Source organism: Vombatus ursinus, unplaced genomic scaffold (genome assembly GCF_900497805.2).
Source record: "Vombatus ursinus unplaced genomic scaffold, bare-nosed wombat genome assembly UNPS02014807.1, whole genome shotgun sequence".
NCBI classification, from domain to species: domain Eukaryota; kingdom Metazoa; phylum Chordata; class Mammalia; order Diprotodontia; family Vombatidae; genus Vombatus; species Vombatus ursinus.
This window is the reverse complement of record NW_020954585.1, coordinates 803,694-875,782: the sequence shown is the minus strand read 5'-3', so window position 1 is coordinate 875,782 and position 72,089 is coordinate 803,694. Positions and strand designations below refer to the sequence as shown.

The window sequence follows — 72,089 nt, the reverse complement described above, 5'->3', positions numbered from 1 at the left end:
GTCACACCCGCAGCGGAGCGCCGAGCCGTTAGCGGCCAGGCAGGCAGCCTCAGCGGAGCGCGGAGATGATCGAGCAGGGCCAATCGATGCCTGCTGACTGTCCCCGCCTTCTTCAGGCCCCGCCCCCTTCGCCTCCCTCCCCTCCCCCAACAATGATCGTTATTGTTATTTTTTAATTCTGGGGAGCTGTTGGGCCGGCGTGCGGGGTCTTCCGCGGGTTTCGAGAGCAGTTCGTTGGATCTTAGATTTAGAGGCCATCTAGTCCACCCCCCTCATCTTCTAGGTGAGGAAGCTGAGGCTCAGAGGTTTTGTGACCTGTTCTGGGTCGGTGACATACCTACTAAGTATCTAAAGTGAGATTTGAACTTCGCTCTTCGCGATTCCTAGCCCCAAATGGAAGATATGATCCCACTTCTCCATCTGGGTTACTACCCACTCCCATCCCCGGTGCCTTCTCTGTGAGAGTTTGTTCCATTTAAACTATATGACATATGTGACAACTTTTAGCATGTTGTGTCCCCCTCCCCCATTAGAATGTGAGCTTCCTGAGGGCAGGCACCTCTTTTGTGACTTTATTTGATTCCTCATTGCCTAGCACACACAAATTTCCTGGCACATAGAGGTGGACCGATTTTGGCAGTCAACCCACAAGCATTTATTAGTGGCCTGCTTCTTTGGGCCAAGCCTTGTAGTGTGCACTGGAGATATAAAGACAAAAAGGTTATAAAGGCCTAGAATTTCAGAGCTGAAAGGGACTCAGCGGCCAAATAGTTCAACCCAAACTCAAGAAAATTTTTTCTGCAACATACCCTACAACTAGTCATTCTCACCCCTTTCCCCCATCCTCCCTGCCCCCAACCCTTTTACCTTTCTTTGTGTAATTACATTTATTAAGTGCCTACTGTGTGTCACTGTGCTTAGTGTTAGGGCAAATGAGGCAAAAGACAGTCTCTGCCCTCAAGGAGCTAACGCTCTAAGGGGGGAGACAACAAGCAAACGCGAAGTAAGCTATGTACAGGATAAATGGGAAATAATTATGAGAGAAGGAACTAGAATCAAGAGGGATTGAGAAGGGTTTCCTGTAGAAGGTGGGTGAAACCCTTAGCTTCCCAATTTTAATTTGGGGCAGCAATAATTGTTTTATTTATCCGTGCCCTCTAGGAGTTTATTACTGTCCAACTAGGAAGACAGAACATGCTCAAAGATACATACAGAATAAATATGAAGTAGGAGTGGGGGGAAAGGGGAAGAAGGCTGAGAAGATCCTGCTGGAATAAAGTCCTCTTGAAATATAGGCTATTACCCAATTGATAAATGGTCAAAGTATATGAACAGCAGGCAACTTTCAGATGAAGAAATTAAAGCTATCTCTAGTCATATGAAGAAATACTCTAAATCATTATTGATTAGAGAAATGCACATTAAAACAACCCTGAGGTAGCACCTAACACCTATTATATTGGCTAATATTCCAGAAAAGGAAAATGCTAAACATTGGAGAGGATGCATTGTTGGTGGAATTGTGAACTGATCCAACCATTCTGGAGAGCAATTTGGAACTATGCCCTAAGGACTATAAAACTGTGCATACACTTTGATCACCAATACCGCTACTAGTCTGTATCCTAAAGAGGTCATAAAAAAGAGGAAAAAACCCACACGTACAGAAATATTTATAGCAGCTCTTTTTGTGGTGTCCAAGAATTGGAAATTGAGGGGAAGCCCATCAACTGGGGAATGGCTGAACAAGTTGTGGTATATGAATGTAACAGAATACTATTTTGCAATAAGAAATGATAAGCAGGCGGATTTCAGAAAAATCTGGAAAGACTTGTATGAACTGATGAAAAGCGAAATGAGCAGAACCAGGAAAATTTTGTATGCAGTAACAGCAACATTGTATTGAGATCAACTATGAATAACTTAGCTCTTCTCAGCAATACAATGGTCCAAGACAATTATAAAAGACTTCCGGGGGAAAATGCTGTCCACATCCAGAGAAAGAACCATAGAGCCTGAATGCAGATAGAAGCATACTATTTTCACTTACTTTATTTTTTTTTTGGTCCTTTCCTTTTGGTCTGTTTCTTCTTTCACAACTGTGACTAATATGGAAATATATTTTACATGTCTGCACATATATGACCTATATCAAATTTCTTGCCTTTTTAGGAAGAGGGGAAGGGAGGGAGAAAAATTTGGAACTCAAAGGCTTGTAAAAATGAATGCTAAAAATTGCCTTTACATATCATTGAAAAAAAAAATACTGTTTAAACAAAAGAAAAGAAAGGCCTCTTGAAGGAGGTAGCATTTGAACTGAGCCCTGAGATGAACTAGGGTATTCTAAGAGGCTTAAGTGAGGAGTGAAAGCCTTGATGACAGACAGGTGCAAAGATACACAAAAGGAGATTAGGAGGGCTGGAGCAGTAAGAAGGAGTAAACAGCCTGGAAGGAAAGGCTGGAGCCAGATTGTGAGGGACTTTAAATGGGAGGCAAAAGAATTTGTGTTTTATCCTTGAGGCAATAGGACATTGAAGTTTCTAGAGATAGGGAGTAACAAGGTCAGACCTTTTCCCCATTTCCCTGCAGCCCCAGTCTCCCTCCTAAGACCTGGATGTCAATGAAATCACTTAGGGTCATAGGTTTGTAGCTGGAAGGCAACTATCCCCACCCCCTCTCCATTTTGCAGATGGGGAAACTGAGGCACAGAGAAATTTAGTGATTTACCCTAGGGTCTATGAATCTCTACTGTTTGCAAAAGCCCTGTAAACCATAGACTTAGCTCTCCCAAGTTAACTCCTCCTTCCCCTCTCCTCAAAACAAACAAACAAAAAAACTTAGTCAAAGCTGTGTTTCAAATAATAATGCTGTAACAATGCATGCAAACTCTAGCCTAATCTGTTTCCATTAGGGTAATAGTTCCCAGAGGAGGAAGGGGAAGTGACCCTGTGTAAGTGGAAGCTCAGTAGTGACTCCAGAAGACAAATCAGGGAAAGAGGAGGTGAGTGAGTTAGTTCTGAGGCAGTGTAATATACAATGGAAAGATCAATGGATTCAGAGTTAGAGGACTCTGCTAAGTGAAACAGATTATTGCACTCTGGGCCTTTATTTTCTCATCTAAAAAATGAGGTGATTGGATACCCTTCCATATCTAAATTCTATGATATAGCCTATTATATAGTCAGTATATATGTAACACATATTCATTACATTATATATAACGTCTATAGTATATATTATATTCAGTATACGTGGCAACTAGGTGGTACAGTGGATAGACTGCTGGGCCTGAAGTCAGGAAGACTCATTTTCTTGAGTTCAAATTAGGCCCCAAACAATTACTAGCAGGAGCAACTAGGTAGCGCAGTGGATAGAGCACCGACCCTAAAGTCGGGAAGCCCTGAGTTCAAATCCAGCCTCAGATCAAACACTTGAAACTTACTAGCTGTGTGACCCTGGGCAAGTCACTTAACCCCAATTGCCTAAAAAAAAACCCAACACACACACACACACAAAACCCCCCAAAAACCACTTACTAGCTGTGTGACTCTGGGCAAGTCACTTACCTCTGTTTGCCTCAGTTTCCTCATCTGTGAAATGAGCTGGAGAAGGAAATGGCAAATTACTCCAGTGTCTTTGCCAAGAAAACCCCTAATGGGACCACGGAAAGTCTGAAATGACTGAACAAGAACAGCATATTTGATATATAAAATATTATATATTCAGTGTACATAATGTATAAAATATACTGAAGTCGGGAGAGCCTAAATGCATGGAGATTAGTTACAAGACTATTACAAGTGTCTAGATAAAAGGTGATGAGGGCCCGAACTAAGGTGATAGCTATATGCATAGAGATCAGATGAAAGAGATGGGAAGATAGAAATGGTGAAATTTGGGATCTGATTGGATATGGGGGGTGAGTGAGAATGAGGGTAATACCAAGGTCCCGAAAGGAACAATGGGTGGGGTCTTCAGCAAAAGTATGGAAGTTTGGAAGAGGCAACATTATTTGGGGGAGGGAGTGAGGAGATAATGGGTTCTTTTTTTGACCACCAAGCCATGTCTTGCTAGGTATGTGTTAGGTGCCAGATTTTTACATCATGCAGTGATCTTTTGCACAATTTCTACCATTTCCTTGCATCATCTACCTGGGTGGCTAAGTCTGGGCTCCTTAAGGTTACGCCTTCTGTAATTTCATGTGGAAATGACCTGATCTTGGATTATCCATGTAGATCCCTCTCCTGTCCACAAAGACATCCTCATGACTCAGCCTTTTGTCGCTTCTTTGTCAATGTATTGTTGGCCAAGTTCTTGCAGATGTCCTCCAGAGCCATTTCGTAGGTTGGAGGTAAACAGTCTCTAAAGATGCCAAACATGAAATACTCAAGCTGAAGAGGACCTTGAGAAATCTTCCCACTTTGGTCTGGTCCCCTGACTCTCTAGGTAGCATCCTATCTAAAACATCTCAAGCAGCTAAGGACTTATTTTAAGAATATTCACTGATAGTGATTGGGAAACCTTCTTTAGGCATCTTTTCCATTGTAACTGACAGAAAATTCTTTCTTCGAGCTCATTTAAATCCTGTAAATCACATATATGAAATTTTTATATATGTTTATATAAACAATGTTATTATGATATCACAAAATATTGATCCCATTAATATATAGCAACAATATTAATAACACACACTGATATAATATGTAAGTATATTAATATTATATTATAATACATTAGTAATATAATAAAATATAATATTACATAAATCTATATTTGTGCTACGTCTGCAATTTCATCAATATGGGGAACTCCCAGCCCAGAAACTCTTTCCAATGATGCAGATCAGCAACTTGTATATAATTTATAATAATAACTAGCATTTATATAACTTTAATGTTAACAAAGTGTTTTAAAAATGTTATCTCACATGATCCTCAAAACAACCCTGGGAGGTAGATGCTATTATTACCCCTATTTTACAGATGAGGAACTAAGGCAAATAGAGGTTAAGTGTCCTGCCCTGGGTCACAGACAGACAGACAGACAGACAGACACACACACACACACACACACACACACACACACACACACACACTTCCTGTCTGGGTGCAAATTTGAACTCAGGTCTTCCTGATTGCAAGTCAAGTGCTCTCTTCTCTGTGCCACTTTATAGTTTTTATATTCTTTTTGAGTCTCTTTATAGTCTTATTGAGTGTCTTTGAGAGATACCAGAGAGTCTAATAGCTGATATTTGTGAAGCTTTAAGATTTGCTAGAATCCTTGGTAAGCTGGGGGACAGTGATGTGATCCTAACTGGTTGTGTAATCTACTTACTACCTGTGTCTTTGAATCACTTTAGCTTTCTGAGTCCTTAGTTTCTTCCTCTGTAAGATGAGGGGGTTGGATTAAATGAACTCCAAGATTCTCTCCTGCTTTAATCCGTGATCCTATGATCCTGATTAGTTTGTAATGTTGGACAAATCACTTGTTTCCCAGGGTCTCTGTTTCCTTCTCTGTAAAGTGAGAAGGTTAGGTTAGAATAGATGATCTCTAAGGCTATGGAAGATGATCTCAGTCCATACAAATAAAAGAATAATTCTGCCCTTGGGCAGCTTATGAACTGGGAACAACTCATTTTTTGCTGATGTGTGTCAATGTGATGTTACTCAGGTATAAACAGGAGAGGGAGCAGGGAGAGCCAGGACAAAGCAAGGTAGGACCATCAGAAATGTATGCAGGTCTCCTTAGGGTTAGGGATTATTTCATTTTTGTCTTTATGACCTCAGTGCCTAGCACTGTACCCAGCACATAGTAGGTGTTCAATAAATGCTTGTTGACTGAATTTGAAAACACTGATCCTGGATTGAGAGATGGAGATCAATGCTTTTAAATTTTAGTTTTAGTTTTTATTGCTATCTTTTGTTTTCATATGACCTTTGTTTCCCGCTCTCATCCCCTACCAAGTAGTCCATCCCTTCAAAGAAACAATAAAAAAGAAAAAAAATCAATGAAACAAAATTAACCAACAGATCAACCCAGTCTAACAATGTATGTAATGCTTCAGATCCATAGTCCCACATGTGTCCAAAGAAGGGCCTGAGATCAGTACTTTGTAGAGGTCCTAACTCCAGGCAACTTCAAAGGCCCCACGGGAGTGGGGCTGGAAAGAGAAGGGGTGTATTGCTTTTTCTTTGGAGAACGAATTTACAGGACCCATTTACAATCACAAATGGAAAATGACACCTTGTCCTTATTGTACAAACAACTGTTTTACACAGCTTGAAATAAGAGCGTGAGCATCCTCTGTTTTATTCATCAATATGTTTCCAGGACTGTGAACAATAGATGTTTTATTATCATTTTTCTACTTGACTTCATTATACCACTTAGTAATAAAAACCACAGCCCTCTCTCCAAGAGGACCTAGATACCACACCTAGCTCCTCCTCCTCCTCCTCTTCCTCCTCCTTTTCCTTACCCCTAGAGTGATGAATTATGAATTCAAGATCAAACAATTGCAATGGTCCTGTTTTATCCATATTGTTTTAATGGAAAAAGCTGCTTCTACCCAAAGCACTTAGTTTATTTGGTGCCTAGGACTGAATTTTAATCTGCATTTCACAAATGGAGAAACCTAGACAGTGGCTAAAGGGATGAGGCCAAATGCATATAAATAGCTATGGATCTGGAAGTAAAACATCTTGTCTCCTCAAACTCTATAGTTTCCACTATATTTTAGTCCACATAAAAAAAATTTGCCTTTTTTTATATCATAGACACAGACACACAGAGACAGACAAACAGATACACATCCCTCCTCCCCGATAGCTACTTCAGACTGTATATGCAACATTCCTTACCCATTATTCCCCACCTCTCCACTAAAGCAGGATAATGCAATTTCTCATCTCTTCTCAGGGTCAACATTGGCTATCACAACTTCTCAGGGGAACACTATTGATGTTATTAGGCATGTTACTTTCTATTTACCAGTACATGAATATTTATGTGAGTGGCTTTGGTGGTGATATGGACTTGGAATCAGGAAGACTCGAGTTCAAATCCAGCCCCAGAAACTTACTAGCTGTGTGCCAGTGGGGCAAGTCCCATAATTTCTGCCTGCCTCAGTTTCCTCATTTGTAATAATAGCACCTACTTCCCAGGGTTGTTGAGAGAATCAAATGAGATAATGTTTGTAATGTGCTTTGTAAATCTAAATGCATTATGTAAATGCTAGATATTATTTTTATTATTGTTGTTGTTATTATTACTTCTAGTTCTGAGAATCCCCTGTCTTTGGTGAAGTATTCAGTAAATAATTTTTCACATAGGTCAGAATGGCCTGTGCCTTATCAGGCCACTCAATCAGTAAGTAAAACTGGTAAGAGATTCAGTTGTTTGAGTCTGACTCTTTGTGATTTCATTTGGAGTTTTCTTGGCAAAGATACTGGAGTGGTTTGCCATTTCCTTCTCCAACTCATTTTACAGATGAAGAAACTGAGGCAAACAGGATTAGGTGACTTGCTTAGGGTCACACAGCTATTAAGCGTCTGCGGCCAGATTTGAACTCAGGAAAATGAGCCTTCCTGACTCCAGGCCTGGCGATCTATCCACTGCACCACCTAGAACCATACCTGAATGGTCACTTTTATTGATGACATAGCAATCCAACCTAGTCTCTATGGAATTATTTTTCTCTTTTTCACTTTAGATACCATTTAAACAAATTTGGTTATATCACTGGAACAGAAGAAGAAAATATTTATTTGGTTTCTCATTTCACATCAGATTAAAGAATTAGGGAGGAGAAAAAATGAGGAGGTGGGGCAGCTGGGTCTTTATCTCAGGTGAAAATACGGGATTTGTCCTTTTTTCTCTTTGGGGATACAGTGGCCAGTACTTGGTGCATTGCCCCCCCCCCCCATACACACAAACCTCCCCCCTCCTTCTCCAGAGCAGCCACTGCTTTGTCTTTGGATTAGAGATTAGTGCTTTCTCCTGAGGCAACACCCCTGGTGGCGAAAAGCAGCTCCCAGTGACTAGAGACCCAGCGCTGCTGGAGGCCTCCCCATAGGGAGGAATAAGGTCAGGAGGGCAGTCCAGCTTCTGTTCTGGGACGGGTTGGACCTTCCTTCGTTCCATCGGAGGTATAGATCTGGAAAGGACCTTATTTTAGTCAGTCAGTCAATAAACATTTGTTTTACTCCTACTATGCGCCAGGCACTGTGCTAAGGGCTGGAGATAGAATTATGAAAAGAGAAAGACAGTTCTTGCCCTCAAGAAGCTTATAATCTAAAAGAGAAAGACAAAACACAAAAAGAAACTGAAAAAGGGGGGAGGAAAAGGTAACCAAATGGGGGAGATGGTGGAAAGTCAGTCAGAGAAGTCCCCAAATAGTGCAGCAAGGTGAGAAGTAGATTTCTGGACTGGGCTTTCCCCTTAAATGGAGGTTTGGAGTTCGTGGCCCTACCCTCCAATCAGAGAAGCATTGGGGGTGGGGGGGGGTGCGGTTGGGTGATGATGAGGTGGAGGAAATAGGAAATTGAGGATTGAGAAACTGAGATGAGGAATTGAGGAAAAGGAAAATGAGGAAATTATAGATGAGGAAATTGAGACCTGAGGAATTAAAGGGATTTTCCGATAGTCACAGAGGTAGTAACTATCAGAGGCAGAATCTGAACCCAGGCTGTCTCACTCCAGAGTCTCTGTCTCTGTTCTTTCTCTATTGTTTTCTGTCTTCTAGTGTCCCTGTCTTTGTATGTCTCTTTCTGTCTTTCTCTGTGTCTCTGTCTTCCTGCTTTTCTGTCTCTGTCCATATCTGCCTCTGTCTTTCTCTTTATCCATTTGTCTATCTGTCTTTTTCTCTATATCTGTCCCTATCTTTCCCTGTGTCTCTGTCTCATCTTTGTCTATTTGTCTGTCTCTATCTGTCCCTTTCTATTATTCTCCATGTCTTGGCATTACTATCTCTGTTTTTCTATCTCTGTCTCTGTATGTCTCTCTCTTTTCTCCCAACCCCCTCCTTCCCCAGACTGTTAGGTCTGGTAAAAAATTAAAAAATCCTACTTAAGCCTCTATGAGAAGGGTTGCTCTCTTTAGTGGAAGGACTTATTTGTCCTTGTTCTACTGGTACCTTGAAGCCAAAGCATTACAGGGGAAGTGGCCTTATGGTTTTTCACAGAGTCATAGACTGTTAGAGCTGAGAGGGACCTGGAGATCAGCTAGTCTGACCCCCTCCATTTTACATTAAAACCCAAAGTCCATAGAGATAAAGGGTCATATTATGACTTAATAGCTGAGCTGGGACCAGGACCCAAGTCTCATGATTCCCTGTTCAGTGTTATTAATTCTCCACTTTGTGAAACAAGGAAAATTTTGTCTTAAAAAAGAATATTTAAAAGAAAAACAATGCTAGGTTCCCTGCCTATGGCAACCTCTATCTCCCTGCACTGCCCACATCAGAGGTGTCAAACTTGTGAAGGGTGAGGGTGGGGAGCAGGAGAGGCATTGCTGCCAGCAACACTTACTAAGTGGGATGTAGGATGTGTTCAGAAAAGACTAGTACCTCTGGTGTGATGGCTGCAGGAGTCCTTTTCAAGGCTGTTTTCCGCCTTTGGTGTCTACCTGTTCCACCCAACTCTCACTTGTGGCTTCAAGAAGCTCTGGCATGTGCAGTGACCACACCCCAGTAAACCATTTTGGCAGACAGGGTAAACAATTTTGGCAGACAGGGTAAACCATTTTGGCAGACAGGGTAAATCAAGTTGAGGGTAACCAAGGGGTCTCAAACTTTTCTGTGAGTTAGGGAGATGTCTACCTCAAGCATGTGAAGCTTCCCCCGGTAGAATGGGTAGATGAGAACAATCTGTTCCAATGGCCACAAAGGCAGCTAAAGCAGGTGCTTTGGAGTACTTAGAGCTTGGTTAGACATCAAAGACACCAAGGTCATCCACTGTATCTCCAGCCATCATGAGTTGTCTTGAATCTGTCCCGCCTTAGGACTGTGATGACTCTGGAAGAGAGAGTGAGGCTGATGACTTCATGCAACTCTGCCTCACTTAAATCCAATTTATGCACGAAACAAAAGATATCATCCATACCATTTTACCATTTTATCTATCTCAAAGTCCTGTGGCTACAGGCAAGTGACAGGTGTGGATACACTGGGAGTTGTAGTCACAATCCTGCACACAGGTGTCCTAGGCCATAAGGTCATCTTTGCACTGGAAGCAGCAGTCCCCTGGGTGTCTGAGCAGCCTTTTAAGGATCACACTGCTCACCTCCTGGTGTGAGGATGGGGCTAGAAAAGATGCCCTAAAAATTGTCTGCTTACCCTGCCCTGGCCTAATTATCAAGGCAGGCAGGGATCCCACCCTGTGGTTGAAACACAAAAAAAGTATAAAAATTTCTGCAAAGAAGATTCCACTCACCATCAGAACATGGAATGTGTGTACACTTATAAACAACACAAAATCCAGTAGACCTGAAAGATGAACAACTCTTGTTGCAAGAGAAATCAGCAGGTATCACATCCAAATAGCAGCCCTGAAACAAGGCTGGTAAATGAAGGTCAGCTTACTGAAGTCTGAGCTGGATACACATTTTTCTGTAGTGGCCACACTAAAGGGGAGCGCCATGAAGCTGGTGTAGGTTTTGCAATCAAAACTAATCTAGTCAACAAGCTGGTATGCCATTCAAAAAGAATGACAGACTCATGACAATGTGATTGCCACTTGCAGGAAAATGTCATGCCACCATCATCAGTGCCTATGCTACCACCATGATGAACCCTGATGAGGTCAAAGAAAAATTTTATGAAGACTTGGAGATCCTTATCATCAATGTGCCAAAAGAGTTGAGTTGGGAACAGTTTGTTACTAACTTGGAGGAAAAGTTGAACCTACACACAGTTGGCAACAATGGAGCAGAAAATGAGTGGGTACCTTTCAGGGATTTGGTGTATAGCACTGCATTTGCTCATCTGGGTCAGAACACTTGCAAACATAAAGACTGGCTTGATGAAAATGATGGGGAAATTCAGAAGCTGCTAAATGAAAAATGAGAACTCCATGGGGTTTACCAGCAGGATAGTTCATTCATCTCCAGGAAGGCATCATTTAACTCCATCAAAAGTAAAGTACAAGTGAAACTTAGAGAGATGTAAGATTCTTGGTTTAGTAAGAAGGTAGATGAAATTCAGTTTTATACTGATAGTAACAATTCAAAGCACTTTTATGATGCCCTGAAGGCTATTTATGAGCCAAAGACCTGTGGTATATCTCAACTACTCAGTGCTGATGGAGCCACATTGATTAATAAGGACCTGATCCTAGAAAGATGGGCTGAACACTTTCACAATGTTCTCAACAGACCATCAACAATCAATGCTGAAGCCATTGACTGTTTACCTCAGGTTGAAGTCAACCCCTCCCTAGTTGAAATTCCAACTGAAAAAGAGGTTTTGAATGTCATTAGGCTCCTTTCGTGTGGCAAAGCACCTGGTGCTGATTCTATTCTAGCTGAGATTTACAAGGTGTGTGTGTGGGGGTCCATTGCTCATGCAAAAGTTGACTGAAATTTTCTGGGTTTTATGGGAAGAGGAAGTTAACCCCCAGGAGTTCAAGGACACTTCCATTATCCATCTCTATAAAAGTAAAGGAAATAGATTGTCTTGTGACAATTACAGGGGAGGGGCAGGGGTCCCCTTCTTAGTCATTGCTGGCAAGATTCTTGCCAGAGTCTTCCTTAATAGGCTTATCCTTCACCTGGAAGATGGTCTGTTCACCTGAGAGCCAGTGTGGTTTCAGAAAAGGTGGAGGAATCATCAATATGGTGTTGGCTGCCTGACAACTCCAGGAAAAATGCCAGGAGCAGAACAGAGGTCTGTACACATTTATAGATCTGACCAAGGCCTTTGATACAGTCAGCCGTGAGGGCTTATGAAAAATTATGTCAAAATTTGGTTGCCCAGAGAAGTTCATCAGTATTGTACATCAATTTCATGACACTATGCTTGCCTGGGTTCTGGATAATAGACAATGTTCTCTTGCTTTCCTAGTCACCAATGGAGTGAAACAAGGCTATGTGCTTGCTCCCATGCTTTTCAGCATGATGTTTTCAACCATGTTGTCAAATGCCTTCCATGAAGATGAACACAGCATCAAGGTCAACTACAGCACTGATGGTCTATACTGCTGATTTTTTGTTCACAGATGATTGTGCACTCAATGCAGCCTCTGAAACTGAGATGCAACAAAATATGGATTGATTCTCTGCTACTTGTGCTAGTTTTGGCCTAACAATACCAAGAGAATACAGGTACTCCATCAGCCACCACCACATTCATATGTAGAACCATTGGTTACAGCAAACATAGAAATTTTGAATACTGTGGATAAGTTCACTTTCCTTGGCAGTTTACTTTCTAGGGATGTACATATTGATAATGAGGTTGACACACACATTGCCAGAGCTAGCTCAATGTTCGGGAGGCTCCGAAGGAAAGTATGAGAGAAAAGAGGTAATCGACTTACTACCAAACTGAACGTCTGCAGGGCCGTTGTGCTGACCTTATTGTTGTATGCCTGTGAAACCTGGACAGTAGACCAGCACCATGGCAGGAAACGGAATCCCTTCCATTTGAATTGTCTTAGGAAGATTCTGAAGATCATGTGTCAGGATATGATACCAGACATTGAAGTCCTTTCTTGAACTAAAATGCCAAGCATTTAAACTCTGCTTCAGAGGGTGCAACTCCAATGGGCTATGTTGTTTGAATGTAAATTGTATGTTTGCCAAAAAGACCATTTTATGGAGAACTCACACAGGGCAAGCATTCACATGGTGGTCAGAAGAAGCGATACAAGGACACTCTCTAAGTTTCTCTTAAGAATTTTGTGTAATGTGGGAGACACTGCCACAGGATCACCCTGCATGGCACACCCTCATCAGAGAAGGTGCTGTGCTCCACGAGCAAAGCACAATTGAAACGCTCAAAAGAAATGCAAGATACACAGATTTGGAGAATCCACTCCAAATGTTCATACGGACTATTTGTGCTCGACCTGTCATAGAACATTCTGAGCTCATATTGGTCTGATCAATCACAATCAGACACACAGACACACTCTGGCATAGTGTTGTCATTTTGGTTTTCTTCGAGAATGAAGGACAATAACCAATCAACTTACTGAGTACAGACCAAACCACACTAAAGTGTAATTGGGAAATATTTAAAAAATAAGTAAAATACAGTAAAACATAGATAATGTTTGTTTGTGGTTTTCTAAGTCAATATGTGACTGGCAGAAATCTATAATTAGTTCAGTGGCCCCCAGCTTTTATTAGTTTGACATCACTGTTATACATCATATAGACACATCCTGTGGTACCCAGATAGTGCACACTTCAGATAAAACCAGCAGGATTCAAAGCTCTAACTGCCCTGCTCTTTCCTTGAGGAGGAGGTAGTGGTTGCTTTCCTGCTGAAAGAGAAAGACCATAGAGTTAGAACTGGAAGGGAACCTGGAGGTCATCCAGTCCAACCCTCTCCTTATACTGATGAAGAAATAGAGGCTCAGAGAGGAAAGGTAGTTTTTTCCCTAAAGTAATATAGCAAAGATGATGCAGAGCTAGATTTGAATGCAGGTCGTCTGATTCCAAATCCAGTCCTATTCACTGAACCACACAGCTTGGCCATCTGAATATGGAACTTTTATCAGAGTTACAGCAGAAGGAACCTAATGTCTTCAGAGGATGTATATGTTCTATATAACAAATCAACTTCCTTCCTTCCTTCCTTCCTTCCTTCCTTCCTTCCTTCCTGCCTTCCTTCTCTCCTTTTTTCCTTCCTTCCTGCCTTCCTTCTCTCCTTTTTTCCTTCCTTCCTTCCTTCCTCTTTCTTTTTCTTTCTTTCTCTTTCTTCCTTCCATCCTTCCCTCCATCCTTCCTTTTCTCCCTTCCTCCCTCTTTTCCTTCCTTCCTTCTTCCTTTCCTTCCATCCTTCTTTCTTTCTTTTCTTCCTTCCTTCCTTCCTTCATCTCACTGAGGACCCCTGGAGATACAAGGAGGTTTTGCTAAAGGTCTTCAAACCTACATACACACCAAGCATTGTCATTCTGATCCTTATTTAGCTCCAACAAAATATGTGGCATAATAGGGATAAAAAATAAGCAAACAAAGATTGAATGGATAATATGCCTCACTTGTATTTCAATAAATAAATATTAAGTTCCTACTTTGTGCTAAATGCTTTCTAAATATTATCTTATTTGGTCCTCATGACAACCCTGGGAGGTAGATGCTATTATTATCCCTATTTTACAGATAAAGAAATTAAGGTAAACAGAGGTGTAGTGACTTGCCCAGGGTCACACAGCTAGTAAATATTTGAGGTTGGATTTGAACTTGGGTCTTCCTGACTCTAGGCCCAATCTCTCTCTATCTGCTACACCACCTAGCTGCCTGTATCACTATTTTCCATATTATGGAGATGCTATTATGATTGAGAAACTATTAATAGTGTGATTTCTATCATGGGGGTAATTCATGAAGGCTTTTCACACTAAAATGTGATTCTCATATTTGAAAAGATTGGGAACCTTACTCCATTTATTTTTTTAATTTAATTTTTTTAAATTAAAAAACATTTTTTTCTCTTTCCCATGCCATCCTTTCCTCCACTGAAAAAAAAAACGAACAAAAAAACCAAAAACAAAAACAAGATTCTTGCAACAAATATACATAGTCAAGCAAAACAAATCCTACACTGGCTGTGTCCAAAAATTACATATTTCATTCTGCCCCCTGAGTCCATCACTTCTGTCAGGAGGTGTTACCATTCTTTGTCATTGGTCCTATGGGATTGTGGTTGGGCATTGTGATAATTTGAGTTCTTAAGTCTTTCAAAGTTATTTGTCTTTACAAAGTTGTTATTATACAAATTGTTCTTCTGGTTCTGTTCACTTTACTCTCAATTTGTTCATACAAGTCTTCCCAGGTTTCTCTGAAACCATCATTTTCTTCATCTTTATGGCGTAGTAGTTGGCCATTACATTTGTATTCCATAATTTGTTCAGTCATTTCCCAATTAGTGGACACTCCCTTAATTTCCTCTTCTTTTTGCTATAAATATTTGTGTACATATGGGTCCTTTTCTTCTGTTTTTGAGCTCTTTGGGGGTGATAGGCCTACTAATTAATTACATATATTATAGAATAATTCTATTTAAAGAAAGGACCATTGGAAGAGGGGTGAGATTCTGCTAATGAAAATTCTTGTCTTGAGTTTCTTATATAGAAGGAATACTGACCCTGAAAAGGTTATATGGTGTTTATTTCTAATTATTTCTCTGTGCATGCAAAGTGGATCAGAATAGCCCAACATGTCATCATGTAGTATCCATTCTGTTGCTACTGAGCCTGTCTATACTTAAGTAGACTTGAAAAGCAAGCATAGTTTGTTACCAGGACTACCAATAGTCAGGATCTAGTCAAAGAAAATAGAATGGTATACTCAGATTCTTATACTTTGTGTTTGCTCCTTAGCATATGCTATGTAGCATTCTTATTTTTAAAAATGTTAAGTGCCCTATTTCAAATTAGATTATATGCTTCTTGAAGACAGGGGCATATAGTCTAACTTGAAATTAGGGGCTGTGTCTGAGAATTATCACCAAGAGTGCTGGAACCTGGGGCAAGTTCATTTGGTGGGGAAGGGAAAAGATTTCACTTGGGATGGAGGATCCCACCATGGCCAATGCATACCTGCATCAATGTTGATCCTCAGCATCTCCCATGAAAGGAATGTTCTTGGTCCCCAAGATTAGCAATGGCAAAGGTCTTGCTGGTTAGTACAGTGTCACCCAGAGATTCTGGGTTACATCTCTCTGTCATAGTCTATGATCCCCAACCCTCAATCTCATGACTGCAGGGAAGAGACAAGTTGGGGATATGGTAGTCCGTATGAGAGACATTTGATGGAATGAAATAAACATTTGTTAAGTACCTACTATGTGCCAGTCACTGTGCTAAGCACTTTACAAATATTATCTTATTTGATCTTCAAAACAACCCTGGGAGGTAGGTACTATTTTTACCCCAATATTACAGTTGAGGAAACTGAGACTGACAGAGGTTACATGACTTGCTCAGGACCACACAAGGTAGTAAGTGTCTGAGGCTGGATTTGTACTCAGGTCTTCCAATTTGATGTTAATATGACCCTGAGGGTGGTGGGTAGCCCAAGACCAAGTGAGAAAGTGACTGTGGTTGCTCAGTCATGGAAGAGGAATGCTAGGTGTATGGATAGCAGGTCTCATGAATGCTGTGAGAAGGAAGTTTGACCCCTGGACATACCTTAGGACAAAGCCCCCATCTTCCTGCCCTAGTTATGACTCTGCCATTTCTTATATTTCATTGTATTTGCTGTGTCCAGCACAGTGTCTATAGTAGTAGGTGCCTAAGAAATGCTTGTGGATGTTTGTTTGTTTGTTTGTTTTTTAAGTAAACTTGTTTCTTCTGGGATCTCAGTTCAAACAAATCCTACAAAGAAGCTAGAATTTCACTGAAATGCTATTCCTGCTATCACGGCTGACTTGTTATCTATAGGGTAACTGAACAATTGAGCTTGAGGATTAGAACTTGTATTATCTTTCTTTCCACCTACTAGATCCTTTACTATTTGAATAGGATATGGATTGCAGAGTTCTTAATGACAATGAAATAATGTCTCAGTCCTCAATATTCTATCAGCATTGTGAGTGTTTTTGACAACTTTTAGATGTTAATATAAAAGGTCAGCCTACAATGACCAAGCGAATGGAGGGCTGAGCAATTAGTCGATGGATCAAGACAGCCCAGATGGTTACTTTGGATAATTGGGATCCAAATCATTCCCATCAACTGCTTGGGGGAGCCTCCATTTATTGGGTGATCTGATCAATCATTCACTTTGATAGAGCACTTGTAAGTCCCCACTTAAACTAATGTCAGTTTGCAAAGAGTAAGGGTTAGGGTTAGAAATGGAATTGGGTTAGAAATGGAAACAGAATTAGAAAAAAATTAGGAATGGAACTGGGCCGGTCTGTCTACCACCTGCAGAACACTGACATGAAATAACATGCAATGTGATTTAAAGACAAATTCCACGGAAAATACATCATTGTAGCCCAATTCAAACTAAACAGGAGTTTGTTTTGCTCCAAACTGCCTGGTTCTATCTTGAAATGCAGAATTCCCAGCGATATATCAAGGGTTATTCCCAGCCTCAGCCTATAAACCTGTTTCTTGAACCCTTCTTCAGTCTCAGCCTCTTTCTCCAAGCTTCTATGGATAAGAATTCTGAGCTAGAAAGCAAGGACAAAAAAGTCCTGCTACTAACTTATTGTGTGATCTTCAGCAAAGTTGTTTACCTTCTTTGGGTCTTGTTTTTTTCCTCTGGAAAGTGAAAAAGTTGAAATAAATGATCTCTGAAATGCCTCCCAGCCCCATGATTCTTCAAGCAGAATTGTGGCAGCTGGATGAGAATACTTTCAGTCACGTGCTTCATTTTGTTTTTTCGAAATGTGATGCCTTGGGGTGTGGCCTAAAATCACCCAGAAGGCCACAAAACTGACTGGACAGCTCAAAAACCTAACGTCTCCTTTCATTGCCTCAGGTGATACTCAGCAAAGCAGCACAGGCTTCTAGAAGAGGCTGGCATTTCTGGTAAATAGATCAGCCTATTACAAAGACCTGAATTTATGGGCTTCAAAAGTCTGCCTGGCCCTGGAGGCTCTTGGTATTTTCAGCTACATCAGGCCCATAATGATCACACAGGGCAGGAGGTTATGATGAATGGCTATTTTCCTGCCCCATTTGTTTTTCTTACAGTCACATCCGTGCACCACCAGGTAGAACCATGATTGCAAATGCCTGTTACTGCAGTTTCAGACTAGAGCTGTAAAATGCATGAGCTATTCCTTTGATTTTTACTCCTTAAGAGAAAAAAAATTCTTTAAAGAGATATTTCCTTAAAGAGACTTATTCTACTTTTAAAATTAGAGGTTATGAGTGACAGGTCCTGAAAGAGTTAGGGAGGCAAGAAAATATATATTCTCATCTTATGCTGGACTCCAGTCATCATAAATACTGAGATACAAAAACAAGAGAACAGAGAAAGAAAGGGGAATGTCAAAAGCTATCCAACGTCAAAGAGGCTCAGCTAGTGCTACAGAAGAGATGGGCTACAAATAGCTGGAACCCAATCTCTAATTTTTCCAAACTGGATTAGTCAAATTTTATATAACAGGTTTTGGGAACTTTTGGGGAAAAGAGAAAATATATGCATTTAGACACTAAATGAATCACTTCCATAAGACTGCACAGGCAAAATCATATATAAATGAATATCTGCAATTACTTGTTTCTCCCTCCAACATCAATGACAATCCTTATATTCCACCTAAAGACTTCAGCTTCTTCAACTGAAAAATGAGGAAATTGGCTTGGATAATCTCCAAGGTCCTTTCTGACATTAATATTGGATGATTCTAATGATTCTAAATCAGTAAATGGAAGTCTTCACAATGATGTCACCCATATACTTATTTTCCTTTCCAACGAAACCCTTGCTTAATAACCACATAGCATAATTTTAAATCTCCCAAACTACATTTTGTAATGGGGAATAGTTAGTCCCAGAAATGTTCTTACCATGTACTTCAGAGGGTGGGAGGGGTGTTAGGAGAGGAGAGCTTTGATTCCCCAAGTATGGCAGGGCCTGTTTGGATGATAGGCATGCCTACAGCCCAAGATATCCAAAGGCTAACCCTTTACCAGGGAATTGAATCATGGGGTGTTAAGTAGAATGGAGGATACAACACAATTTGAGATCTGATCAGGCCGGGGGTTTGCCTATAATGACAATTTGTGGCCGTGAAATTGGCATTGAACGGCAGTTTGATTTTCTTGATTTGAAGAAAGGAGGGAGGCACTTTGCTGAAGAGTGTACTAGCTTTTGAAACAGACAGCTCACTGGTGGGGATAAACTTAGGAGAGGTCTTAAAATATTGGGGCACAAATCTGCTGAGTTGATTACCATCCCTTTCTGTTTTCTTACAACAGTGGCCTCCAAATTTATTTTGATTGAGCTCCCTTAATAGCAACACATTTTTTGAGCACCCATCTCCAACATACAAATAGTTATTCATAGTTGTAATAGTTATTTATTTATAAATGACCATACTTAGAGTCAGAAACACCTCAGTTCAAATCCCACTTCAGACACTTACTGGCTGTATGATCCTGGTCAAGCCACCTGACCTCTCTGGGCCTCAGTTTCTTTATCTGGAAAATGAGGGGGTTGGAATGAATGTCTTCTAAGGTCTCTCTAGTTCTCAGTCTCTGATCCTAATCCTGCATTGTGATCACCGTGGAGATGGAGATGTCTTCCCCAAATCTATTAGCCACTAACATTATGGAATTGGAGTAGGGGTTTTTTAACCTTTTCTGAGTCATAGATCCATTTGGCAGTCTGGTGAAATCTATGAATGGTCCCCTTCTCAGAATAATGCTTTCAAGTGCATACAATAAAATACATAGAATTATGAAGGAAATCAATTACATTGAAATATATTTATCAAAATATTAAAAAGGAAAACAAGTTCACCAACCTCAGGTTAAGAACCCAGGGGCTGAAGTATCTGGGACTGTTTGCAAAGAATGTGTAGAGAAAGACACTGGAAAGGAAGGAGTGAAGATGTAGGGTTGGAGTGTGTGAAGTGGCCTTCATCTTGCTATATGGGAGACTCTAGGTACCCAACTGTTTTGACTCTTTCAGCTGTATATGTGGGTGTTCTGTCCAAAGGAATATAAATTTTAATCACTTATACTTTGCAAGGTATCTTGGGGCTTGGAAGCTAGATTTTTTTCTTCCCTACTTATTTGTTCTATCATTTTTTAAAAAATACTGGAACAATTAACTCTTTTGTTTCATGTAGTTTTCATTATGATTTCTTGAGATGTAACTCTGGAAAACCAGGTTTTGATAAAACCTATTGGCATTCAAATGGAGCTACTTGACTAGCCTTTAGACCCAAATCACTCTGGCTCTCACTGATTGGCCAGTAATAGGCCCCAGCCCAAACTTCACTTGCTCTTTGTCTGGGTTTTTATGGCTCAGAGTGAGTGTAAATAGCAATTGTTTCTGTTCTAGCCTGAATTTCTGAGGGTCTTCCCTTTCAGACTGATTCTTTTATGAAGGCAAACTAGGCCATCTTTTGCCTCAATTCTTACCTAGCCTTTAACCAATGATTGGACATTTCCTCAAACTGACACCTGGGAAAGACCTTAGCTTAAAAAGGCCAGGGTCTCCTACAGGATCTTGGGCCATCACCAGTCGTCCTGACTTGCATCTCGCCACTAAACTCTGATGACTCTGGAGGAGACAGTGAGGCTGATGATTTTGCACAGCTCTGCCTCACTTAAATTCAACTCACTTGCAAGTCATGGCATCATCCTCTGGACGTCATTGGTCCTCTTCCAGAATGAAGGAGGAATAACAACAACAATCCCAACCCCAGCTCTTTCCTTCAAAGAGAATACACTGATAAAGGCAATGATTGATGAGCTAACTCAAGTATTCTTCAGAGACATAATGGTCTGTCTAATTCCCAGTGGGGAAAAGATACCACCTCTCTAATTGAGAAATCCATCTGAGGTCTATCTCACCCTCCAGGCATGCGCGCAGGGTGGGGAGAAGAAATATAATTAGAAAATCACTTTTTGTTCAGTTCCTGCCGGCTGCTGTATAACTAACAAATTGCCTCCCTTGCATTCTTTTATTCTTCTCCCTGCTGCTGCGTTATAGTCTATACCCTGTTTAAAAAAAAATAAATTAGTGGTCTCTGACCTTTGCTTGGAATTTGATGTAAGCCAAGTGAGTAGATGTTGGAGGAAGGGTTGGGGAAAAGGGGGGCACCGGTCCATCTCAAATCAAGTCTCCACTTGGGGATACAGTGAAAGGCAAAAGAAAGTTATTACCTTCGAAGAGGACACATTCTAAAGTAAATGTGCAACAATTTGCATGAAACATACAAACGACTATGTACAAATAAGATACATACAGAAGAGGTTTGGAGATCATCTCAGTGCCATTAGGAGGGACCTGGAAGGGCGTCTTGCAGAGGGTGGGATTTTAGTAGAGATTTGAAAGAAGCCAGAAAAGCCAGCAGATGGACGGAGATGGGAAAGACAGACCCATCTAGCACTTAGGGTGGGGAGGAACTGAAAATAGCAAGGTGTTAATAAAGTCCACCCTGGGAGTAGAAATCACAAGCTCTCGTGCTCTGCTCTGCTCTAACCTTCCTAAACCAGCTCAAGGTGATAAGCAGAAGTAGTAAGTAGAGGTGGAGAGATTTCTAATCTGAAGCAAACCCCTAAACTGCAGTTGAACCAGACCTCTACAAGAGATGGGGTGAGGTTTCTGTTGGATCCTCTTATCTGTACACACCTGTATTTTCCTTATTATATTTACCTCCCCTGGAATTCTTATGTTGTCTCTCTAGGAGACCAGTCCATGAAAAATCTACAGGTGGAAAAATTGGGGGTGGGGTAGGGGAGGCAACAGAGACTGAAGCCTAATCTCTTTATCCTCCATTTAGTATTATACATAGGAAATTACTCCTTATCCCTTAGTTCATTTTTTTTTAGTAATATTTTATTTTTTTCCCAATTACTTATGAAACTATCCCTTAATTCTTGTTATGTAGGTACAACTGAACAACTCACCCTGTCCAACCCCAAACAGAAATTTGCAGATGCCATACGGGGCTCCTGTTCATATTCACTGCCCCAGGGCGCTGAAAGGAATTGGGCAGCCCACACCGCTGGGGTTGCTGCTGTGGGTGCTTGGGTAGCAGTCAGGTTATAACTGTCCTGAGGGGCTGATACCAGACTCAGAAGGGGGTAGGTTGGGAACTCACAGCAGAGCAGGAGGGCACCTAATGGGGGAACATGAGGATAATAGATTATTGGTAGGTGTGGTGAAGGAGCAGCTGGGTGGCACAGCGGAGAGAGTGTCTGGCCTGGAGTCAGAAAGACTTTGTGAAACTCTGCCTCACTTAAATCTAGTTCGTGATCTAGGCAACACTTAACCCGGTGGTGTGTTTGGTCCTCTTAAAGGACAAACAATAACAACAACAGTAAGTGCTGGGAAATTAAATATGAGCAAAAAGAAAGAAGTTCCTGATCTCAAAGTACTTACTTTCTTCTGGGGGAAGACAACACATAAAAAGGGGATCTGAAAAGTGGGGCAGGTACCAATAGGGGATTGGAGGTAAAGGGGATGCAGAATGGTTGGTCCGGGCCATTTATCAAGATGGAGATTCTGGGAGGAAGTCACCAATGGGAGAAGGCAGCTGAAGCGCAATAGCCAACTATGGACAGTAAAATACCGAAGGTCTGGGACCTTTCTCAGAATGGAGGTTCCAAGCATACAATGGAGGTTCTCCAACAAATGGAGAAGAGAATCTCAGGGTGGAGAGAAAAACGAAAGGTAAATTGTTGTTGTTGTTATTATTATTACTACTCGGAACAAAAGACTAAGAATCAATGACCATGAATTTTGGCTGACTCTGACTCTAGGTTGATGTTTTCTCTTTTTATTAAAAATGGAGGATCATGGACAGAAAAACAATTGAAGTAGCAACTTGCTGAAGATAACTAAATAAATCCCAAATCAAATCCTTATCTCTTAATTCCCCACCTAGGATTCAGTTTTCTGGACCAGTGGTTTTCCAGCTGTTTCTACCTCAAAAAGAAAAATCCCTTTGAAAAATCAGAACAATACTATTCCAGTGCAAACGTATATGCTAGACAGTATCTTGGGAAGGTCTAGGGGTTGCCAGGGACAATTCTAGTGGGTACGGGTAAGGTACGGGACAAATCACAGTTAATATCAATTGTCTTTCACATCACAGGTATCTGGAAAAATCTCTTCTTTGGGGGTAAGTGGTGGTTTCTGTCCTACCTGCCCCGATGTCCTCTTTTACATAACTTGCTACTTGATTCCAACTGAATTCTTAGGAGATTAGATTTAGCTTCCTGGTGGGTAGTCACCTTGATGATTAAAGAAATAAATATAGTAAGAAATTAGATCCTTAGTGGAAAAACATCAATATAATCCACACTTTCTGCACTGGAAATGTTTCAGCTGGCTATTTTTCAAAGCCATGGATGTGGATATCAGCTGAAGGCACCAGAGCCAGGTCGATTCGAACATGCCTCCAGCAGGGGTGAGGATCTGCTTATAAAGGCAGTGCCTTTGTCTCTCCCTATCTCCAGATGCCACTGTGCAGGGAAAGCTAATTGAAGGAAGATGACTGCCTACAAGGGTTTGCTGCAGGGTCTGACTATCTCATCTGTGGTCTATGGGGTGCTGGGCTTGGTGGCTATCTTTTATTTGATAACTTTGCTTGAGAGATACAAAAGCAAGTTGCCTCCTGGACCCTTTCCTTTGCCCTTTATAGGCAACCTGAATTTGGTGGATCTGAGCAAGCAGTATATATCCCTGATGGAGGTAGGATTTTGTATTTGTAAGGGGGTGGTGGTGGTGGTGGTGGTGGTATATTGATCGATGAGGACACAGTCCTCAGTCCTAGGACTCGCTTGGCGAGTGAGGTCTTTTGGGGTGGGTGGGCTGATATTCTCAAATATTATGGATTTAAGACAGAACAGAGAAGGCTGAGGTTAAACATGAAATGGGAGTCCAAAAAAGATCCACTTATGGTTAAGAAACTTCTGCTTTCAAAAGATATAGGTAATTAATGCACTCTTGGTTTTGTGAACTGATCCAATAGTTCTGGAGAGCAATTTGGAACTCTTCCCAAAAGTTTATAAAACTGTGCATCTCCTTTGATCTGGTAATACCACTACCAGGTCTGTATGTCAAAGAGATCAAAGAAAAAGGAAAATGATCTGTATGTACAAAAATATGTGTATCAAGTCTTTTTATGGTGGCTAAGAATTGGAAACTAAGGGGATACCCATCAGTTGGGGCATGGCTGAATAAATTGTGATATATGATTGTGATGGAATACTATTGTGCTATAAGAAATGTTGAGTAGGACGGTTTCAGAAAATCCTGGGAAGACAGACATGAGCTGATGCAAAATGAAGTGAGCAGAGCCAGGAGATCATTGGACACAGCAGAGCAATATGGTACAATGATCAATGGACAATCAATATTGTACAATGAATGGCTTAGCTGTCTTCAACAATACAATGATACAAGACAATTCCGAAGAATTTATAATGAAAAATGCTATCCAACTCCAGAGAAAGAACTGATGGATTCTGCATGTAAATTGAAGCTTCTTCTTCTTCTTTTTTTTTTTTTACTTTATTTTTGTTTCTTTTTTTTGTCTGTGTTCTCTTTTGCAATGTGGCTAATATGAAATATGTTTTTCATGACTGCATGTCTATATCAATCTATATCAATCTATCTATATCAATCAATCTATATCAAAATGCTTACCTACTCAAGAAGGGGGGAGAGAGACAGAATTTGAAACTTAACAATGATAAAAAAACCAAATGTTAAAAATTGTTTTTACATGTAACTAAGAAAAAATAAAATAAAAATACTCTTTAAAATATATGGCACAGAGAATTAAATCAGCATATGGCTATATAGTACAGACAATTAACAATAGTTAAGAAATAGCGATTCAAAAAGGATACAGGGTATAGAGTTTTTCTTAGCTATGAATTTTTATACATTTTGCTTGCCCAGCAAACTATAGCAGTAGTAATTGAGGCTAAAACTAAGATGGAATTACTTAGATTCAAAGTTCGTTAAACTGTTTCAGTGGGCAGAACTGGAAGCAGAGCTAAGTTCCCTGTCCTTCTAGGGAAGGTCCTTTTCTTTTTTTTTTTTTTTTTGGCTAGGCAATGGGGTTAAGTGACTTGCCCAGGGTCACACAGCTAGTAAGTGTTATGTGTCTGAGGTCGGATTTGAACTCAGGTCCTCCTGACTCCAGGGCCGGTGCTCTATCCATTGTGCCACCTAGCTGCCCCGGAAGGTCCTTTTCCATTGCATGGTGAGATGGCTTATACTTAACTTGTAGTGGTTCCTTTGAGCTTAGAGAAACTTCTTTAGCTGGAACTTCTTGGATTCAGAACCTCATTTTATTTCATTTATTTATTTATTTATTTTCGCAGATAGTTTTTCTGTCTCTTCTCCCTGCTGCTAATAGAAATGAGGGTCAAAAAAGTCATTCCTTCAATTGGTTTTCTAGATTTCTGAGGACTTCATTCATGTGCCAGTTTATTTCTTCGCTTACTAGTCTCCTGGAGGATGGGAATGGGGGGCGAAGAGGAAAGAATGGGTGCTAGAAATCATGGAATGGTCTCCTTGGTATATGAATGGTAAATATTTTATAACTCATTATGTAGAGGACTACTTCACAAAAAGCATGAGTAGTTGGATGGTAAAAAGGAGTCATGATGTCCTATAAAAAATCATTTAGGCTAGGTGGTGCAGTGGATACAGCACCAGCCCTGGAGTCGGGGGGGAGCTGAGTTCAAATGTGGCCTCAGATACTTGATACTTAATAGCTGTGTGACCCTGGGCAAGTCACTTAACCTTTATTGCCCCCCCCAAAACAAAGCGCAAAATCATTACGGCTAAAATGAATGGATCTTGTTGGTATAAAAAAAATTCAGGTGCAGAACACAGGTTTGGAAGCATCACTTGGAGGCAGAACATACTTAAATCTGGATCTTAAAAAGATTGTCCCATCCTTTAATTCTCTTGTCTACTCCAACTCTAATTCCTCTAATCATCCATAGGCATGGGAATAATAAGGAAGGTAGGAAGCTTAGAAACCAACAAAGGACAAGATATGGGTGGATTCTAGAGTTTTTAGTGTTCAGAGGAACAAAAAGGTTGTGATACTTAATCTTTATCTTAGTATAGGTTTATTTTTAGTGTAGGAGCCAAGTCTGGTCAAAAAAATAAAAAAAATCTATCTGAGAGGGAAGACCCTCAGGGTTTCTGGCCAAAATAGCAACAATTGCTAGACCTTAGCTTGAAAGGGCTAAGGTCTTCCACTGCATCCAGGGCCATCTCCAGTTATCCTGATCTATGTCTTGCCACTCGACCCAGATGGCTCTGGAGGAGAAAGTGAGGCTGGTGACTTTGCACAGCCCTGCCTCACTTAAATCTAATTCACATGCATGTCATGGCATCACCTCCCTGATGTCATGGTCCTCTTTGAGAATGAAGAACAGACAGCAGCAACATCAGGAGCCAAGCAGAACTCTAACTAGGAATTTTTGTGCGAGAATATGAGTGAGGGTAAAGGTGGAGAGCTCGCTTGGGGTTGGCACACTGAAAGAGTTACTATGCTGTTGAAGGTCTGGCTTTTACTGTAAGAGGAATGGGCAGATGTAGTTGGGGCACTGAGGAAGCATGAACTGGGACGAGGTTGCCAACCTGTAGGATAGGGCCAGGGAGGGAAGAGCTCACCTGGTGTGTGTGTGTGTTTGTGTGTGTGAGTGTGTGACTGTGCATGTATGTGTGTGTGCTAGAAATCACAACCCAAAAAATGTGCTGTCAGTATCTTCTAATTTTCAGTGCCCTTGGATAAAACTCCAGTCACCTTGCCCTGGTTAAGACTCTGGGGCCCAGGGTTATATCCCTAGGTGGGCATAGGGCCAAGACAGACCACATTGAATTTCAAAAGGACATTTTTCATGCCCCTTTGTGGCTGGGCTCAACTTTATACAGGGTCAGTTATTGTCTATACAGCGTGATTAGAGAAACTTTAGGAAGTGTCCCTTACCAAAAGCCTTTCCCCAATACATTTACTGCAGATGCCTGAATTCTTATTAGTGAGTCTGTTCCTTTGGAAATTGAATTATTCTCCAGTATTCCATCCTAAAAATGCAAATATATCTGGAAGAATAACATATTAAGCCATTATCTGCTATTGATGACTTAGTTCAAATCAGTTCATGGAGATTTCCAAAGAGCCTGCATTCATGGGAGACAAGGAAGAAATACAGGTGAAGTTTAGATCATTGGGATACTATCATTTTTTTCCCCTTTCAATTCAACATACGTTTACCGAGCACATCCTATGTGTCAGACACTGACTTGGACGTGGGCGAAATGGAATGTTTACCACATAAACAATTTTCTTTTCCTCCTAAGACTTTTTTTTTAATTAACAAGTACTTATTTTACCCCCATTGGGGGTAAAAAACAAACCAACCAAACCTCTTGCAACAAAAATGCAGTCAAACAAAACAAATTTCCACATTGATCATGTCCAAAAATATATTTCTCATTCTGCATTTTGAATGTATCACCTCTCTATCAGGAGGTGTAGGTAATATGCTTTGTCAATGGTCCTTGAAATCATGGTTGGTCATTGCGTTGATTTGAGTTCTTAAATCTTTCAAGGTTGTCTTTACAATGCCATTGTTATAGTTGAAGTCATTCTCTGGTTCTGCTCTCTTCAACCTGCACCAGCTCATACAAGTCTTCCCAGGTTTCTCTGAAATCATCCTTTCATTTCTTACAGCACAACAGCTTTCCATTACATGCATATACCATAATTTGTTCAGTCATTTCCCAACTGATGAGCATCTTCTAAGTTTCTAGTTCTTTGCTACTACAAAAAGAGTTGCTATAAAGACTTCACATATGTACACACATATGTTTATGTGCACCTTTCCTCTTTCTTTGCTCTCTTTGGGTAGAGTCCTAGTAGTGCTATCATTGGGTCAAAAGGTGTATACAATTTAGTAGCTTTTAGGGCATAGTTCCAAATTGCTTTCCACAGTAGCTGTACCAGTTCACAGCTCCAACAGTGCCTTAATCTACACAAATTCCTACAACCTCTCGAACATGTGTCATTTTCCTTTTTTTGGTCATATTTGCCAATCTGATTGGTATGAGATGAAAATTCATACTCAAATCAAAATTTGCATTTTGTTTCTTACTAGTGATTTGAAGCAGGGTTTTTTTGTTTGTTTGTTTGTTTGCTTTTTTGGTATGGCTAGTGATAGTTCAGATATCTTCCTCTGAAAACTGTCTATTCATATCCCTTGACCATTTGTCAATGGGTGAATGGCTTTTTTTTTCTAATATATTTGAATCAATGCCTTACATATTTTAGAAATGGGGCCTTTATCAGAGAAACTTGTTGAAAACACTTTTTCCATTGTGAAACTATCTCACAAGAGCATCCCTTAGGGGAGGAATCCTGCGGGAAAATAGAAGGTGGTACCTGGTGAGCCACTGGGAAGCAATGGAGACGGGCTATCTCAATACTAAAGACATCATTGGAAAAGGAGGTGGGAGGGCAGCAGAACCTCCATGAATAGTTCAGTTTTGTCTTGCGTGCACTCCTTCGTAATCCTCTTTGTCCTCTGTACACATTTTAGCTGTCCAAAACGTACGGGGAGGTGTTCACTGTGTACCTGGGTCCCAAGAGAAAAGTGATACTCATGGGTTATGATGCCATAAAGGAAGCCTTTTTAAACCACAGTGAAGAGTTTGGAAACAGGCCAGAAATTCCGATATTTAAAAAGATAGGGGAAGGACATGGTAATTAAAATTTCTTTTTTCTTTCTTCCATACCCTGGGTCTCTTTGAAAGGGAACCACTTTTACATATGTGTGTGTGTGTATGTGTGTGTGTGTGTGCGTGTGTATGTGTGTGTGTGTATATATATGTATATATATATATATATATATTTGTACAAAGAGAGAGACAGAGAAAGTTCCATTCCCAAGCTCACTTACCTATGTGACTTTCAGAAAACTTCTCACTTTTCCTGTGCTTCAAACTTCTCAAAATATAGAATCAGAGAACCATTGAATTCTTTCACTGAAAGGAATCTCAGAGGTCATCTAGACCACTGTACCATACATTGTACCATTAGATCCTCTAGACCTAATTGTACCATAACACTATAAAGCTCACTATGGATCCATAGGTTATGGAGTACACAGTTTACAAAGTGGTTTCCTCATAGTAGCCTCCTGAGGTAATAGTATATTATTACTCTCATTTAAAAATTAGTCAAGTGAAGCTCAGAAAAAAATAAGTGGCTTTCCCAGTCACATACCTAATGAGTGGAGGGATGACATTTAACCTTGGGTTAAGCGAGATTTCTGTCACCAGGCCACATGAGTTTCTTTGAGTCTCCAAAGGTGAAGGGCATATTTTATCATGACTACAAGAGCTTCCATCATGAATTTCACTTGTAATAATGTCATAATCATTTCGAGCTGGGAGGGACCTCAGAGATCATCCAACTCCATTTTATAAAGGAGGAAATTTGGGGAGAAGGGAAGTGACTTGGTTAAGGTCACACAGTGAGTCTCAAAGCGAGGGCTAGGATTGAGGTCCCCTAACTCATGATCTTGTATTCTTTCTATCATGCTACTCTACTTCGTTTCTAATTTCCACCTCCCAGCTTCCCTCTTCTCCCTCCACAATTCACACCCACTCCCACCCCAGCTCCTACTCCCCCACACAAAATAAGACAAGACTCCCTGAGTTCTGTTCCATTGATAGAAATTCCTTCTAGAAGCCTAGATCATATAAGCAGTTGGGATTTATGAAGCATTGAGACGGAATCAGAGGCTGCATTTGGGGACATAATTCTACCTCTCAGTTATGCTTTTGTATTAGGTATTGTTTTCAGTAATGGAGAAACGTGGAAAATGATGAGGAGATTTGCTTTACATAACCTCCGCGATTTTGGAATGGGAAAAAAACTCATAGAACTCAAAATTCAAGATGAACTACGTTTTCTTATTATGTATTTTGGATCTCACAAAGGTTAGTATTGGGGGCTCTGATGATGAAATCAATAACAACTATAAATTTGACAAATGAGCAAGGTAGCAATCCAGGTTTCCCCAAAATCGAACTCAACTCCCAAATGATAGCACTCTTTTTTAGGGTCCAGAGTTTCTATCTCATGGGGGTGCCTTCCACCAATACAGATCATATCTTTGTATACAGACTTTTTAAGTTATGGTGAGAAAAAAAAAATCCTTACATTGTATCCAGTCTCCTGGGAACATAACTAAGATGGTCCGTGGGTCACAAAACCAGAGCACATTGCCGAGCAAATTCTCAGAAACTTTCTAGTTGGTGATGGGACCATCCTAGCATTGTCCTCTGTTGTCATAGTCTTTGAGAATGCAACATCATCTACATACCACAATGAGGAAATGGAATAAGTCATTAGTAAGAGGCAGATAGGTGGAGTAATAGATAGAGTGCTAGGCCTGGAATCAGAAAGTCCTGAGTTCAAATGTGACCTCATACACTTACTAGCTATGTGATTTTGGGCAAGTCACTTAACCTCAGTTTCCTCAATTGAAAAGTGGGTTCTGCCTCCCAGGGTTGTTGTGAGGATCAAATGAGATAATATTTATAATAGGCACATAATAGGTGATCTATAAATGTTAGCTGATATTATTATTATTAAGATAATTCCTTACTTTTATAAAGCACTTGACTATTCAAAATGGTTTCACATTCATTTGATTTGATCCTCACAATAAACCTGGGAGGTTGGTATGCCAGATTATTACCTAGAACATCTGAAACAGGTACTTTAGGAAGTATGAGAGAGTTCATATGGATGGAGGACAAGTGCCCTGGCATGAAGCCCCTATTGCCATGAAAACAGAAGAGGAAGCATCCCCAGGAGGGTGCCAGTGGTTGGTATACTCTGAATTCTTCACTCTTGGAGCAAAGCCCTGTTATCTCCACCCTAATTATGGTTCTGCTATTATACCTGTTTTACAGATAAGGAAACTGAGACTCAGTTAATTGATTTACCCAAGGTAACATAAGTAGGTAGCAGAGATGGGACTCAGGTCCTTTTGTCTCCAAATTCAATGTTTTTCTACCATACCTTGCTGCCTCTCTAATAACAAAAATCAGAACTGCCAAGACTCAGACTTCAGTCTTACTGGCTATAGCCAGCTGAGCTAAGAGGTAATGCTAGAGGAGAATCTTCTCGCATAGTTAAAAATTGAGGTCCAGGAAGATTCTTTGGACTTCTAAGCTTAGTTGAGGTCACAGGATCATAGATCATAGACCTAGAAGAGATCTAAGAGAACAGTTATTCCAAATGCTCATTTTAGCAATGAGGAAACAGATGCCCAAGATAGCTGAATGACTAGTCCAAGTGATGGGGGGCTTGGGTGCTTGTACTGGGACCCCAGTTCCATGGCCGTGTTTCTCCCTAGCCTCAGAAACACTATCCCTGGCAGTTTCTCCCCAGCCCAAGGACATGGTGCCTAGCAATTACTCATGAGTAGGCCCCAGCAAGACCATTATCTCTCTCCCTGGTGCAGTTACAAACATCTCCTGAAGTAATTATTAGTTTGAACTGGCTTTACACTAGGTCATAAAGAGATTCTTACCCATTGGACTATCTATACTACTGCCCTACCTCATTATCTACAAACTGGACTCATCATTATCTGTATTCTAGACCTAAGACATATGTATACTCCCTACTTCTATCTTGTCAAACAAGACATTGACTGGTGGCAGAATGGTCAATTCTCAGTTATCCCTGAACTCTAGTTAACTTAGTGACATAGTAGGCCTAAAACCACACCTCCATGTGCCCCCCCTTGTGGGCTTTTCCTAGTGAACGCTGGGTAAAACACCTACGCGGTAGATACAAAAAGTGCATGTTCCTTTAAGAACTGACCACTCCTTAACCACTCCCTAATCCCGCCCTGAATCACCTAGTTAGCATTTTGACACATGTTTTATTATATTTGATCCTATATAAACTTTAACTGTACCCCTCTAAGGTCGCAGGTTCCTTAAGAATCCTTGCCTGCCGAAAAGCGTAACAATAAACTTTTTGCCAACTTGACTTAAAGAATGCTTGAGTCTGTGAATTCATTACAGACGATCCCGTCCTGTATTCCAGTCTTTGAGGGGTCTCAACCTCTCAGACTGCAACACAAGGTCAAAAAAGTAGAAAGTTCCAGAAGTGGGATTTGAACTCAGGTACTTTGGACTCGAGAGCCAATGAAGTTTCTCCTGTGCCATGCCCATGAGGAGATAAAAGGAAAAGTGCTAAGACTGCTATGGGTAGGAGATGCTACTTGCAGAATGGTTTCCCAAACATTGTTTTCCAATTGATCATTTCTGAGGATTCAGTGGGTTTACACAACTCTACCTGCCTTCCCAGGGTGGATGGGCTACTCTGAGCAGTCACTCCCTCTTGTCTAGTCTGCCTTTGTTACCAGCAGTGCAATGAGATAGTATGCAATGGCTAGAGGTATAGCTGGCCTTCACCAAGTACAACTTGGGTGGCGGAGTCTGAATACCCAGAGGCTCCCAAGCATCATTAGAACTAGATGGGGCCCTAGTGGTCATCTAGTCATTGAATCACAGATTTGGACCTGAAAGAAAGGTCATCTAGTTCAGTATCACACCCAAGACTTTTCAGACACATTCATGAGATGACAGAACAATAGATAGGGACCTAGAGGTATTAAACTTGCAGCCCTGGACCACAAGGGAATCCATAAAACTCCCTCGTGCCTTCCAAACCACATTAAAATATAATTGGGAAATGTTTAACAAAATAAGCAGAAATACAATCCAACATATGTGTGACACCACTGAGTCCAATCCTCTCATTTTACAGAAGAGGAAACTGAAGCCCAGAGAGGGAAAGTGACTTGCCCAAGGTCATACATTTAGTGAGAGGCAAAACCAGGACTCAAACCCAGGTCTTCAGACTCTCAGTTCAAAGGGATGCAGGGGATATTTGGTAAATAATTGTACTATCCTATTGAAATATTCTAAAAGTCATAGTTGTCATGAAAACACGTGTGGATAAACTGTCTTTATCCAGACAGCTTGTCTTTCACAATATTACAAAAAGAATAGCAAATCAAGGAAATTTTCTGTCAGGCCCTTACCCCTATTGTTTTTATTGGTATTGAACTGTTACAGCCTGATCTCTGTCCTCAATGCTTGGCTCATCCCCTCATCCTGGTACTGATCCGACACAACTATAATCCCAGTGGAAAAAGAAATTCATTGAGATCTTCATGGCCATGAAGACATAATCACATACATTTTTCACAGCCTTGACAGTCTGTGTCACAATTGCATGCCACTAAGGACCAAGAGGTGGTGGAGGCAGTAGTAGTGAAGTGGTGGAAATCAGTGATCCCTACTTTTGGAGAAACTATTTAAAACCCCTGGTCATCCTCTGGTGGAGTATAATTAATTCATCAGTTCTGACTACACGGACTGGAAGATAGCTTGTTGGGTGTGCAAGAGAGGGGATTTCTTTGCTATATAGGTTGCCACCAATGTCCCTTCCAGTTCTCAAGTTTTGTGAATTCATTCTTCCAATCATGGCACCCTTGTTTTTCTCTTTACCGCTTTGGGATGTAGGTAAACCCGTTGACACATCAATCATCTTAAAACATGTTAGCTCAAATATCATCTGCTCCATCCTTTTTGGCAACAGATACGAATATGATGATTCTGAATTTCAGCATTTGTTGAAGCTCTTGGATGAAAATATCAAACTAAGTGGCTCTGCCATGATTGAGGTAATTTTGTGTTGTCTTTCATCCTTTTATTCTTACTGTTCTTGTCTGTGCTCAGTTTCCTAACCGTCCAGTTAGTATAACTCACGTAGAGTTCCATTCCTTGTACCCGTATGGGATCCTAGGAAAGGCACCGTGGTATAGTGGGAAGAATGCTGGACTTGGAATCTGAAGAAACTTGAAGCTAAATCCTCCTTCTGACTTATTAGCCTTAAGACCAGAAAAGTCGCTTAACCTCTCTGTTTGCTGATATATGAATTGAGAATAATACCTGCAATGGCAGCTAGATGGCACAGTGGATAGAGTGCCAAGCCTGGAGTCAGGACTCCTCTTCATGAGCTCAAACCTGACCTCAGACATTTACTTAATAGCTGTGACCCTGGGCAAGTCACTTAACTTGCTTGCCTCAGTTTCCTCACTGTAAAATGAGCTGTAAAATGTAAAAGGAAATGACAAACCACTCCAATATCTCTGCCAAGAAAACCCCAAATGGGGTCATGAAAAGTGCACCAGGACTGCACAGCAACAACATAATGATAATGAGACAGGATGAACTGGTTTTTTTGTGATGAGCAATTCTCCACATACCCCAATTATTTATGTATTTCATGTACTCCTCACTATTGACTAGGAGAGTCCCTGCTATCATTGGTTTAAATGGATGTTCAGAAATGTTTTTGTGTGGCAAGATGGAAAAAGAACAGGGATAGACAACTTTGGACTCTAGGGCCTTGGCAGGGGATTGGGGGGGGGGTAGAAGAAGTGGTGAGGGAGAACTGGTAGCAAAAAGAGAATTAAGGAAAGGGGCAAGGGCAGCTAGGTGGCACAGTGGATAGAGCACTGGCCTTAGAATCAGGAGGACCTGAGTTCAAATCTGGCCTCAGACACTTGACACTTACTAGCTGTGTGACTTGGGCAAGTCACTTAACCTCATTGCCTAGCAAAAAAAACCCCAAAAAAGCAAAACCAAAAAAGGAAAGGGACAGAGATGAAGTAAATATGCCTTAAGACAAATTAGAGCAATTGGAAAGTTTAAGGAGAGATGTATGTTTGTGGGGAAATAATAATAACTGCTAAGACCTTTAAAACATACCTTATCTCAGTTGAGTCTCATAATTATGTGAAGTGGGTAAAAGCTATTATTCCAATTTTACAGATAAGAAAACTAGGAGACAGGGGAGTTAGGTCCTTGAATCATGCTTCTCATATCTGTCAGAGCTGAGATTTGAGCACAGGTGTCCCTGACTTAAACCTAGTGTTTTGTTAGTCACACCATGTTGCTTCTCAACTACATCTGAGTATTGGGAAAGCTGCCTGGACTCTCTCTTCAGCCTGAATCTGGGAGTTGTGTTGGAAAAGCAATCCAGAAAAGGCCTTTTACCCGTGGGGTAAGATGGTTTTGATTGGCCTTTAGTTAACAATGGGCAGAATGTGTGTGTGTGTGTGTGTGTGTACTAGAGTTAGTGTACACACTCCAAACACCACCCTTGTATAATCCATTTAGAGCCTTGACCTGTTAATTAAGCAATTCAAGTTTCTCTCTTGACTAAGTTTGTCCATGCTGTAAACTCCTCCCATCAATAAATCTTGTCAATCCATCTCCCATTATACTGGTTCCCCATCCAATCTCACCATGGTGAATGCCAACTAATTGCCCCTATTAGCTCCTCCTGAACCCTTATCTCTATTCTAGTAGGTTCTTCTCTCCCTCTCTTTTTTTAAGGCAATTGGATTTAAGTGACTTGCCCAGGGTCACACAGCTAGTAAGTGTCAAGTGTGTTACGTATCTGAGGCCGGATTTGAACTCAGTCCTCCTGACTTCAGGGCTGATGCTCTATCCACTGCACCACCTAGCTGCCCCTGGTTCTTCTCTCCAGACCCACTCCAACCATCATCCTTTCCATGCATGTTTACAAATTCTTACTATATTCTCAACAGACTTTTTAGCTAGCATTCATTCTACCTCCTTGCAGTTTAACTGAAACCTGACTTTCCCTTGAGGTCATCATCCCTCTCGAGTCAGGAAGACCTGAGTTCAAATCCAGCCTTAGACCAAACACTAGCTGTGCAACCCTAAGCAAGTCACTTACCTCTGTTTTCCTCATCTGTAAAATGAGCTGGAGAAAGAAACGGCAAACCATTTCAATTGCCAAGAAAATACCTGAAAAGCGACTGAACAACAACAAACACCACCTTATTTCTCTACTAAAGGTCACTTCTCCCAACTCCCAACTCCAAAAGAGGAGAATTAGTATAAGCCTTGCTTTCTATTGTTTTATTGTTGTTGTTCAGTTGTTTTGGTTATGTTTGACTCTTTGTGACCTCATTTGGGGTTTTCTTTCTTTCTTTTTAAATAGTATTTTGTTAAATGGGAAAAGAATCCACATGTACAAAAATATTTTTAGCAGCTCTTTTTGTGGTGGCAAAGAATTGGAAGCTGAAGAGATGCCTATCAATTTCGAAATGGCTGAACAAGTTGTGGTATATGAATGTAATGAAATACTATTGTGCTGTAAGAAATGATGAGCTGGCAGACTTCAGAAAAACCTGGAAAGACTTATATGAACTGATGTGAAATGAGCAGAACCAGGAGAACATTGTACACAGTAACAGCCACATTGTGTGTGATGACTGACTTTGATAGATTTAATTCTTTTCAGCAATGCAGCAATCTAAGACAACTCCAAAAGACTCATAATGAAAAATGCTATCCTCATTCAGACAAAGAACTCAGGAGTCTGAATGCAGATGGAAGCATACTATTTGCTCTCCTTTTCTTTTGTTGTTTTGTTTTGTTTCTTCTTTCTTGTGGTTCCTCTTATTAGTTCTAATTCTTCTTTACAGCATGACTAATGTGAAAATATGTTTAATTTGAATGTATAAGTAGAGCCTATATCAGATTTCATGCCGTCTTAAGGAGGGGGGAAGAGTAAGAGGGGGAGAAAATTTAAAACTCAAAATCTTATGGAAGTGAATGTTGAAAACTAAAAAGAAATTAATTAATTATAAAAATAAATAGTATTTATTTTTTCCAAAGACATGTAAAGACAGTTTTCAACATTCATCTTTCATAAGATTCTGAGTTCCAAATTTTTCTCCCTCTGTCCCCTGTCCCCTTCCCAAGACAGTAAGCAAGCTGTTATAGGTTATACATGTGCAATCATGTTATACATATTTCCACATTAGTTCTGTTGTGAAAGAAGAAAGAACAGAAGAGAAAAACCACAAAAAACAAAAACAAAAGAAAGTTAAAATAGTATGCTTTGATCTGCATTAAGATTCCATAGTTCTTTCTCTGGATATGGATAGCATTTTCCATCATGGGTTCTTTGTAATTGCCTTGGATCATTATGTTGCTGAGAAGAGCTCAGTCATAGTTGATCATCACAAAATGTGGCTGTTACTGTGAACATTCTTCTTTTGGTTCTGCTCACTTCACTCAACATCCGTTTATGTAAGTCTTTCCAGGTTTTTCTGAAATCTGTCTGCTCATCATTTCTTACAGCACAATAGTATTCCAATACATTCATATACCACTTGTTCAGCTATTCTCCAATTGATGAGCATTCCTTCAATTTCCATTTCTTTGCCACCACAAAAAGAACTGCTATAAATATTTTTATACATGTACTTTTTGTACTTTTTTTGTACTTTTCCCTTGTTTATGACCTCTTTGGGATACAAATCTAGTAGTGGTATTACTGGATCCAAGAGTATGTACAGCTTGATTGTCCTTTGGGCATAGTTCCAAATTGCTCTCCAGAATGATTAGATCAGTTCACAACTCCACCAACAATGCATTAGTGTCCATTTGGGGTTTTCTTGGCAAAGATACTGGAGTGGCTTGCTGTTTCCTTCTCCAGCTCATTTTACAGATGAGGAACTGAGGCAAACAAAATTAAATGGCTTACCCAGGGCTTACCCAGCTTGCAAACGCCTAAGGCCAGATTTGAACTCGGGTCTTCCTGATTCCAGGTCCAGTGCTCTATCCACTGAACCACAAATTAGGGAAGAGTAAAAGGAGTAAAACAAACCACCATATACGTGAATCTTCCAGTTTATGCAACATTCCATACCCATAATCCTCCACTTCTGTAAAGAAGGGAGGGAAGTATATTTTTGTCTGTTCTCTAGGGCCAAGTCTGATCATCATAATTACACAATGGTTTTATGTTTCTTTTGACTCTCTCCTTTTACATTGTTATAGTCACAGTGTGGATTATTTTCCTGGTCCCGCTTACTTTACACTGCTTTGGTTCATCTATATCTTCCCATGTTTCTCAGAATTCTTCGTATTCATCTTTCCTTTTGGTGAATTAAATCTCATTATGTTAATGTACCTCTGTATTGTTTAGTCAGACTGATGGCAGGGATTGTATTTTGTTTCTTTTTGTGTCCCCAGTGCTTTAGTATAATGCCTGGTACACAGTAGGTGCTTAATAAATGTTTATAGAAGGAATGAATGGGTGGATGGATGAATCTACTTTTTTTCTAGTTCTTTGCTACCAGAAAAAAGTTCTGTTATAAATGTTTTTTGTGTATATGGCGCTTTTCTTTTTGTCTTTGACATACTTGGGGTAAATCTGTAGGAGTAGGACCTTTCAGTCAAAAGGTATGGACATTTAGTCACTTTTTAGCCTAATTTCCCGTTGCTTTCCACAGTGGTTATGTTAGTTCACAGCTCCATCAACAGCATTTTTAGGCTGGTCTTTCCGATTTTACAAATGAGGATACTGGGATCCATAGAGGTTATATTATTTACTCCAGTTCACACAAATGATTTGTAGCAGGGTGGAGATTTGAACCCAAGTTTTTTGCCTCCAAATTCTATGATCTTTCCACTGTATCACACTTCAAGAAACTTTAAAAGGTATTTGTTGAATTGAAGTGAAATGAAATGACGTGGCATGGTGGCACATAACTGTAACCTCAGCTACCAGGGAAGCTAAAGCTGGAGGATCTCTTAAGTTTAGGAGTGTTTTCCTACATTGGGCAATGTGGATGGTGAATGTGCACCAAGTCTGACATCAATGTAGTGAATGTCTGGGAACAAAGGGGTCATCAGGTTGCATACAGAAAGGAAAACCAACCTAGGTCAGAAATGAAGCACATCAAAGTTCCCATAGAGCGTATGAATAGTCTAAGTATTTTCAGCTTGGACAGGACAAGGAAACCCAGTCTTAAAAAGAAAAGAAAAGAAAAGAATAAATTGAAATAGGACAGTGTAATAGCATTTATATAATGCTTTAAGGTTTGCAAAAAGCTTCGTGAACATTATCTCGTTTTATCCTCACAACACTTCAGTTGTTTCCATCATGTTCAACTCTTCACGACCTCATTTGGGGTTTTCTTGGCAAAGATACTAGAGTGGTTTGCCATTTCCTTCTCCAGTTCATTTTACAGGTGAGGAAACTGAGGCAAGCAGGGTTAAGTGACTTGCCCAAGGTCACATAGCTAGTAAGTGTCTGAGGCTGGATTTGAACTCAGGTTGATGAGTCTTCCTGACTCCAGGCCTAGCACTCTATCCATTGTACCACCTAGCTGCCCATCACAATACCCCTAGTAGGTAGGCTATTATTATCTGCATTTTGCAGATGAGGAACTGAGGGGAATAAATAGATGTTAGATAGCCAAAGACAAAAGGATCTAGGTTATGAAGGGGCTGAATGCAGTATAGACTTACAGTGTAACTGTAATAGTCCTACTTCTATGGTTCTGGCAGGCAGCTAGGTGGCCCCCCCCCAACCCATTTAAAATTAGATAATATTGTGATCAGCGTTTGTAGGGATATTTCTTAACTGAAAGAATACCTGAAATTGTTGCTAGGATCAACCTGGCAAAGCAGGTTGTTCAAAACAAAAGTTAAGGTCAGTTTCAGTATGCAAATTAAGTTAAAATTAACTGAATCAAATTTTTTTACAGTGAGAAATTGCCTGACATGAGAAAGAAGGGAATTATTCAATTCATCTCCTAGAGAAAAACTTCCCACTATTGGGGGAACATTTGGGGATTAGGTTACTAGAAGCAAGATGCCTGAGACCTATCCTAAAAGGACTGTATATATATATAGTCCTTTATTATTTAAAAAATACATTTATTTTTATATGAATTTATATCTTTTTTATTCCTTCTGCCCCTTGAAAACATACACACACACACATACACAAAACCCTAAAAACAAAATCTCATCATAAATATGTATTTTTGTTCAATCACATCTGATTCTTTGTGACCGCATTTGAGGTTTTCTTTGCAAAGATGCTGTAGTGGTTTGTTATTTCCTTCATCTCATTTTACAGATGAGGAACTGAGGCAAACAGGATTAACTTGCCCAGGGTCACATGGCTAGCATCAGAAGTGGGATTTGAACTAGGGTCTTCCTGACTCCAGGCATGGTACGCCATCCACTGTGCCACCTAGTTTCCCTGATAAAGATGTATATAATCTAGTAAAACAAACTCCCACATTGGCCAGGCCCCAAAACCCATGTCATTCTCTGTGACTTCAAAGCTCCTCACCTCTCTGGCAGGAGTGAGTGACGCATACACATGGTTTCTTAAAGAGAAGATATGCACATTTAAGTGAGAGGCAGCAAAGAGTGCAGAAGAGAACCATAGACTGAAAGTTAGGAGTCTTGTGCTGTCGAAAGCCCTGGTTCTGCTACGTCTACTAGCTGGATTTTCAGTCAGAAGACCTGAGTTGAAATCTCAGTTCTACCCCCATGTAACTTTGAGCAAGTTACTTAAACCTGCTGGACCTCAGTCTCATCTGTAAAATGGAGGAGTTGATCTAGATAATTTCAACAATCCTACACAACTCTAAATCTGTGGTCTATTTTTAAAGGCTTCATCATTATATATTCTTCCTACGGTAAGGGGAAAGGAATGATAATAATAACTAGCATTTATATAGTACCTACTATGTGCCAGACAGTATGCTAAATACTTTATAAATATTATCTGATTTTTATCCTCACAATGACCCTGAGAGGTAGGTGATATTATTACCATTTTATAGATGAGGAAACTGAGGCAAACAGTTAACTGACTTGCCCAGGGCCACATAGCTACTAAGTATCTGAGGTCAAATTTGAACTCAAGTCTTCCAGATTCCAGACCCAGTTCTCTATCTACTGTACCACTTAATTATAGGAGATATTTATTGTCTTATTCTCACAATTGCTTTGAAGAGGGAAAAAGAGTGATCAAAGCTTAAAAGCCCTGGTTTGCTGTCTCTCTCAGGTACCAGTGCTGGCTTTTGTTGACCTAAGCAAATCCTTTGTGAAGGGACAACATATTACAGTAGGTAGAGTGTTGGAAATCAAGTCCATCTGGGTTCAAATCCTGCCTTTGATGCTGGGTGCCTGTGTGACCCTGGGCAAGTTGCTTTGCCTCTCTAAGCTTCTGTTTCCTTATCTGTACTGGGAGAGATTATAGTAACCCTCAACTCATAGAGCTGTTGTGAGATCAATGAACTCGTACATGTGAAGTGCTGTACAAACCTTAAAATGCTAAATAAATATGAGTTCTTTTTATTATAACACATTATTGCCAGCCTAGATGGCTTGGAGGACAGTTTTATGCTAATAGAGTGATGATGATTAGAAAGCGAGGCTACCTGTAGATAATACCATCTCACCTGGATCATCTGTGGGCCCTGGTTTGGAACTCAAGGTGGGTAGGCTTGAGAAAACTAGATTGACTTTAGAAGGTAAAGAAATCAAAGGCATAGAAATAACAGCAGGCGATCCAAGAAATGCCTCGATTATCCAGCTGGTGACAAGGCTGACATATAGCACTATCAGAAAGATGGGCAATGATATAGCCAGGAATAACTGCTATCTTTGAGGGTATGTATGAAAGGTACCCAGGACTCTAATGCCAAATGTTTTGTGGTACATGCCTTTATGGTTGCTAGGTGGTGCCATAGTGCACAGAGTGCAGGCCCAAAGTCAGGAAGCCGCAATCTTCCTGAATTCAAATTTGGCCTCAGACACTTCCTAGATGTGTGACCCTGGACAAGTCACTTAACCCTGTTTGCCTCAGTTTCCTCATCTGTAAAATAAGCTGGAGAAGGAAATGGCAAACCACTCTAGTACCTTTGCCAAAAAATCCTTAAATGGAGTCATGAAGTATCAAACATAACTGAAATGATTCAACAACAATAACGACTCATGTGTTTGGTCTACTTTGGATAATTAATATTTGCTGTTGTATAGTATATACTCGCATAGTGTACTGTACACCATCCTGCCATATCATGTTGGAAAATATATACTATGCCTATCATTATGTAGTGTGCCTGTGAACTTGCTTTAATTTGTAAGTACTATAATTTCTTTAACTTGGGAGACAATGTGGAAGGCATGTGAGGTATCACAGATTTAGTGCTGGGAGGGACCTTAGAGATCATTGAGTCCAACCTCCTTATTGTATAGATCAGGAAACTGAGGCCCTGAGAAGGTAAGTGACTTAAGTGAAGGTCATGCTGATTATAAGTGGCAGAACCATCATTTTACCCAGGTTCTCTAACGTCCAAACGATTGCTCTGAGTTTTTCCTCCTTTTCTCCACTCTTTGGAAGAGAAGGGTGATTGTTGATTGGAGGGAAACAAATACTGCATTTCCCAGAATGCTGCAGGCCCAACGTGCACAGGAGAATGCGGATTGTTAGCACTGAGTAGAGACTTCTGGGAGCAAGAAGGCAAGCCTTGGCCATTGGGAAACAGTGTCTGAAAGTAACGGCAGCCACCGGCTGAGGTGTTGTTGGGTTAGCACCAGAAGCAAGATCTCTGGAAGCCACTGTAATATTTTTGCACAGTGCAGATGCTCAAGGGCCTGACAAATGCTGACCAGGCTTTTGGAAATGCAATGAGACAAGACTCAAGACTCCAAGGGAAAACCAGAGGCAGGATGGCCCTCACCAGAGAAGTTCCAACCCTTTCCATTTAGTAGTGATTTCTTCACTGATATTATGAGTTTGTACCTTGCTTGTTTCGTTTATGCCTTTTATCTGTTTTGTAATATGCACCATAATCAAATGTCCCTAAGTAGCCTTGGTTGCTTGTGGGTGTCACGATACCCTCGTGATATCCCTGAGCTCACATCAGCTAGATTCTGATGTTCCCAGATTTGTCTGGGTGAGGGTCAAAACACAAGCCCTAGAGAGTATTTGTTATTGAAAAGCTTCTAAGATAGGAACTCTAAGGTCCAGGTGAGTCCAGATCTGTACTGGACCAGAAGCTACCCAACAAGAAACTGTAGCACAGCCAGTGACCACACCCTGGTAAACCATTTCAGCAGACTGTGCTATACTGGGTTGCAGGTAACTGATACACCTCAAACCTGAACTAGGAAGCTGTCTTCCCTGGCGGAATGGATGAATAAGAGCAATATGTTCCAACAGCCGTGAAGGTGGTGGCAGCAGGTGCTGTGGAGGGCTTGGAGCTTGGTCAGACATCAAAGACCCCAAGGTCATCCATTGCCTCCTGGGTCATCACTAGTCATCTTGACTTTTGTCCTGCTACTGGACTTCAATGACTCTGGAAGAGAGTGAGGCTGCTAACTTTGTGCAGCTCTGTCTCACTGAAATCCAACTCACGTGGAAGTCAAGACGGGAATGTGATATCAATGATATCACTGTGATATCATTGACCCTCTTCAAAAATGAAGGATGAACAACAGCACCCAACAATGTAAGAGATATCACACCATCATTTCTTACCAAAAGAGTGGTGTAAACAGGAAATGCTACGTAAGGTCAAAGAAGAGAGAAATCCCTTTGGGATGGGGATGGTCCATGTAAGCTTTACACAGAAGAAGGTATTTGAATTGAGAGTGGTAGGATGGGTGAGATTTGCATTAATCAGTCTTTCAGCAAGCATTCACTAAGTACCAACCCTGTTCTAGGTGTTGTGCTAGGCTCTGGAGATAAATGAAATGTCCCCTGCCCTCAATGAGCTTACAGCCTGGGGATGGGGTGGGAAGTGGGGAAGGGACAACACACCCACAGTTAAGTATATACAAAATACTGGATGTCTCAAAAGTCTTAGTGCATTTTAAAGCCTTAAGGACTTAAAATTTGCTAAGACTTTTGGGACACCTTGTATATAGAAAATGAATGGAAGTTAATTTGTTGAGGGGTGAGTATTGGTGGGGAGGCACTAGCAACTAGTCTGATCAGTCTGATGTTTGGACAGCATTTCAGGAGGAGAAAGCCTCACGCTCCTGGGTGGGCATGGGGCATGATTAGAAATAGTAAATACTTTGGGGCAGCTAGGTGGCGCAGCGGATAGAGCACCGGCCCTGAAGTCAGGAGGACCTGAGTTCAAACGTGGCCCCAGACCAAACGCTTGACACTTACTGGCTGTGTGACCCTGGGCAAGTCACTTAACCCCAATTGCCTAAACAAAAACAAAACCACAACAAAAGAAATAGCAAATACTATACCTTTGGTAGGGTAGCAGATCCCCGTGGAACAATAAAAGGTATACATCTGAGAAACTTGAATTTATGTAAACTTGAATACATACTTTGGAAAGCGTATTTGAGTATGCCCAAGCATATTTTATTAGTCACTATCAAGGCCATCACTTCAAACACATATTGGTCTAATTAGATTCAAGTAAGCATTTTTTAAAGTAGAACATTAGCGGATATTTATTCTCAGTCCTTTCAAAAATGCTCTATAAAAAAATAAAAGAAGCATTAATAAGGGCTCATGTGGCTGGGTCCTGTAAGTGGGGGTTGCGGGGGGAGAAACATAATAAAATGTGTTAAGGTAGGACTGTGAGGATTCTCAGCCCTTCTGTGAGGAGAAAGTATTTTATGCAAAAAATATAAGCAGGTTTCATTCTGTTTTCCCAGATGGCAGCTATTAATCTATGGTAATCAGCATGCTTGCAATAACTACCTCTTTTCTCATTTTTTTTTCCTGCCTAGCTATATAATTACTTTCCTTTTCTGAGATTCCTGATTGGAGCCTACAGGAGGATCCTACAGAATGTTCAAGAGATCACCATTTTCTTTCACAAGCTATTTGAGAAGCATGCCCTCCATCTTAATGTTAGTCACTTAACTGGTTTTGTGGACAGTTTTTTGTTAAAACAGCAGCAGGTAAGCATAGTTTCTATGTTAACTGCAGAATTGCTCCATGACCCTCCAGGACTTTGAACTCTATCAATTTTCCTGGCAAATTTCCATACTGAGTTTTATAGGGTTAATAACAACAAAAACAACAACAATAATAGCTTCCATTTACGTAACAATTTAATGTTTTCAAAGTACTATGCACGCATTCACCAATTCCTATGAGGTAGATGCTATTGTTATCCGCATAAAGAAACGGAGTTTCAGAGAAGTCACACAGCTAGTAAGCATCCGAGGCTGGTATTGGATCCAATTTTCACGTGGTGATTGATACATGATCACATGATAATGGAGTCATCACAGAATCTTTGAATTAGAAGGCTTTTCCAAAGTCACCTAGTTCAATTTGGAGAAGCTATCCCTTCCACGAATTTCTCTATAGCTAGCCATCTAGCCTCTGTGACTAGGGAGCTCATTACCTCTCAAGGCTTCTCATTCCACCTTTAGAAAGCGCTCAGTGTTTGGAAGTTCCATTTATTATTGTCTCCTTGTAATTTCCACTCATTCATTCATTCATTCATTCAATTATTAATGAATGTTAGACACTATACTGTTAGAGATACAAATAGGGTTGTCAGAGATACAAATAGAACAATTCTTGGCCTTTGGTGAATACCCTTTAATTAGGTCAGAGAATCTTAGGATTTAGAGCTAGAAAATTCCATAGAGACCACTTTGTCCAATTCCTCATACTGCTATAGGTCTTCAAACTTTTCAAGTCATTGTCACATGGGTTATGTCATTTGACTCTCTTAAGAAACCCATGTGATGGGTCCAATATTATTATCTCCATTTATCAGTCTCTAGAAGTTGAGTTATTGGAGTTTTCTGAGCCTGGATCCAGGAATCAGGAAGACTTCTCTTCCTGAGTTCAAATCTGGGTTCAGATACTTACTAGCTGTGTGACCCTGGGCAAGTCAATTAACCTGTTTGCCTCAGTTTCCTCATCTATAAAATGAGCTGTAGAAGAAAATAAACCATTACAATATCTTTGGCAAGAAAACCCCAAATGGGGTCACAAAGAGTTGGACATGACTGGAATGACTGACCAGTGACAATGCCACAGAGGGGAAACTAGGTGGTGCAGAGGATAGAGACCTGGGCCTGGAGTTAGGAAGACCTAAATTCAAATCCAGCCTCAGACACTTGCTAGCCGTGTGATCCTGAGCAAGTCTTAACTTCCGTCTGACTCTGTTTCCTCAACCGTAAGATGGGGATGATAAAAACACCTACCTACCAGGGTTATTGTAAAGCCCAAATGAGATATTATTTGTAAAGCACTTAGAACAGCATACAGTGAGTGTTTAATAAATGCTTGCTCCCTATCTCTTTCCTTCTTTCTTTGGCACTGCTTCTAAATGTAATAGCACTAAGCCAGGTCCTTGCATAGAAATCTGTAGAATCTCTGTCATGAGCATTCTGATGGAATTTTTGTCCCTTGATAGCAAGCTTAAAATCTATTTTCTGCTACTGGATCTCAGAGTAGTAGCATCCATTTTCCTTACAGGTCAGAATCACACAATCTGAGGTGTGTTGGAGCCAGCCCATATAGGCTTGCAAGCCAAAGTGTCCAATTTTCAGTGTGAGCATTAACACTTTGGAAATCAGCAAATGCTATAAATCAGCATTTGATTTATTGTTTTGTTGATTGTCTAGACTTAGAAAGTGGCAGAGAATGCATATTAATGCCTGTTAAAATTAAAAGTGTGTCCTATGTACATTTCCTTCCCTGGAGAGCTGGTTGCTAAACATCTGCAAACAGAGCAACAGTGAACAGTGACTATCGATGATGATATATGTGTTCTAGGAAACTCAAAATCCAAAGACTGAATTCCACAAGAAAAACCTACTCTTCAGCACAATGGATATTTTTGGTGCTGGGACAGAGACAACATCGACAACACTTTGCTGGGGCCTTCTTCTGATGATGAAATATCCTGAGGTTCAAAGTAAGAATCATGTAATGTTATGGCTAGAAAGAATCTTGAAATTCATCTAGTCAAACTCCCTCATTTTATAGATTGATCAATCAATAAGCAAGCATTCATTCACTCAATTTGTGGTTTATTTATGTATTTCTGAAGGCTGGGTCTTTCTATCTCACCCAAGCTGTAAGTGCAGTGGCCATTCATAGATGTGATCCCAATATTAATCAGCATGGTAGCTTCAATCTGCTCTGTTTTTCCAACCTGGGTTGGTTTGTCCCTCCTTCAGCAGTCTAGTATCCTACCAGTGCTAAGGGCTCAAATTAATTGAATTAGTACCGCTGCTGCTCAGAACTCCTGAGCTCAGGCAATCCACTAGACTCAGTCTTCCCCAGCAGCAGGGATTACAGAAAGTGTCACCACACCCTATACAATAAATATTTTTTAAGTGTCTACAATGTGCCAGGTATTGTGCTAGACATTGAAATACAGTAATACAAATAAAATAATCCTTGACTTCAAGGATTTCACATTCTATTGGAGGTGGGGTGGGAGAGTGTACAACATGTACACTTATAAGCTTTTATAAAATTTATACAAAGGATAGAGAAACTGAGGCTAAGAGTGACCTATCTAAGGTTACAGAGTTCATTGATAGCAGAGCTGGGTAGCATGGTATAGTGGCTAGAGTGCGGGACTTGGAGTCAGGAAGTCCTGTGTTTGAATCTCACCTCAGATACTACTCATTGATCATAGTCAACCATAGTCAAGCCTTAGTTTCCTCATCTGTAAATTGAAAGATTTGGATTCAATGACCTGAAAGTTCCTTTTCAGTTTTAAATTTATGATTCAATGAATACTGGTGTCCTGACCCTAGACAATCACCCTTCCAATACATCCCCACTGTCTCAACAGGTTCCTATTCACTCCAAATCAATCAATCAACATTTATTAAGTGCCAGGGACTGTGCTAAACTCTGGGGACACACACACACACACACACACACACACACACACACACACACACACACAAAGGTAAGATAGTCCCTGCCGTCATGGTGTTAAATACTTACCAACAAAATAATTACATAGTAAAAAGGTAATATCTGAATAAAGAACTTGCCAAAGAACAGAGACTTATTCAGTCAAGGCTGACTCTTCGTGACCCCATTTGGGGTTTTCTTGGCAAAGACACTGAAGTGGTTTGCCATTTTCTTCTCCAGCTCATTTTACAGATGGGGAAACTGAGGCAAACGGGGTGAAGTGACTTGCTTAGGGTCACACAGCTAGTAAGGGCCTTATGCCAGATTTGAACTCGGGTTGATGAGTTTTCCTGACTCCAGGCCTGGTGCTCTATTTGCTGCGTCACCCAATTGCCCCCAAAACAGGGTAAAGAATCCTAAACAAATATGGTAGTTTACTTTAAAAAAAGGTTACCTTTCCAAATTTATACTTTCAGGCTAATTAATCACTGAGTTATGCAATTCAATTGTTTCTAATTCTTCTTTGTCTGCTCTATGCCATGGATCTACTTTTCTATTTTTTTTTAACTAGTTACTAGTAGTTTTAATGATGACTGCTTTATGATATAATTTGGGGTCTGCATGTACTACCTTCCCTTCATTCTTACCTCTCTTCACCTTTTTTTTTGGTTGTTTGTTATATCTTTTCAAGGAAGGGTCCAAGATGAAATCAATAAAGTCATTAGTCTCAGACGAGACCCTCAGGTACAAGATCGAAAAAATATGCCATACACAGAGGCAGTGATACACGAAATACAGAGATTTGCCAACATTGTGCCAATGGGTGTGTCCCGCAGTGTTCTTGCTGATACAAAATTTCGGGGATATGTAATTCCTAAGGTGCGTATTGTTAAAAAGAAATTATGGAATTTGGTTCTTTGAAAATGGGCCCCTCTTTACTTTATTTTTATTACTTTTACTTTTACCTTATTTTGAAGTTGTCAGTGGGAAACATTATTGATGTGGCCACCGGAGGGTTTTCAGCCTGTCGATGGTTTGCATTTTATCAATTCGTTTGAACCTCACAGAACTTCCTCAGGTTGCTGTTGTTATTGTTGTTGTTCATCCTTTGATCTCAAAGAGGGCATGACATCATAAGTGTAATTTCTTTTTTTTATTTTTAGGCAATTGGGGTTAAGTGACTTGCCCAGGGTCACACAGCTAGTAAGTGTCAAGTGTTTGGTCTGAGGTTGGATCTGAACTCAGGTCCTCCTGACTTCAGGGCTGGTGCTCTATCCACTGTGCCACTTAGCTGCCCCTTATAAGTGTAACTTCTTGACTTGCAAGAATTGGATATGAGTGGGGCAGACCTGTGCAAAGTCATCAGTCATTTCCTCCAGAGTCATCAAAGTCCAGTGGCAAAGACAAAGGTCAAGATGACTGGTGATGGCCCAGGATGCAGTGGGTGACCTAGGGTTAGAAGTGAGCTTAAGGGGGCAGCTAGGTGGCTCAGTAGATAGAACACCTGCCCTGGATTTAGGAGGACCTGAGTTCAAATCCAGTCTCAGACCACAGACTTGACACTTACTAGCTATATGACCGTGGGCAAGTCACTTAACCCCAATTGCCTCATATAAAAAAAAAAAAAAAAAAAAAGAAGTGAGCTTAGGGAGCTTCTGGCTCCAGCATCTCAGAGTTAGGAAGGACCCCAGAGGTCATATAATTCAAGATGGGATTGACAAAGAATCCCTTTTACGAAAGCTTGGCAAGTCTCTGTCCAACATCCACTTGGTAACAAGATCTATTCCCCCTCCCCCAAAACTCCCCAAGGTGGAGAAAACTTACTGTCTGTCTCTGGAGGCAGCCCATCCTTATTTTGGATAATGCTAAGAGTTAGGGAGTTCTACCTTATATTGAATTGGAATCAGACTTGTGGCAATTTTAATTTAATTTAGCTCCTAGTCCTATCTTTTGGGGTCCAATAGAATAAATTCTTTTTGTTGTTGTTGTTCAGTCATTTCAGTTGTGTCCAACTCCTCATGACCCCATTTGAGATTTTCTTGGCAAAGACAGCAGAGTAGTTTGCCATTTTCTTCTCCAGATCATCTTACAGATGAGGAAACTGAGGTAGAGTTAAGTGATTCACCTAAGGTCACACCTTAGTAAGTGTCTGAGGCTGGATTTGAACTCATGAAGAGGAAACTTCCTGATTCCAAGTCCAGAGCACTAGCCACTGTGTCACCTACCTTTTTTATTTTTACATCCCTTTCATTTAAAAATATGTCTCCCTTTTCCTACCCATTAAGCCATCTCTTGTAATAAAGAATTTAGAAAGATAAAATAAAGCAGTTCGGTAAAACCAGGCAACTCACCATGATAAATTTTTAAAAAAATTTTTTTAAAGTTTTATTTCTGTCTTTTGTTTTCAAATAACACTCATTTCTGGGTATCCTGCCCCCACCACCCCCACCACCCAGTGAATTTTCCCTTGTAAGAAAGAAAAACAGTAAAGCAAAGCCAACTACCATAGTGACTACCTCTCACAGTGAGTGCAATATTCCACCTCACTGATCTCCCACGTCTTCAGGCAAAAGGCAGGAACGAAGTGCTTTCGAAAGGAATATTTAGACGTACATGAGAACAGTGGATGGCTCTGTAATGATGCCAGTGTCATTTTTCTCCTTTCAGGGAACAGAGGTGATTCCCTTGCTCAGCTCTGTTTTTAAGGACGAAACACAGTGGGAGACACCTCACCAGTTCAACCCTGCTCACTTTCTTGATGCCACTGGAAACTTCGTCAAGAGAGACTGCTTCATTCCTTTTGGCCTAGGTAAAAAAAAAAAAAGAGAGAGAGAGAGATTCTGGGAACATTTTTAATGGTCCCCACAAATTATGACATAGGTGTTTTAAAAAGAATACACTTTCCCCCAAATAGCTTAGGTTCATGGATGGAGAGCTAGAAGAGATTGTAGAGTAATTTGCCTAATCAAAGTGATTTGCCTAAGGTCCCATAGGCGATGTGTGACAGGGCCGGATATGTCTCCAGATGAAGAGCTGTCATCTATTTTACTATGTTATCTCCGTTTTTATTCCTTCTGGCTTAGGTTAAAAAAAAAAAAGGAAATTCTATGAACATTTATAATTGTTGCCACAGATTATAAGAGAGACATTAAGAGCACAGTGCCTGGCACATAGCTGGTGCTTAATAAATGTTTATTGATTGATTAATTGAAGAGGGGACACTTTTCCCAACGTTGAGACTACCCTCTCAAAACCAGTTTACTTCTACCCCTTTATCGTGGAATTACAATCAAGAGCTGAAGGATTCACTAGAAATTACCTAAACCAGTCCTCTTGTTTTATGGATGTAGGGAGCATGTTGATTGAAGTTGCTGATGGTAAAGGTTGCCAGCTGCACCTGGCCCTTTTCAGTCTTGCTCCCAAGCTAATTTGCATGCTCACTAAAGGCATTCTGGGTGGGGGGGAGATGAAAAGAATTTCTTTTGCTCTAGGAGCTTCCAGACTTTTTAAAGTTGTGCTAAGTAGATTCCCTGGGATGATTTGAATGGGATGCAGGCTAGCAAAATGCAAAGGAGAAATCAATGTGAGAAAGTGTAAGGGAATATGCATTTATTCAATGCCTACTATATGCCAGGTACTGTCCTAAGGGCTTTACAAACATTATCTCATCTGATCTAATTTGATCCTTACAACAACACTAGAAAGTGGGTGCTATTATTATCCTCATTTTACAGTTGAGGAAACTGAGGCAAAGAGAGGTTAAGTGATTCACTCAAAGTATGTTACTTTGCAACAGATAGTAAGTATCTGAGGTAAAATATGGACTTGGGTCTTCCTGATGTCAAGGCCCAGAGCTCTATCCATTGTGCCACCTAGCTGCCTGGATGAAAAGACCTAAAATGAACAAGTGGAATAATGTTTTGTCCAACTCCATACCAACAACCAAAATGCAAGCAAGCATTTGCTCAGCACAGCATAATTAGGTGATGCTGGCTTTTTCTAACCTCTGAAATCTTTTCCAGTAGTAGTAGTAGTAGTAGCTGCAGTAGCAGTAGTAGTAATAGTGATGATGATAATGATAACTCTGTAAAGTAAGAAGCAAAGGAAAGGAATAAGCATTTATTAAATGCCTGCTATATGACAGGCACTGTGCTAAGCGCTTTATAAATATTATCTCATTTAATCCTCACAATAATCCTGAGAGGTAGGTTCTAATGTTATCCTCCTTTTAAAGTTGGGGGAACTAAGACAGACAGAGATTAGGGTCACATGGTTGGAAAGTGTTTGAAGCCTGTTTTGAACTCAAATCTTCCTGGCCCCAGGCCCAGCACTCTATTCACTGCACTACCTAGCTGCCTCTAAGTAGTATAAGAATTATGACCCTCATTTTACAGATGTGAAAGCTAGGGCTCAGAAATATTAAGTTATTTATCTTGGGTCACCCAGTACAAAAGTGTCATGGCCAGGTTCAGAAGCCAGGTCATTGAACTCCCAAACCAATGCTTTCTTCCACTATATTCTACTGACTGAGTTAGCCGTACTGAATATGCTCTGAGTTCCAATACACTTTTTTTACCAACATGCTTATTACTAACATCAACTCTAAATAAAAGACTACAAAAGCTATAGTAACAAGGGTCTTTAATAGAGGCAAGGGAATTGCAATTTGGGATACCGAAAACAGCACCGGAGTACTGCCCAAGAGGGGCAGAAGGATTTAAATACACTTCAACAGAGAGGGAGTCTCATGGAAGGCACAGCCTCATGAATCTGTTATGTAAATTGTTTTGCAAAGTAGCTGAAAGTCCATAGAGGGAACTGGGGAGGCTAGGGGCATGGTGACATCTGACCAAGACAGCAGTCCCCAGGTACCGCAACAGGGAGTTTCTGAAGAAACCACAGAACCAATGTTAACTAGTTTGGACCAGCTTGACCATCCTCAGGCAGTTTGTGACTCTGGGCTTTGAGTTAAGTCAGCTCATAGCTAGCTGCATTCAATACTAGAAAATTTCCTTGCTGTTCTTTTTAAAAAGAGATACGTAATAGACAGTATAATTAGTCTAGACCTAAAGAGTAGTTATTATAGGTTGATTTCAACTCGGAAGGAGTTCTTCAGTGGAATGCCCCAGAGATCTTTGCTAGGCCTTATGCTACTGATCATTTGTACTAATCACTTGGATAAAAGGCATAACTAGTATGCTAATTAAATTTATAGATGCTATTGGATGACAGTGTCAGAATTCAGGTTAGAATATACACTTAGATTAAAAAAAAATCAACATCCCAAGTACATCACAAGAGACACAAGACTAGATAGCAACTTGTCTGAAAAAGATTTGAGGGTCTTAGTGGATTGTAGGCTCCATAAAAATGAGCAGTGTCATATGGCATTAAAGAAAGTTTCCATTAAAGAATTTTAGATTGGATTGAGAGGCAAAGCAGTCAGGATGATAGAGATGATAGTACTTTGCCCTGGTCAGATCACATGTGCAGTAGTAGTATGCTCAGTTCTGGGTACTTCATTTTAGGGTAAACCAGGTCTCAAGCTTGAACATTTGCATGAAACTCTCGTCATTGGTGGAGAGATTGATGATCCAACACTGCATACCTATGTGAGGGACAGAGTTGGTACAAAAGCTTTGGAGAGGATAAATGCTCTTTTCACTTTCTCCTTTGAGAGAAAACATGTGGTTCTGGACTCTCTTCAGGGAACTCCCTGTGAAGAGAAAGAAACTTTGGAAAGCAGATGCAGGGGAAAGAGAGTTCCTTATTATGTCCATAATTTCCCACCGTACAGACTTCGGGAAGTTACACTTGGGTGAAATCAGGACAAATCAGTTGAGCTGAAATTTCTCTTTTGAGTCACCTGGGTACCTGTTCTTATGGGTGAATCTCTAATATGTACATAGACTAGTAAGTGTCTGAGGCCAGGTTTGAACTCAGGTCTTCCTGACTTAGCTCAGACACTTACTAACTGTGTGACCCTGGGCAAGTCACTTAACTCTGTTTGCCTCAATTTCTTTGTCTGTAAAATGAGCTGGAGAAAGAAATGGCTGACTGCTCCAAGATTTCTGCCAAAAAAAAGCCCAAATGGGGTCATTAAAGGTTGGAAATAACTGAAAAACTATTGAACAACAACTCCAAGCCCAGTACTCTATCCACTAAAATATCTAGCTGCCCCAAGTTTCATATAAAAGGTGGTATTTGACATTGTGAGTTCCTTGGGGGCAGGTACTGTCTTTAGTCCTTTTTTTGTATCATCACTTAGTTTAGTGGCTGGCACATAGTAGGTGCTTAATATTTATTAACTAACTGAGGGAAAATAAGAATTCTCAAAGTAGTGGTGAAGAGGAGATGCATTCTGGCTGTGTGTGTGTGTGTGTGTGTGTGTGTGTGTGTGTTTAGATAGCTTATGCAAAAGTATAGAGCTGGGAGATAGAATGTTGTGTGGTATACTGAGTCCTGGACTTGGAGACAGACCCACTTTTGATTCCTGCCTCCACTAAGCTGTGTGGCTTTGGGCAACTCATCTTAACTGTCTGAGCCTTAAGGACGGTGGCTGGCACATAGTAGGTACTTTGTTGATTATAGATTGTTGACTATTTTCTTATCTTTTAAACAGGATTTTTAATAATACTTGCACCATCTACTTCAAAGGAACCATCATGCATCAAGTGTTTTGTATGTATAAGACACTGCAGAAATATGAGCTATTAATATTGATGATGCTCAACACAATTGTTTTTTCTTGGTCCATGCCTGTGATTTCACTAGGGTGGTGAATTTCTTTCACCAATGCGGATTGGCAACTCTTCCTCAAGTTCCAGTTGCCCGGAATATGGAGAGATTATGCCCCATTGCCTTACTCTATCTTTACTGCCTTTTTTTTTGAGCCAAAAAAAGTTTATTGGCACACCAAGACATCAAGCAGTTGGAGTGAGACCAGCCACCAAATTCCAACTTCTAGCTGCTTTTATAATCAAGAATAAAACAATTTACATATAAGGGTAAAGAAATTCTGATTGGTATAACTCTCAATGAGAAGGCAGAATTACTGTCAATTCCTCCCCGTTACAGCATCATTGAGAGATGGGATGAGCCCTCAGGTCATGGGAGTAGCCCACAGGAGATGGGATTAGTCTGCAGGAGAGGGATTAGGGATTAGAGGGATTTACCCTCTCTTGGAGGCTGACTAAATGCAGTACTCAAAGGTTTAGCAAGGTTAAAACATGGGGGTCCTTCAGGTTGACTGTCCCAATGACTGACTTTGTACAGTCCCCACTCTGGTGCTCACCATACTTATGGTGCAGCACCACATTCAGATCTATATCATTCCTCTATCTTCACCTGCATCATCCTAATCTCTGCTGCTGGTGCCAAATCAATTTGAGTAAGCATTAGTGGCAATAAACTTGGGGATTTAAATTTACAACAGGAAACAATTGTACTGTGGCCATGAATATTACAAGAATCATAATCCTATGTTTTTTTCAATGTCATGAAAGTTAAACTTAGTTTAACAGAGTCATAATCCCTTAGGGAGACAAACCTTGATAAATAGGCTCTGTAGGTTAACTAAGTCAAATTATGAATTAAACCACTTAGAGGGCTCACCACATACTAATTTGAGAGGAGAGATTTACATATCACTAAGAAAACTCAGTAAATAAGAAACAAAATCATGAAACAAACAAACAAACAAATAAGAAATTGAAGTAATACAGTTGTTGTTGAGTCATTTTTTTTTCAGTCATGTCCCCATTCTTCCTGACCCCATTTGAGCTTTCTTGGCAACGATACTGGAATGGTTTGCCAATTCCTCCTCCAGCTCATTTTACAGATGAGGAACTTAGGCAAACAGTTAAGTGACTCACCCAGGGTTGCATAGCTAGTAAATGTCTGAGGCTGGATTTGAACTCATGAAGATGAGTCTTCCTGATTACAAGGCCAGTGCTATCCACTGCATCACCTAGCTGTCCTTGAAGTAATATAGTAATGGTTATTAATATTAAGTAACATGAAGTCTGCTTGTAAATTGGTAACCTAATCCTGATGTTCATTTAATCTGCACATTTCATCTTGAGTCCCAGATGTCTCCATATAGTCATCTGGGCCCTGGAAACATCTTCTCATGGACATTCTGGAATAAGCCTGGTTCTCAGGGCAGGTCTGAAGGAAGTTCCTCCTAGTGGATCTGCATTTCTGGTTCCAAGTCACTTGTAGAGATTCCTAAGTAATTCAGCTAAAATTTGTCAATATGTGTGTGTGTGTGTGTGTGTGTGTGTGTACATGTATATACACACATACACATATATGCATGCATGCATATATATACATATATGTATATGTATATATATATGTTCTTCATATCATCTTGAAGGAATGAGGTACTTTAAGGATCTAATTTTATACATGAATATATAGCTATTAGCAAGGGAATGGTAAAACTGAGAACTCATTTACTTAGTTACTTATGATATGGAGTAGACCACAAATTCAGATTAAAATAGCAAAATCTTTCAGAATTGCATCCTATTATAGTAAATCAGATGTTTTAGTATTAATCTATTAGTTAATAGGTTTAGTATTGCAATAACAAAACTTCCACTTTTCACCTGCCCTGATAATAGAAATTTGCTATGAAAAGAAAAAGGAGGGAAATGGTTATGACAATATCAAGATTGTTCCTTCAAGCACATCAACTAGCCAGATTGGAGATTGCAGAGATAAATGACAGACAAGGCAAGGAAGGAAATCTTTTTCCTGGTTTGTAGAAATCTATGGCATTACAAATCAATCAGAGACTAAAAATTGTAACTGAAATATAATATCTTCACTATAAGTTTCCAAATTATGATAATTGCTAAAACCCTTTAGTGGATTTGGGAAGTATGTAGCTAGGATTAAGATGAAGTACAAACAGCACACACCTCTTTCTCCTTTCTGGAGGGTGATAGATTTATTGTTTTAGTAAAAGTTGATTTGCCCTGTCCAGAGAATAAGCAGAACTGAAACCGGCGTGAAATGATTCAACAGAATTCCATTGTTCAGCTAAATTAGTAGTGAAGTCATCTAGACTGAAATAGACTATGTGATGAAATGTTAGACTAGAACGTAATTAAGGAATAAGAAGAGATTGACTTAAGAAAATAGTGAAGGTAAAGAGAAGTGAGGAATCAGTTTATGTTTAAAAATATCTCATGCTGAAAATCTGATAAAAAGTCAATGAGAGTAAATCCCTGCTTAATATCAGGGAGATCTGGGAGAGCTGTATGTAGGCTAAATCCGTCTTCCCTGTCCTTCTGAGCTCCCTTTATGCACTGTTTCACAGAAGTTTATTGTGAGTTCAAAGTTCTCCAATGTAAAATGACCTTGTGCATGCTAGAGAGCTTCTGAACTGGAAACCCCACCAAGCCCACCTCACTGCTTGCATTGCTGCCTTTGTGGGGCCTGCCAAAATCTTTACTTTCTTCTTCTGATTTTCCCCTAGAAAAGTGGTTTTTTAAGGGTGCCATGGTCTTTGAGAAATTCAGATTTTATGAAAGTCTTTTGTGGACTGGCATCTCTAATGGACATGGTAATAAGAGGCAGTCTTGGTTAGAAAGTCCAGCCCTACAGCTCCAATAATTCATTTACGTGGGATCTAGTTCTTCAAATCTGTTTTGTTTTGTTTTGTTTTTTTAGCATGCACAGCTGAGAATAATCAAAAATAATCAAATAATTATCTGGCCAAATTTGCTTCTGTGCACTCATTCCAGGCTGAACTGAGCTCTACTGCTCTAGTTTTGGACATTCTTAGTTGAATGGGCAGTTTTTCCTTATCCCAAGCTTTTTAAGTGGGAGTGGGCAGTAAGTTTACTCTCTGCCAATCCCATGTGGATACTGGTATGCCCTTACCTTGTGGCAGCCTAATGGTGGGTAAGACCAACCGCTGACCTTGGGTTAGCCTAGTGTATCTAGTATTGGACAAGACATATACAATGCCTTTTTTCTGTGTATGCTGCTCCTTTGTGCACAAATGAGAAAGAATCAGTTTTTGGTTCAGGACTTATTTCTCCTTATCTTTGGGGAGTTTAATTCTCCAACCGTAGCTGACTAAACACTGAGAACGTCTATTCCAACACACAATCAGACAAAAGTCTCAGTGCCAGCTGCAGGGTTGGACAGTGGACTGTCCTAGTGATAGCCATGTGAGTGAAGGATCCTTTCATGGTCCTCATGGTTGTTAAAAGAAATCTTGGTTTGGGCCTTGCTCTGGTCAATTAAAGCAAACTCAGGAAACAAGACCAAATGAGTTTATTGGCACAACAAGTCATCAAGCAGTTGGTGTGGAGCTGCCTCCTTCCACCCCCACCCCCACTGCCTCTCAATGACTATAATAATAATGCACATTTGTAGAGTGGCCTTAACTCATCAAAGTGGTCCAAGGTAGGGTGGCAGGGAACTTATACTATGCTCCAACTTTTGCAGTGGGCGTAGGGTAATTGAGGTCAATCAACTACAACAGACACAAATAATGCAGAATATTTTGGCTTAAGAATGGAGCTGGGTTTAAAGAAGTGGATGGAAATATCCCTAATGTCAAAGGTTTATTTTAGAGGCCTCTCTCAGGGAAGTCAGTGGAGTTAACTCCTATCTGCTAGGACCGATCAGAGGTCTACCCAGCTTCTTGTGTGTTTCTCTCTTACCCCATGCCTAGAGTACAGCCTGGTGCATACTCAGGGCTCTTAGGGAATGGGCATCTGTGAGCTAAAGACCCATTGTACCTTGAAATTCACATGGCACAAAATCTTGACATGAGCAGCCTGTGCAGCCTGTTAGAAAAATGGCTAGGTTTTAGCTCTATCTCTATTCTAAATTGGTTATGTGAACTTAGCCAAGTTAATTAATCTCTCCATTAATTATCCCACCTGTGAAATTAGGACAGAAAAAATTTTGCACCATATCAATGGTTACATTTATACAGGTATTCCCAGTGAGGAAATTACCTCCATTGATGTAAGTCAACACCTGTTCTGCAATTTATAGACTTAAAAAAATTGCCCAGGGCACTAAAAGGTTAGGCTTCAAGGTTGACATGGCACTTTCTTCATAACAAGCCTTTGAAATAAGGTCTCAAGTAAGAAGTGGTATCTGTGGGTAGCTAAGTGGTGCAATGTATACAGCACTGGCCCTGGAGCCAGGAGGACCAGAGTTCAAATCTGGCCTCAGACACTTACTAGCGGTGTAACCCCGGGCAAGTCACTTAACCTCAATTGCCTCCAAAAAAAAAATGGAAGTGTTGCCTGAAATGAGTTTTGAAGGTAACTAGGGGCATTAGGTAGGGCAGAGGTTAGAGCACTGGATCTGGCTTCAGAAAGAACTGAGTTCAAATCCAGACGTTACTTGTGTGTTCCAGGGCAAGTCACTTAACTTTAGCTTCTGCATCTGTAAAACAGGGATAACAATAGCACCTATAATGAGATGATATTTTTAAAGTGCTTTGCAATCCTTAAATGCTATATAAATGCTAGCTATTATTATTTCAAAACCCGTCAGCATAACTGCTCATTTGTTGGTTTCTTCCTATCCAGGACGCCGGGTTTGTATTGGAGAATCTCTAGCCAAGATGGAACTCTTCCTGCTTTTTGCAGGCTTACTCCAGAAGTTTACATTTAAGCCTGCCCCAGGGATAGAGCCAGCAGACCTTGACCTCACTGCTGAAGTCGGCTTTACCTTGACCCCAGTGCCTCACCTGGTATGTGCTGTCCCCCGGGAGGAAGTCCATGGCTCTTAATGTGGGAGAGCAGCTGTTTGGCTCCACTTAGACCACCGCATCCAAGTTGGTGGCAAAAGAAACCGGGATGGCTTTTGACCATATGTACACATTTCCTGCCTTGTTAAAGATCCAGTTGGTCTGCAAGAGCACAATTTTCACAATTACATTTATTAAACATTCATATCTTATTACATGCTTGACCAAACAGATAATCCACCCATTTTCTGACCTTGAAGATAGATATTATTATACAAATGTAATATTTAACTTGTATGGTAAATAGCTGTCTCAGCTCAATGTTCTGCAGAAAGGTTGCTGTTCAGCTATTTCAGTCGTGTCTGACTTTTTGTGACCCCATTTGGGGCTTTCTTGGCAAAGATACTGGAGTGGTTTTCCATTTCCTTCTCCAGCTCATTTTACAGATGAGGAAATTGAGGCAACCAAGGTTAAGTGACTTGTCCAGTGTCACAAGTGTCTGAGACCGTATTTGAACTCTGATTCTCCTGAATCCAGGGCCATTGTTGTATCCAGTGTGACACCCTAGCTGCCCACTTACTGGGTTAGGGCAAAGTAAACTTGTTAATGGTTGACAATTTGCAAGTGCCTCATTTCATCCATCTTCAAATCAAACCTGAATTAAGGGAACAGCACCTCCAATATTACCCTGTGGGGAGAAAGACCTCAACATATCCCTGCATAGGAGGTCAGTAATATATTAATTGTATCCCCAGCACTTAGCACAATGCCTGGCACATAGTAGGCACTTAATAAGTGTTTATTGGATTGGATTGAATTAGGTCATTACTGAGAGGATCAGTCTGGCCTCACCCTTGGATGGGGCTAAGTAAGGGAGGAAAAAAACTGGCCATTGGGTACTTTTCTGCCTTCATTAGTTGTTCTTACTAACCAGGTGCTAAGCTGAGTGGTTTCTATCAACCAAAGGAATAAATGTAAGTGTTGTCAGAACCCTCTAGGTTTCGATGCCTTGGCAAAAGCCCCAGTCTCTCTACCTAGAACCCAACTCTCCTGATTTCTTGACCAGCACTCTTTTGATATGCTGCCTTTTCATCTTTATTAATTTGTTTTAAGTGAAGCCTTTTGCTTAGCACAGTGCCTAGTAAATAATCAGTACTTAATAAATGCTTTTTTCTTTCTTTGTATTAGCATTTACTAGAACCTGTAGGGCAGCTAGGTGGTGCAATGGCTAGTGCATTGGGCTTGGAATCAGGAAGATGACTCTTCATGAGTTCAAGTACAGCCTCAGATACTTGCTAGCTATATGACCCCGGACAAGTCACCGAACCCTGTTTGCCTCAGCTTCCTCTGTAAAATGAGTGGAGAAGGAAATGGTAAACCACTCCAATATCTTTGCCAAGAAATCCCCAAAATGGAGTTATATAGAGTAGGACACAACTGAAATGACACAACCAACAACAAAACCTGCTGGGGAATAATAATATGCCTGAATTCTCACAATTGTGTTTGAAATTTTCAAAATAAGAACAAGAGGTTGGCCATGGTTTTCACATGATACCACACACACACACACACACACACACACACACACACACACTAAAGCAACAAAAACAAAGTAAAAAAATTCGCTTCAATCTGCATTGAGATTTCATCAGTTTTCTCTTTGGAAGTGAATAGCATTTTTCATCATGAGACCTTTGGAACTTTCATGGATCATTGTCTTGATCAGATTAGCTAAGTCTTTCATAGTTGATCATCTTTACAATTTTGCTGTTACTGTGTACAATGTTCTCCTGGTTCTGCAAACTTCACTTTGTATTAGTTCATATAAGTCTTTCCAGGTTTTCCTGAAACCATCATGTCTGTCATTTAGCACTTAATAAATACTTAAATAAATGATTATTTTTCACAACAGAACTTGACTGGACCTCGCCACATCACCATTCACAATAAATAGAATTCAGTAGCTTTACATAGAGTTAGGCTGTATATGAGGCAATTAGGTGAAGTAGGGAGCACAGCACAAATGCAAATTCCTAATTTAGAAGAGGCTATAAAATATGGTGATACTACTGAGCCTTCCCAAGCCTTTTACAAACTGCTGGTAAAAGAATTCTCCCTCCTTCAGGTAACTCATTGCCCAGAACCAGAGCTTTGGAGTATACATGGACTCTGTTTAATCTTAGAGGCTTCTTTCTCACTGAGTCACTCCCTTTTTGTTTTCCCTATCCAAAGATTTCCCAGAGTACATCAGAATTTGGTTTATGTTCAGTTCTTTAAAAAAAAAAAAAAGAAAGAAAAAGAAAAGAAAAGAAAAAAAATCAAGACCACAGATCCCATGCAAGCATTCAAGCTAACAATATAGAACAAAAAGGCAAAGGACCTGCTAGTAAGTCCACTAATAAATAAAGATAATTCTCCTTTCCTCTCTGGTGATCCCTACCTCTCCCAGGGACCTATATTGTGCAGTCTTACCCTATTCTATCCTGGGTAGGATTCTCCATCAAGGAGAAAATACTCAAGGTTGTCAGCAAGTCAAGCATTCCCTCCTCTTGGGCATGCCCTGACTCCCAGGTGCCCATATCCTTCAGACTTACAGTACTACCTTGGGTTTTTTGCTTCACTGTGGACAAGAAGGAAGAACTGAGGATGCTAAAAAGAAATTCAAACATCTAACTACAATGACATAAGTTCTCATGCTAAACTTTAACTGTTACCTCATTCTGTTTTGAAATAAACTCTTAACACTTCTCTTTTGTGGTGCTTCCGGTATGGAATCTGCTTGAGATGAAGAGTCACTGTAGTTGGCTTGGGCACTCCTAGACTTGAAAGCAGCTTGCCAAAAAGACCTTAGAAATGACCTTCTCCTTAGTTTAATCTCATATTGCTAGCTAACGCTCAGTTCTTACTAACCAACTAATTTCTCTCTGCTTTTATGGGTCAGTCAGTCAATGAACATTAATCAAGCGAATACTATATGCAAGGCACTGTGCTAAGCATGGGAGAGTCAAAGAAAGGCAAAAAAACAGACCCTCTCCTCTAGGAGCTAACAGTCTGTTGGGAGAGATAATATCTGAACAATTATGTTTGAACAGACTGTATGTAGCCTAAAAAGGAAGTAATCCACAGAAGGAAGTCACTGGAATTAAGGGAGATCAAGAAAGGTTTTCTATAAGTGATGGGATTTTAGCTGGGATTTGAAAGAAGCCAGGAGGTAGAGATGAGGAGGGAGAACAGTCCAGGCTTGGGAGACAGTCAGAGGAAATGCCCAGAGTGGAGAGATTGAATGTCTTGCTTGAAGAAAAGCAAGGAGACCAGTGTCCTCAGATTGAAGAGTATGTGGAGGTGGTGTTGGGGGGTGGATAGTGTAAGATGTAAGAAGACTGGAAAGGTGACGGGGGCTAGGTAATGAAAGGTTTTGAATGTCAAACAGAGGGTTTTATATTTGATCTTGAAGGCAATAGAGAGCCACTACAGTTTATTGGCACAGGGGATAGAGCAGTGGGCTTGGAATCAGGAGGATTCATCTTTGTGTGGTGGGGGTGAGTTAAGGGATGACACTGTCAAATCTGAGCCTTTGGAAAATCACTTTTGGAGGCTGAATGGAGTATGGATTGTAGTTGGGGGAGACTTGTGAGTGAAAGAGGATCAACTTTCTGCATCTTTCCTTTTCCTGTATCAGGAAAGAAAAAAAGGAATAAAAATCAGTTATGTGTGTGCTTTGTTTCCCTATTATGGTTCCTTTTCCAATCAGGAGGGTTTTTTTTCTTCCTTTGACCTGATTCTCCTACTTAATTTTTTACCCTTCGATGGCATCATTGGAAAACCAATTTCCATGGAATACTAAAAATTACCTATTAACTACCCCCAGAAGACAATCAGTTCCCTCTCAGCCTGCTTCTAATTGTTCTAAAGGGATGAGACCCCTTTTCCAGAATATAGTTCTTAGTTTCTAAAGACAATTGCAAAGTGGTTTCTTCCACAACACATGAAAGAGTTAGAGGAAATGAATAGTCATTTCAAAGAAAGCAGAAATGCTTTATGTCTAAATCCAAAATAACACAGCTGAATAAATTGTTTGGAATTTCCTACAAGCCCATCTGCTGATAAAACCATAGCTAAAGGCTGATGGACAATGCCTTGTTAATCTGTGTCTGATCACAAAGACAAGATTGAAAGCTCACGTTCTAATTATTAGCATCTGAATTAGAAGTAAGGCATATGCACACATGCACATGCATATACATTTTGTGTGCACACATATACACACGCAAATGTATTCACAATATGCATACACACAGCTAACAAATATGTAAACAGACAATGCATATATATACATGAGCTACACATATGCATTTATAACACACAAAGTACATGTGTACATGTGTATGCATATCTATGCATACATATATACAGAGAAAGAGAGAGAGAGAAGGAGGGAAGGTGGAGGGGAGGAGGAAGGAAGGAAGGAAAGAGGGAAGGGAGGGAGGGAGGAAGGAAAGAAGGAATAAAAGGCAGTTATTCAATGCATAGTCCCTGTTCTTAGGGACTCACATTCTAATAGAGGGAGACCAACTATGTTTGATGAAAAGGCCCCAAGATCTAGGGTAGAGCAGTAAAGAAAATGGTTATATATCTTCTTTAATGTCACTTCCAGTAATAAAACCACATCAGTTTCTGATTTCACAGGGTCAATGACTCTGGTGGCCGGAACTTTCTTTAGTCCGCTGTAACTGCGACTGAAGAGACAGAGGCTCTAGAGCCTGCTGAGACGGGGCCAGGTCATATCTCCATCATGATTGTTTCCCTGGATTGTGGCTGTGGTGGTCGGATGCAGGGCAGGTGGCACCAGGGGGACTGCTGTTCCTGGGGCCAGACTGCCCATCAGTGACAGTGATGGCATCCCTCCTCCATGAGGCAGATCCCTCTTCCATGAGGATTACATCCCTCAATGATGTAAGTATTTCCTAGTTCTTGCCTCAAAACCTGGAAGACTTGGGTTCGAGTCCTGACCTTCATACCAGCTTTGGACAAGCCATTCTTAATACCAGAGAAGAAGTTCTTTTTCTTTTATGGGGTATTTACAGTACCTTGAAAGATAAAATATGTTGATATACAATACTGTACATATATTTTATGCATTCCTGAATTCTAAACTTTTTCTGTGTCATCTGCTGGCCTTTGCATGTCATCTGCAGCTTCCACAAAACTCCCCAAAAATTCCCATTTAACTTCTTATGGGAAATTGCTGACCTGCAATATATTGAAACCATAATGGGGAATGCCTTGATGCAGAAGGGATAATGGTCTACACACACATATACATATACATACACACAAAACCAATTAGAAGGAAAAGGAAATGAGCCACTAACTTTATTCCTTCTAGTGATATGAGGGACCATCAGGTTTAAGCATGTGTCCTACCACTGCTTCCTAAGATCCAAAATCTTACCATTTGCCCTATCTTTGCCCTGCAGATCCTTCAGATGTAGCCCAAAGGATCCCTGCACTTTGCCATCTATCCAACTGTTAGGACTCTCTGGCCTGCCCACTTTTTTATGTATCTCCCCCAATGAGAGTGTGAGCTTCTTGAGAACAGGACCAATCTTACCTTTTCTATTTTTATCCCCAGAGTTTAGCACAGTACTTAGCACTTTGTAAGTGCTTAATTCATTCATTCACCATTATAAAACACTTTTTTTTTTCTGGTTGGGCAATGGGGGTTAAGTGACTTGCCCAGGGTCACACAGCTATTAAGTGTTATGTGTCTGAGGTCAGATTTGAACTCAGGTCCTCCTGAATCCAGGGCCCATGCTCTATCTACTGCATCACCTAGCTGCCCTACAAAATACTTTCATGTCCAGTACATCATTTGATCCTCACAGCATCAACCCTATGAGGTTGGTTGTCCAACTATTATTATTCCCATTTTACAAAAGAAAACTGAGGCCCAGAGAGTAAAAGTGTAAATGAACTGTTCAAGTGTGTTAGCTGTTGATTAGGGCTTCTGTCTTCCAGTTTGATTGATAGTAGAATCAATAATTCCATAAAGAGACCCCAAGTTGGACAGAGGGATATATCCTGCATCTAGATGAAAATGGACAGGAGAAGAAGAAATTGGATTTCAGGGCTTGTCATAGCAACTAGGGAGTGTCTTCTGAAGCTCATAGATCTGGCTGCCCCTATGGCTTCAGGGTTCAACCTGAAGGGATTTGTCATGTAAATGATCCCAGGAGCCAGTGTGACTCTGCTCATGGAATCTTGTAAGAGCTGAGCCACTGTGATGTTTCCATGTGTCACTGCCAACTTCCTGGGTAAGTGGAGATGGTCTATCAGCCAAGCCTCGGTCCCCATCATAAGAGCAGACCCAGATGGAGACATGATAGCCATTTTCCAGCATTTGAAGGACTGTGATGTGGGGGAACAATTAGACATATTCCCTCTAACCTCAGATGGCACAGCCAGAAGCAATGGATGGAAGCTGTGACAAGAGAAATTTAGGCTCAATAATTGGGGAAAATTTCTTAACAACTAAGTCTATTCAAAAGTGCATCTGGGAGAGTCAGGAGCTTCTCCCATTCTTGGAGAAGTTTAAGCAAAAGTTTGATGACCACTTGCTGAATATATTATAAAGAGGATTTTTTGGGGGGAGGCATTTTAATCAACTTTTTTTCAATGAACAAAAAATGATTTTTTTTTCTTCTACCATCACCCCATTGGAGAAAAGAAAAGAAGAGGAAAAACCTTTGTAACAAATATGTATAGTCATGCAAAACAAATTCCTTTATTGGTCACATCCAAAAAAAAAAACTATATCTTATTCTGCAGGCTGAGGCCATCATCTTTCTATCAGGAGGCAGATAGCATGCTATATCATCAATCTTCTGGAATCATAGTTAGCTATTGTATTGATCAGAGTTGTTAAATCTTTCAAGGTTGCTTATTTTTACATTGCTATTGTTTTTGTGTAACAAACTGTATAAATTGTTCTTGTTTTGCTTACTTCACTCTGCATCAGTCGATACAAATCTTCCCAGGATTCACTGAAACCTTATGGGAATTCTTTTTCAAGCATGGGTTGAACTCGAGGTTGTTGAAGTCTCACTTCTTCAATTCTGTGGTTCCGCAAGGGACTCCATCAACCATCTAGTCCAACCTCATCATTTATAATTGAGGAAACTGAGACCAGGTGGTGTGTACTGGGCTGGGTCTGACTCAGACTAGTCTTCTGGTAGATTAAGTGCAGTATTAGAATGAAATGAGGCATTCCTAGATCGCTCAACATTAATGAAAGGGGGTTTTATTTAGCCATTGCTGGGGAAAGATGTTTTATAAGTATTTGCATAGAGTTGATTTAGCTGGGTGCAACTCCCCTGCTTCTGAATTGTCCCTAGTAGTCCACCAATCAAGCACCAGAAAGTGGTGGGAGCTCCTCGTGTACGTTTTATACTTGAGTGATGTCAAGTGATGTTTTGTACTCAAGCAAGTGATGTTAATAGCTCAAGCCTTTAGGTCTCCTTAGCAGATCAAGTCCCCGAGATGGCTTCAATACCTTTAAGGAAAAACCAGCCTAACTTGGAAGGGGGTAGGGTTTAGGTTTTTGCTGCATCCACAGGAAGTTAAATGACTCGCCCAAAGTCACACAGTGAGTGCCAAAGATAGGATTTCAGCCCTACTGAGTTGACCCTTTTGTCAATCTAGTGACTACAGAATTAGTTCACTTTTCACTGAACCATGCTGCCTGTCTTTTTCCTGAGATTCCAGCGTAAGAGTTGTATCTTAGAAAGCTAAAAGTCTAAAGCACTGCACCCCTGTGAAAACACAATTTTCCTTTGTCTGGGCAAGCATTATCAGTTCTTTACATTAGAGTGACAGCTCCAAGAGACACTGATCCATGCTGAGTAACCTAGCCAGAGACATGGTATACATAGTGTGAATAAGGGATTTACGAAGTGTTTGGTAGACAAGGGAGATGAAGACAGAGCGCGTAAACACTATGGGCACCTTGGGACAGAGAAGCTGAGGGAACTCCCAGGGCACTGTGGGTGGGAGAGGGTAAGAAAAACCAAAGGGTCAGGAGAGAGAAGAGAAAGTCTCAGGGTAGGGAAGACAGAGGCTCTGAATTTAAATGTCAGAGATCCAGAGTTAGGAGGAACTCTAGAGGCCAGATCGTCTATCCTCTTCATTTTACTAATGGGGAAACCGAGGTTCATAGAGATTAAGTGACTTGCCCAAGGCCACACAGGCAGTAAGTATCAAAGGCAGGGTATGAACTTCAATAGCTTCCCTCTTTTGCAGAACACTAGTCTTTCCATGGGCCAGGGAGGTTAATCCCAGGGTTACCCTCTAGCCTGTAGGCTAGAATTGCACCAGCTGCGTTACATTCATTTTTTTTAAATGATGCTTCTTGCTTTGACATCACCCTCATGACGCCATTGGCCCTCTTTGAGAACAAAGGATGAACAACAACATTTATTCCAAGTATTTACCTCCCCTTCTTCTACCCAGAGAGCAAAACCAAGCCTTGCAGTAAGAAATGACTAAATGAACAAAATTTTCTGATGCAGAAAAGAGATGCGGGGGGCGGGGGCGGGGGAACTCCCAGGAGAAACTTTGCCACTGCAAAATTTTCTCAAGGGCCAATATTTGTCAGAGGGAACACTTGAACCCAGGTTGCCTTGACTGTGAGGCCAGTTCGTCCACTGAGTCATATTGCCTCAATTATTATTATTATCATTATTCTACATTTTAAAAATACTTTGGAGTTTGCAAAGCACATTCCCTACCTTATCTCATCTGATCCTCGCAGTAACCCTGTGTTGCAGATGTGATTATTATCTCCATTTTATAGACTCAGAGTGATTGATTGATTTGCCTGGGCTCATATGGCAAGTAAGAGGGTGACATGGGATTTCAAGGCAGGTCTTTTCAACTCTAAGTCCAGAGCTCGGTGATTGGGTTTTTAAAAGGTTTACAGGGGGACAGATTCATACATTCCCAATGAGGCATGAATTTACTACTGGTGAATTCAAAGAAGAAGACAGGAACTGAGTGCTCAATCAATCCTGGACAGAAGGCAGAGTTATCCACTAACTGTGTGACCCTGGGCAAGTCACTTAATCTTGATTGCTTTGCCAAAAAAAAAAAAAAAAAAAAGATGACCAGAAGGCAGAGTTATAGAAAGGCTCCATTTTGAAAATGGAAAAGTTTGATTTGAAATTTTAGGGCACTGATAGAAACTAGTTGAGAAAATTTGGCGCCACTCCCTGTCCCTTGGCTGAGGTGGGCAACTATGAGTGTGGAATGTCGCAAATGCACTTGATGTGTTGATAGGCTTTGCTGATGTGCTTTTTCCTCCTTTCTTTTTAACCTTTGTTACGAAGATTGGCTCATTGGGCCAGGGAGGGAAGAGGGACATACTAAAAAATAAAGGTGATTGTACCTCCAGATTGAGAACTGATAGACTCAGAGTACAGGCTTTTTGTTTTGTTTTTTTTCCTCTTTTTTTGGGGGGGGGGTTGTGTGGCTAATGTGAAAATTTGTTTTCCATGACTTCATATTTGTAATGAGCTACTATTTTTTACTTCTCAATAGGTGGAGGAAGGGAAAGAATTAGAAACTAAAAATAAAATAACATTTAATTAAAAAAAGATGGTGACATATAAAGAAATATCAATAAAAATAAGAGTTAAAGAAAATTAATAGCACAGGGAAGTGTTACATAGGGTTTTACCCTTTTAGAGGCAAGATTGTTGGTGGGCACTGAAGTCATGGGAGGTCAATCTGCTTTCAGAATAAAAGCCTCCCTCCCATAGATGGTGACAGTCCCTGTTTTAGCAGTGAAGCAAGACCAGGTTTCCATCTTTCAAAAGACATGGTTGCCTCCTTAAAGGTAAAAATTCTGATGAATTTTGAATTAGAAAAGTTTCCCCCTGGAGTTTCTCTACATTCCTTTCTCACCCCAATTTCAGCTACTTAGTGCAAGTATTATTAACTCCATTTTACAGATGAGTAAACTGAGTCTTATAGAAATCAGATGGGTTGCTCAAAGTCCCACAACTAGGAAATGGCAGAGCTGAGCCTGAAACCCTCATATAATGCTTTCTACCACCAAACCATTCTTTGCTTTTGTGTAAAATGATGTCTAATCAATGCAAATAATCATTGCTGAGGCTTCAAACATGGAATTGCATCTGTACAGACCATCTCCCTTTTTGCAGTTAGCTTCTCCCTTCTGGACTTTTTAACTACCATGTTAATACAAAATTATTTGATTCTGCCCTTCTAACTCCTATTGGAAGAAACTTTGGAGGAGATAAGAAAGCCCCAAGGTTCCTGAAGTCCAAGGTAGTCAAATTCTCCCACCTGTGGACACCCACTGAGAGTTTCCCTTGGAAACCTAACTTTGGACTTGTTGGAGATTCAGGCTGAGTCATCTGAGACTATTCAGGTCCCAAATATATTTATCATTCACACCACGCAAAGCTTTCTGCATAAGAACAAATTCCTTTAGGGTTCAGTTGATGTGTTGATAGATTTTGATGAACTGCCTTTTTTTTTCTTTCTTTTTGTCATAAGGCTTAAATATTCGCTAAATATTTGTTTTGAAAAAGGAAATGCCAGATGATGAAAGTCCTTTGTTAGCAAAGAACCTCTTTTAACAAATGCTGGAAAACAGCTACAGTGCAGGGAGAGAAATTTGACCTGGGAGTCGGAAGACCTGGGTTAGTTCTCCTGTCATTCAATAACCGGAACCTTGGAAAGGCCACTTCTCTCTAGGCTTCAATCCCTCACTTCTCAAAGGAGGTGGGGGTAGAGGTGGGAGAAGGTTGAACTAGTTCAGAGAGAGGGATTTTTAGCTTCTGTATACGTGTGATGGCAGAGGGCAGCTAGGTGGTGCAGTGGACAGAGTGCTTGGCCTGGACTCAGAAAGACCCATCTTCCTGAGTTGAAATCTAGTCTCAAGACACTTACTAGCTGTGTGACCCTGGGCAAGTCACTTCACCCTGTTGGCCTCAGTTTCCTCATCTATAAAATGAGCCGGAGAAGGAAATGGCAAACCACTCCAGTATCTTTGCCAAGAAAAGCCCAAATGGGGTCATGACTGAAGAGACTGAATGACAACAAAAATATATCATAGACTTCTTTGCCAATTTAGTGAAGTCCATAGACCCCTTCTGAGAATATTTTTAAAGGCACACATAAAATAATAAGAATACAAAGACACCAATTATGGGGCAGCTAGGTGGCGCAGTGGATAGAGCACCAGCCCTGAAGTCAAGAGGACCTGAGTTCAAATCCGGCCTCAGACCAAACACTTGACACTTACTAGTTGTGTGACCCTGGGCAAGTCACTTAACCCCAATTGCTTAAAAAACAAACAAACAAACAAAAAAAGACACCAATTATATTGAAATACAGTTATCAAAATATAAAAAACAAACAAACAAAAAAAAAACAAGTTCCTGCTCAGAAACCCTGGTAAACGTCAGCTCTATACTAGATTAGGGGTGGGGGGGTGGAAGGGGCTTTAGAGGATATCTAGTTTAACCTCCTCATTAGAGAGATGAGAAAACTAAGCCCCAGAGAGACAGAAACAGGATTTGAAACCCTGTCCAGAGTCAGTGCCCTTTCCATTATGCCAAAACTGTGTTACATGTATATATGTTACCTAATCTTCCAACACAGGGCCAGTGGATATGACTGAGAAATGTAAACAAAAGGAAACCCCAGGTGTGGGGTGGGGGATGATATGATTGGAATGGACAAGAAATTCATAACACATGAATCTGATCAGAAGAACAAGGAGGATTCACCAAGGGGGAAAAAGCCTCCAAAGATCTGACTCTTTAGCATGTGGGTTCATTTAAATCCCTGCATCTGCTGAAGGTGTCTGCTGCAAAATTCAGTGGCAGTCACATCCCACAGCATGTCAGGGCAAAGCAAGTTTAAAGCAGGACTAGCAGCTTCCAATGCCAAAAAGATAATCTCTTAATTTAGGCTATTATTTTGCCATGATGCTATTATACCTTCTTTAGATACCACAACTCTCTCCCCACACCCCCATCTCCACCCCTATTTCTACTTCTCCCAGATGTTAAGGCTTTACAAGGTCAAAATTTGAGGCAAGAAGCTACTGCTTCATAAAAACACAACCCACCCAAAACCTTCTGGCCCTGGGAAGTAGATTCTTTAACTTTCCCCTCTCCACATACGTTCTCAGAAGAAAAGACTGCTGTGGTCTCAGTGTAGGTATCAGTTTCTATCATGTCTTCTGGACAAGGGCAAACAATAACAACAACAATAAACAACTAGCGTTTATCTAGTCCCTTAATCTCTGCTTGCCTCAATTTCCTCATATGGAAAAATGGGGGAAATTATAACACCTACCTCCCAAAGTTGTGGTGAGGATAAAATAAGATATTTGTACTTTGCACATCTTAAATTGCTATATAACTACCAGCTATATTATGTAGTATTTTAAAGTTTGCAAAGCACCTTACCTATGCAATCTCATTTGATCCTCACAGCAGTTCTGGGAAGTAAGTGCTGTTAACACCTCCATTTTACAGATGAGGAAGCTAAGGCTGAGAAAGATTAAGGGATTTTCCCAGGATTACACAACTAGCAAGTATCTGAGACAGAATTGGAACTCAGGTCTTCTTGACTCCAGGTCCAACACTC

At 40.5% G+C, this 72,089-nt stretch overlaps 2 protein-coding genes across 2 annotated transcripts in view; one reads left to right on the top strand and one right to left on the bottom strand.

The window, feature by feature from the left end:
• Positions 1-36, bottom strand: part of LOC114052335 (cytochrome c oxidase assembly protein COX19) — a 10,928-nt gene extending 10,892 nt beyond the window's left edge. The window contains exon 1 of the mRNA XM_027874888.1: positions 1-36. This exon is cut by the window's left edge and continues 118 nt beyond it. The gene's annotated coding sequence lies outside the window, so the exon portion shown is untranslated.
• An 18,865-nt stretch (positions 37-18,901) lies between these two features.
• On the top strand, positions 18,902-59,444 carry LOC114051977 (cytochrome P450 2K1-like). The gene is made up of 10 exons (XM_027874391.1): positions 18,902-18,989; positions 21,752-21,894; positions 28,437-28,599; positions 29,692-29,841; positions 33,457-33,617; positions 44,554-44,727; positions 46,568-46,709; positions 48,360-48,547; positions 50,336-50,477; positions 59,242-59,444. The coding sequence occupies exons 1-10, from the start codon at positions 18,902-18,904 to the stop codon at positions 59,442-59,444; spliced, it is 1,554 nt and encodes a 517-aa protein (XP_027730192.1).
• The last annotated feature ends 12,645 nt before the right edge of the window (positions 59,445-72,089 follow it).

What these genes read in the sequence shown, in the direction of transcription:
- LOC114051977 (XM_027874391.1), top strand. Translation starts at nt 18,902, where the DNA reads ATGACAATTTGTGGCCGTGAAATTGGCATTGAACGGCAGTTTGATTTT. An exon ending in GAAATATCCTGAGGTTCAAA is followed by an intron (nt 46,710 to 48,359) that starts GTAAGAATCATG and finishes TATCTTTTCAAG; the next exon opens with GAAGGGTCCAAGATGAAATC. An exon ending in GGGGATATGTAATTCCTAAG is followed by an intron (nt 48,548 to 50,335) that starts GTGCGTATTGTT and finishes TTCTCCTTTCAG; the next exon opens with GGAACAGAGGTGATTCCCTT.